Raw genomic sequence first — 72,089 nt, forward strand, 5'->3', positions numbered from 1 at the left:
ATTTTTCAGATTTTTTTTATTTCAGTTTTACTTATTATATTAACTATGATTATTATGTTTAAATGATGTCAGCATGTAAATTAGATGTTATGTGGATGTGTTATGTACAATGTGAATTTTGGATTACGTATTATGCAAGTATTTTGTTTATCAGGAAAATTTCATATGTCCATTTTTAAGAGGAGATGCTGCCGAAATTTCTATAGAATTATAAAATTTTCTATAATTTTTATAGACATTTTAAAATTAAAATAATAATTATTTTAATTTTTATATAATTTTATTATATTTATATATATTTAGTGTAATTATATAATTATAAAGGTATTCTGATAATTTTTAATGTATTCTGGGTGCATTATCAACCTTAAGGGTATTTTGGTCATTTTACCCTAATACAGCAAATTCTTGAAGCTGTATCAAGCAGTAATTACCAGATTCTGACAGCACAGCACTTTTAGAAAGCTCTATCAAGCAAACTTTTCAGTGTTTCAGATTCTGACAGCAGATTCTAACAGTAGATTCTGACAGCAGAAGCTGACAACAGATTCTGGTAACTGAATCAATCAAGCACTAAGGCACACAAAATTTAAAAAAATCTGCGCAAATTTTTTTCCCTCTCTTTCATCTATATTTTTTTCCTTCTCTCAAATACTCGCTCTCTCTCTCTCTCTCTCTTATCTGCGATTTTGTCCATCTCTCATTTTCTATCTCTCTGGTTCGTAAGAAGCTCTACGATTGTGAGAATCTCTCTCTCTATCTCTATTCCTCGATCACATCTCACTCTATATCTGATCAATCTCTCTCTGCAGCTGATCTTTTGAACTCACAATACTGAAAATGATGGAGTGAAGATGAGATCTAGGGTTAAATGGAGCCTTAAAGTGATCTCTCGATAATTTCTTCAAGAACACTGCATACCCTAGAATTGGATCCTAGCCTTTCACACCTCTACAACCTAAATCTTATACTAATTCTGATAATTTCACAACTTCTTCAATTTCGTTCATTTTTTTACTCATTTTAGATATCTGATTTAGTTGATTTGTCTTTCTGATTTTGAATTCGGATCCTAGGATTCATGAATTATTGTTTGGATTAGTTTTTGTGTTAGAGATCTGCAATTGAGAAAATCAGTTGTTTCAAAACGATTCAAAATTTTGATTTTGTCTTGAAGAGATTACTGATTGATGTAATTTTATTTCACTTATTTCGGATTTTTCTTCTAGATATTTCTAGATCTAGAAGTTTAATTACTATTGAAATCTGGATTCTGAAAACTTAGGGTTCATGTATTTGTGTTCTTATTTGAGTAATCATAAGAACTAAAAATAGGCATCCACATGGTAAAATTCAAGAGTGTTTTTATTTTTATGTATTTAGGCCATGGTTGTTTATTTTATTTGCACTTATTTCTCTTCTTTTTTCCTTTAATATCAGTTAGCTTTAAAGAAATTTTGTTATTTCTCAAGATAAAAAAAATAATTGTTTCAGTATCCAGATTCTTGCTTACCCTGGTCAAAGCAAAGAAAGAGCTAAGTTAAATCAGTAGTTTTTTGTTGGAAAGTTGCTGATATGCAAACTTTTTGGAGACACTTGAATTTAATTAAAAGCATGGTTTGAAGTTGAATTGAATGGACAAACAAGATTTGTTCAACATACTTTTTAATGGCTATGCTTTCATTTTTATTTCTTTAAGTTGATTTTATCATTCAATATATAATTCTTGATGGATGTAATTAGACTTCTAACATTTGTGTATTTTTATAAGTTATTTGTAATTTTTTACAGTAATATTTATCATCATCATTAATGTTTTATCCCAATTATCTATAGTCGGTTGGCAATAAAATTTGGTACAACATGCTTTTTAAATTATTTTTCAGAAAAAATACGAAAATTGTTATAGGAAAATAACTAATGTTATCATATGGTAGAAATATCTTGCAATGTTTGATACTAGTGTTGGTGTTGTACAATATTTGACCCACACATGCATAAGTTGTTAAAAAATTGGGATTTTTCTCTTATTCACAAATTTCAGTAGGAGTTTTTGATGTCCTTTAGGGCCCAAATTGCTGCTCTAATTGAAATAACACAATCAGACTGTTGTAAACCGATTGAACTACCACCCAGGAGGGTACTAGGAAGAATTTGGAACTTCGTATCCTACATATAAACATCATATTAGTAGTGAGGAGTTGAGAAAACATATGGAATTTTGTTGGCCAACCTTTCTAGAATATTTTGTATCATTAAATTTTCATTTCCTTTGTTTTCTAAGTGTCCACGGTGCTTAGCTCATGTACCTAATCAAAGCTTTACAGTGATGGTTCTTTCTAAGTGTCCACACAATGTAGTAATGTTATTAATTGTGAAAAAGTATGTCTACTATCTTTTGCTCCATTATTGAACCTTATATGGGATTTTTCTCTCTAACTCAATTGGATGACATTCAATGTTAGAACATTGAATTTATTATACCTATCAAAATGAACTTGTTTGTTCCTCCTGGATCGATACCAATTTGATTTATGGTTGGTTATCAGTGTTTAGTTTTTCATTTTTACTTAGCATGTAGCAGAGATACCTTATGAGAATCAACTTGTGATGGATATTTGAAAGTTGATCATGGAACAGTTATGTACTTGGAGAAAATAGAGCTCCTGCAAGCAACCTGTTGGCAGCTCATTATGTTTGGGTCAATGATACTGTAGACACCCCATTTTTGCATCCGCCTGATTAATCAAGTCGTCAACCCGATCGCAAAGGTTCCCAATGATGGATGTCTATTCCAATACTTTATTTTGTTATCAGATATGTTGCAGAAATCCGGATGAGGTATCTCGAACTGACAAAACTTAGAAACCACGCTACGCTAGGAAAATACTACCCCAGAAACATAGAAATCATCATCCTGCAAGTCAAAAAGAAACTTCACGATAAAAATCACTAAAAATGACAAAATTACCAAAATACCCCTAACATCAAAACAACGTTAGAGCCTACATTATGTTTAGAAAAATCCGTTCAAATACATAAAATGACAAATCGAAACTAAATAAATCATTTCGCCAATTTTCACAAAATTTGACAAAATTACGAAAATACCCCTCATAAAATTTACGACCATTTCACACAAAAAATTTCATAAATGACAAAAACCAACACTCACATTGAATTCCTTATGAAAAACTGATTTCAAAACATCCTGGAACATTGAAAAATGACTTAAAACGTAAAAAATCCTCTCTGAGGGCAAAATGGTAATTTTATAATTTTAATAATTAAAAATTTTGAAATTAATAAATAAATCATTAAATAATGTAAAGTGAAACATTAATAAAATTAATTATAAAATTTAAACCAAAAAATTGATCAATCAGGCTTTCAAGAAAAATTGTTGATGGTTCGCAAGATATTTCTTTAATGACCCCTCCATTTGGGGGTCCAAAGAATCAAAGATATAATAGAGGGGGGTTCTCCAAAAATTTAAAGTCAATCAAGCAAGACTAAAGTCAAGATATTAAAGTCAATCAAATAAGACTAAAGTCAAAATTAAAGTCAATTAAGTAAGATTAGAGTCAAGTATTAAAGTCAATCTCATAAGACTAAAGTCAAAACCCTAAATCAAAACCCTAATCTAAACTAATCAAGTCAATCTCATAAGACTAAAGTCAAAACCCTAATCTAAACTAATTAAGTCAATCTCATAAGACTAAAGTCAAAACCCTAAAATCCTAAAGACTAAGTCAAAACCCTAATCAAACCCTAATGCTTCTAAAAACTTTATAAATAGGAGCCTCTACACCCTATTTTCGTATCAAAGAAAAAACCCTAGAAAAAGTAGGTGAAGAAGCCTCTACAACCTCCCCAAAACCCTAATTTTGGAGCCCCAACTCCTTCCCTAACACCTCTACTCTGATTTTAGCCTAAAAAACACCTAGAAACCTTTCAAAAACACCCCAAAAATTCACAACAAATTCAAAGCATCCAGATCCAAGAAGGAGATACCTTGCCTCGGAGATCAGAAATCAGATCCGGAGACAGAACAAAGTAAGGAGTACGGTACAAGGAGCTGTTTTCACCAGATCTGAGGGAATAGTACTTTTGCAGATCGAAGGTAAGGTTTTTCATTATTTTTTAATCTAGGTTTTGTCATTAGCGATGTAGTTATATTTGGAATAAGTAGAGACCGGCATTGGCCGGGCGGGGTTGGTGCCTAACACCTTCCAACCCCGTAACATGATCCCCGAATTCAGATTTTCTATGGTAGATTAGTGTTTATCCGTTTTAGAGTCAGTTTGGTTCCTAGACCATAATAACTAGGTGGCGACTCCCAAACCTCAAGGGTCAAAAGCGGATCCGCGCACCCCGCGGATCGAGGGCCCTTTCAGATACTAAGGTAATTGTACTACTAAATTCCTTTTTTTTTTTAATTTGATGAAAACATTGCCCATAGTTTTACATGTTTTATATAGATTATAATCGAGTAACTGATAGCTTGTTCGTTGAAAGATTGGTTTTCTTTCAAGGGCAAGGGTAAAAGTTTCTCATTGTCCTGCTACTACATTGTGAATGCTTGGATTTGCACCCATAAAGGAGATGCTTGATCTTGGGCTTTGCTTCTCCTTGGGTACAAATGGGGCACCATCGAATAATAGGATAAGCATTGGTTTGTTCCTAGATTTGGAAATCTGTATCTATTTTGATTTTTGAATGTGTTTGCTTCCAATCCTTGCTTAAATATTTTCCGAAGTTTAATTTGTATGTGCTTAATTTCTTTAAACAGATACGACTAAGATATAGTCATTACAATATTAGAAGTTCTATTGCATTTGACATGATGAAAATATATAAAGGTTTAAAGAACTCCTGATGGGTGATTCAATCCTATTGTAGGATTTCAGCAACATTATCTCAAGTTCTAGATCCTGCATCAATATTGAATTGTTTTTGTTAACAGTTTCATATATATAAGTGGGCTGCCTGAGATGAACATAAATTTTGAAGCCAAGTTCTCACGTGTATGTGCGTGTGTGAGAGCTTGTACATCTATGTAATTGCTTTTGGCAAGGATCAGGTGGAGTTACCAAAAAGAAGGCTAACTACTAGTTTAAACCTTTTCTTGATAATTGTACATGCAATTTGTAATGAGTATGGTAGCCCATTTGGTGAAAGTAGTATTTGCAGCTCTTTTGGACTATCCTATGCATCCTTTTGCATTTTCCTTTTTGCATCATTCTTTCCCTTGAATGCTAGAATGAGTTTAGACCAATTTGCACTTATGAATGCCATCCGATTTCTTCTTCAATTAAACATTTTAAACTTGGTAAATTAATTCTTGACTCTTGATTTTTTTAGTCTATACTTGCAATTTTTTTTTAATTGCAAGAAAGTAAAGAAACTTGAACTTTATGCAACCTAGAATCTTGTGTTCAAATCTCTCCTAACATATTAAATGAAAGTCATTGTTTTGCATGCCATGTACTTCTATTGCACATTGGAATCATTTTTTTAATATCTCCGGTTGTTCAGCGGTTCCAAGAATTGTTGTCTTAGACAAAATATAAGGAGGCTGTAGAGCTTGTTGTAGAATCCCCACGGGGATTCCTTCATACTCCTGATATTGTTGTGAAATTCTAGGTATTTTTGTAAACTTGATGTGATTTTTCATTGATGTTTTCCTTGATATTGCGCTGCCGACTGCTCTCATTTATAGAAGACTGAAATCATTTATTAGACTGAAAATATTTGATCCCCATTGTTTCTGATGGTGTGGTCATAACAAATCAGTACTACATTTTTCAATTAATTTATGAAACACGAAACAACATTGATGTGTGACACATGCTGAGATGTGTCCGGAGGGAATGGAAATAGTGGTGTTAGTGCTGAGTAGTGGGTTTGTGATGTCATTATCTAGTGCTAAGCTAATGCCCGTGGTCCCTCTAATTAAAATACCCAACAGATAGGTACTTTTGTGTACTCCGATAACAAAATACAGCAACTTATACTGGCTTTATAAGAGAGGCCAAGTTTTACGTTTACATAGTACTTTTGTGCACATTTCTCTTTATCTTTTGATCTTTGTGTGCATGATGTGCACATTCTTTTCTGTATGAAATGGACTAATATGGTTACGAGGAATCCGAGCTGGATAACTACGCTGAATTCTTCCTATAAACATGGTGCAGCTCTTAATTGAAATTGTGATTTCAAGTAGTGGAGAAGTTCAAAATCTGCAATGAATTAAAGAATGATCTTTAGTTGTTCAGAAAAAAGATTCGGAGATGATACATCAAATTGCATCTACTGTAACAATTCATAGTGTATTTTCTAATAATAGGTGCATTAGATAGTTGTTTACTAATCAAACTATTTATTTTGTTTTGGCTACCTTTCCCAAAATTTTGGGATTGGATGAATAAATCTTGCTTCTCCATTCAATTTTTTCTAAGCCCCATGTCTTCTGTTATCGCAAATGTGTTCATGTCCGCTCTCACTACCTCAATCTAAAATCTAAGTTGTCTTGGTTTTGTTACTAACTCGTCTTTGATATCAGTAATGAACTCAACCTAGTTGGTAGTGTTCCCAGGCTCTATATTGGAGTTGACTTAATTAGCTTGAGTTAGAAGCAAAACTTTTTATTTACATGCTTGGTTGTTGGTGTACGCTACTTAGTATCAAATTGCTAAGAATTTCAAGTAGATGTACAAAAGGAGAAATGACTAAGAAATAATTTTGATCTCTTGTGTAATCTTCTTTGGGTAGGAGTAGACAATACTGCTAATTCTCGTATGGACAAAGGATTACTTGATTGATTCTTACAGTGCACATTTTGTTATGGTAGGTAAGCTATATTAAGGGGCCATCTCACATAAGAACCATAAAACCTGAGCTTGGGGCACCACTTTATAAGAGGTTGTTCATAGCTTAGAGGAACATTTGGTTGCTGAGTATGTATATCCATCTTTCCATCCTCTTTTATTTATTTTCCATTTGTATCTTGGACACTATCTAAATAAGCAACTAACTAGGGCTGGTAAAATTCTCATCTCTTTTGGAAAGAATCCCCCATCAGAACTAACTTTCAGAAATTTCATTATCTCTTTTTAATTATATATACAAGTTTTTGGAACTCCTAATGTCTTGATTTACATGTACTTTGATCTATTTTGATACTTAAAAAGCATACTTCATCTCTTAGACTAAATTTATCATATCTTGTTCTTATTTAGTTTGACTCCTATATAACTATGTCTTCTTTGAATAGAAAAATAATTCAGAATCCAGATAAATAAATTTCCAACTAATTAATCTAGCTGACCAGATATTGGACCCACTCATGACCTTCAATTAACATAAAAAAGCTATGTATTTGGACCATACAAGCAACCAACACACACATGCATGCATTGCACGTACACGCACACACACACACACACACACACACACTCACAGAACTAATGAGATGTGCACAATATACTGAACATCCATATTTTCTAAAATAAGTCGGTCCTATTGTTCATTGAAAATAGATTTCAACATGCATTTAGATTATGTATTCAACGAAATTAGATAATATTAGAATATTAAAACGTTTTGTTAAATATTTGCATTCCACAATGTTGCAGCATCTCTCTCAAATGTTTGATGTGCATATCTCACATTGGAAAGGAATGAAGTTATCCTACTTACATATTATTAAAATCTCATTAAATTGTAGCTTGAAAAGTGTTCATGGGTTAGTGGCTGTCACAAAAAATATGAGGCTAACATTGCTCTGTTTAACTCTACTAATTTTTATGTATTATCATTATACTTGAAGTGAAATTATTCAAATTTTTATTTTATGATTCTTGCATCATTCCTCTTGATCCACTATTTATGGAGGGAAACTTGTTACCAACTCCTTACAATGTGGTCAAGGACCAAGAGTATTGTGGAGAGATTAGAGTTAGCCTCACATTCACTCCTGAGGTATTTGTCTTGATGCCCTTTAATCTGTTTATATGCATTTTTATAACTAGTATATAGTAAACAACCTTCTCCATTAGTCACAAAACCCATATGAGAGGAGAAATAAGTGAAAAAAATAAAAAACAAAAGCACAACTTAAGTTCAAGCCCCATTTATCCCTATGTGACTCAAGATCTATAGGATGGGCATAATACGTAACTAAAGCACTATGGTTCTTTGCACATTCTACGTTAGTTGAGTGTGTTTGAGTTTAGTATTATTCTTTTTAATTGACTACACAACATGCTTTGTCTGTATTCCATCTTCTGTATGATCATTGATTTCTTCTTCAACTTATTGTTTTGTAGCTCCGACATTAGAATTAAAAAAACGTCACACTTCTGTTGACGAACCTTTGATATTGAAGGTATGGAGTGATATCTTGGTAATCATGTTTTGTGTTCATAAGGCATGGGAGAATGTGGGACTCTCTTTGGCTGTTTGATGGTATTAGTGGTTTATATATGGTGATTGATTCCACGTGGCATGATCTTTGAACTTGAAATTTTGAGCATACATCACACAAGAAACTTTTGACACGGCGGTGAAGTCTTCAACCATCTCAAAAAGGAGTATCTGATCTAGGAAACAGTGGCAATGTAAAAAAAATCCAAACCTTGAGAAAAATAAGAATACATGATAGAGCGAAGAGAGTCAGAAGAGATGAAAGGCATCACAACCATTTTCTTCTGATTGTATTTTATTTCTAAGCAATTATGTGACTCAATTTCATTTGTTAGTGCCCAATTGCTTCTATTAGAGCTTGTTTAGTAATGGAATTTCAATACACAATATGAATTTTGAGTTGTTTAATTTAATTTGGAGCTTGTGTTATGATTTTTCTTTTATTTTTTTATTATTATGTTGTTTATTGTGATTGGTGAATTAGAAGACCATGCTATTGTTTGTTAAACCTCCAAATTCGACGGTCATACTCTATGAATTTTTTTTAAATTTTTTTAAAGCTCATTCTCCAATAATTTGATAGTCCAGGATTGTCAAAAAAAAATTCTACAAGAACATATTTGACGGGCACATTTGACAGGAGTGTCTGTCAAATTTTGAGAAATTTGACGAGCTAAGACCGTCAAATATGGGCTTTTTTCACATAGTGCATGTCGAGCAAATACTGCCTTTAAACCATCAGAGTTGGTTGTTGGGACCACATAACACTTGTTGGAGTTGATCCTATCGAATCAAGTAGTCAGACTCCGTCTCGGGCATGGGCACATCGGTAACAGGCATCCCTAGAAGTCTACTAATGGTGTGAGGGATTACCATAGTACGAAGAGGTGGCCGAAGATGAAATATAGTGACAACTAGAGACGGAGGATTGTACTCGATTTTCGTCACACTTGCATAGATATTGACTACACACATAAGGTAGACGCCACCACAAAAATGAAACATCTCTTCCCAACCCACGCGATGAAGCATACTAAACACGTCATATTTGTGAGCGGTGGATTCTTGAACATTGATTTCACAAATAAAAAAGCGCTTCTTGAATGATGTGCATCAAGATACATAATTAACATGATCTGTGGGTAGTTCATCATTTGATTCAAATTCCAATTCCTCAACTAGCATATGAGAGGGTAGAGGTAAATGAAGAGGTAGTGGAGCAAAGTAGGAGGAGAAACCATATTCATGGACATTTTGGAATGACGAGGAGGCGGATCTTGTGGAGTTTGACCTTGTTTAGCCATCACAACCACCAACAAAGAGATGGTGAAAAGGGAAAAGAAGAAAAAATGAGGAACATATTGATGGAAAGATGAGTGATGGAGTAAAACGATGAAAAAAATGGGGAAAAACACACACCCAAAGGAGAGAGAAAGAGAGAAAAGGGGAGAAGAGTGGAGGCAAAAAGAAAAAAGTGATAAAAAAAAAAAGCAAATTTATGAGTAGGGACGTTGCCACCATTTTAATTAATAGCGATGCAGTCAATTCCAAAAAATGCCCAAGAAAAATTCATAATTTTTTGGTTTTAGTATGATTTTAACATGCAAAAAAAATATTATGGACATGCCAAATACTCTTTCAAGAAGTCTCAAAAAAAAAACAAAACAAAACAAAATTTTGTTAAAAGGCAAAATTTTTGAAAATTTAAAAGAGAGAAAATGAGCTAGCAATGAGCAAATAAATCGATAGAAGCTCGAGAATGAATTTATGAGGGGTCTATAAACCCAAATCTACAAATAGTCTCAAGTTCGAGAGAGATTCAAGCATCAGTGAAATTGCTCAAAAGTGATGTCTAAAAATGACGTAAAATTTTTATTTATGCAAGAAAGATCATAACCTTGGATATGTCTAAAAAGCACAATGATTGAGTCTAAAGACTCAAATTTACCCATGCTAGGTGAAAAATCGAAAATAAAAATTTATAGGAGTGCTAACGAGCACTCAGCCAATTATCTCAGACTGGGAGCTCATATGAAGCACTTTTTGAAGATGTTCAAAACGCATCGAATCCAAAGGTTTTGTGAGAATATCGACAAGCTGACTTTCGATTGGGACATATTCAAGAGAAATAACGTTATCTTCAACAAGTACACGTATGAAATGATGCCGAATGTCGATATATTTTGTTTGAGAGTATTGGACTAGTATTGTTATAGAATACTCATCATATCTTGAGATAACATGTAGTCTGAAAACATCTACTTCATCTACCGAAGTTGTACACAACAACTTCTGGTCGTAATGTACTCGGCCTCAGCGGTGGATAGAGAAATAGAGTTTTGTTTCTTATTTTGCCAAGCAATGAGACAGTTTCCTATATAAAAACAACCACTACTGATGGATTTTCGGTCATCAATGTTTTCAGCCCAATCAACATTAAAGTACCCAGCAATAATAGAAGATGAATTAAAAGGATACCAGATGCCATATTCGAATGTACCAACCACATAATGAATGATCTATTTGATAGTCGTTAAATGCGATTCCTTAGGATTGGCTTGAAAGCAGGCACAGGCTCCAATAAAAAAGGAGATGTCTAGCCGACTAGGTTTCAAATAGAGAATGCTACTAATCATACTCCTATAAAGGTGTTGGTCCACACTTTTACTAGATATATCTTTAGAAAGTTTGAGTATGGTGTAGTGAGTTCTACCAGACTGAAGACCGAAATAATTTACCAATTCATGTGCATATTTAGTCTACAAGACAAACATAATATCCTTAAGCTATTTAACCTACAACCCTAGGAAGAAGTTAAGCTCACCTATCATGCTCATTTCAAATTCAGATTGCATCAAGTGGGCAAACTTATGAGCCATCTCTTCATTGGTGAAGCCGAACACAATGTCGTTCACATAAATCTGGGCAATGAAAGTATGACCCTTGACCTTTTGAACAAATAATATTTGATCAACACTAGTCCTAGTATAGTTATGGTTGATCAAAAATTGACTCAACCGGTCATACCACGCACAGACTTGTTTAAGACAGTAAAATATATTTTAAGTCCGAAGACTTTGTGAGGATGTTTAGGATCAATGAAACCCTTGGGTTGCTCAACATAAACTTCATCATCTAAGATGCAATTCAAAAAAGTACTCTTGACATCCATCTGAATTAATTCAAATTTCATAGATTATGTTATGGACATCAAAATTCGAATCGATTCAAGTCTAACAACAGGGGCAAAGGTTTCATCAAAATCAACACCCATAATCTGAGAATATCTCTGAACTACTGGATGATCTTTGTTTCTAACAACATTGCCAAGTTCATCAAATTTTTTCTTGTATATCTATTTGGTTCTGATGGCATTCTTATCAGATGGTCTTGGTACGAAGCACTACACGTGATTCTGAGTAAACTGAAAAAGTTCCTCTTGCATAGCTTGAAGTCAATATTCATCAATGAGGGCTTCATCAATATTTTTGAACTCCATTTTGGATGTAAAGTAAAGATGATTGTTCAATGTTTCAAGTTCTCGTCTGATTTTAACACCGATGCTAGGGTCTCGAAGGATTTGATTGGCGGGATGATCCTTGACAACAAGTAATGTTTTCGGAACCTGAGACGTTGAGGGAGTTGAAGATGGAACATGAAATACTTCCTCGTCCTCAACCTCTGGGTCAAAAAAACCATTGTCTTTAATGGGTTTATCATTGATCACCACATTTATGGATTCTTGGATGGAGGAGTTCTTTTGATTAAAAACTCGAAAAGCACGACTATTTGAAAAATATCTCAAAAAGATTGCTTCGTTACTCTTCGAATCAAATTTTTTCAAGTGTTTACGATCTTTTAGGATATAACATTTACTTTCAAAGACTTTGAAGTGCTTGACACTAGGAGTTTTTTCCTTCCATAGTTCATAACCTATTTTGTTTAAGCCTACTCAAAGATATACTCGATTGATAATGTGACAAGCTGTATTCACAGTTTCGGCCCACAGACTTTTAAGAAGTTTTTTACTATGAAGCATGACTGTGACCATTTCTTGAAGAATGCGATTCTTCCCCTCAACAACTTCATTCTACTGAGGGGTCCTAGGAGCTGAGAATTCATGTCGGATTCAATTTTCATCCTAGAAATGTGTGAACTGACCATCCTCAAACTCTCTACCATGATAACTTCTAATCCTACCTACAACTAATCATTTTTTTTATCTAGATTCGCTTAATGATCTTTTTGAACTCATCAAAAGTATCAGATTTTTTTCAAAAAAACGACCCAGGTGAATCTAGAGTAATCATCAACGACCACCAAGAAATGTCTCTTACCTCCTAGACTCATAATTTTAGTGGGACCTACAAGGTTCATATGTGAGAAAGCTAGGGGTTTTGAGATAGCAAGAGTGGATGTTATTTTTTGGTATTCCCCACAAACATCTCTTACTTGTTTACCTAACTTGGGTAATCCTCTGACCAAGCCTTTTGAGATTAGACGAAATAAGTTCTTGTAATGGACATGATCGAGTCGTTGATGTTACAACTGGATTTCATCAATTTGAGCCACGTTGCTCACACAAGAGACAATGGTTTTTCCTGTATTTTCGATAACATAACAGTTATCAGAAGTGCGAAGATCTCTTATAATAACTTTACCATTGAAGGTTGAGATCTCGCAAATTTCATGACAGAAATTCACCAAGTGGTCATTATCGCATATTTGGGATATGCTTAGAAAGTTGTATTTCAAACCATCAACACATAGTATATTTTCTATCGTGGGCAATCCCAATCCACTAACCGCTCATTGCCCAATAATCTTGGCGGTGCTGTCATCACCAAAGGTGATAGTTCCTCCATCAAAGTCAACCATGTGACTAAACTGACTTCTGTCACCCGTCATGTGTCGGGAGCAATTGCTATCAAGATGCCTTGAGAGTTGTGTGAATTACAAGGTACTTGTTATCCCCATTTTTGACTTTTCATTATAGAGCTGTCTTAGGGGGTTGAGGATTACGTTTAAGAGGAAAAGGAATTTTCCTATTCGACTCTACTTTCTCCTCGACAGGTGAGTTATTCTTAAGGGACTTACTCTTCTTGGATGATCTTGAAGGTGATTTTTTCTTTGGATTCCTTCTTATATCTTGATTGCCTTTACTTGACTCAACAAGTTCTTTAACTTGTAGGTTCAGATGAGCAATTTGGTTAAAGAGTTCATCAATATTATTGTTCTATTTGGGAGAAGATGAATTATTCACTCCCTTTTACTTGGGAGACACCTCGCTCTTAACGTTTTCAGCTTTGTTTTGCAGAGGCGACTTCTTTTCATCATGCTTTTTCTTTTCAACCAATAAAGATCTACCAATAGGGGCCTGTGAGGTTATGTTGTGGATGGTCTTGTATTCAATACATTCATATATCATGTGACCAGTTCCACCATAGAAATTACATGTGATGACTTTTTTAGGTTCGTCTTAGTGTTGGATAATTCTCCATGAATAAACACAGTAGGAAATGGAGGTGATGTAGAAGTATACCTATCATAACCCAAACCTTCTTTATCCCTATAGGGATTTTGAACTCCCATAATATTTTCTAAATCCAAATTTTCCTAAGTGTAGTTACGCTCAAGTCTAGCATTATGTTTTTACAACTCATTGACGTTAAACTTAAGAACTTTGTTTTCATCACGAAGGTTCAATAATTCTAAGTTTTGATGGGCTATAGTGGAGTTTGCCATATTAAGAAGATTTTTTAATTGTTGAAGATTTGTGAGCATTTCATTCTTTTTATTCATGGCTTTATCAGATAAAGAAGACACACTAGACTGTCTCTCTAGGGCTGTTTGGAGTTGAATTTTATTGTCTTCTAATTGAAGCACTAGGAAACATTTTTCCTTACTAACTTGACATATTCAGCACACCATCGTTCTTTTTGAAGTTTTTTTTTATCATAGTTCTTGGTCAGTTTCACATGACTAATGAACAGTTGATCGAATGCTGACTAAAGTTTGAGTTTGTCATCATCATCCTCTTTCCTCATCAAATGAAAAGACATCTTAAGGGTGATTCTAATTTTCAGATTCCTATTTTTCATCAATTTCATCCTCATCGAGTATGGAGATTGTGGTGGAAGCCATAAGGATTCAAATGGTTTTGTAGTTTTTAGAATCTGATATCTTTGTTCCTCATCTCTTGACTCATTTGAGTTATCATCCCACGCGATTTTTGTAGCCATAGTATTTTCCTTAGACTTGGCCTTTAAAGACTTTTAGATTTTTGTTTTGAGGGACAAATAGTGGAATAATGGCATTTTCCACCACAACTGAAGCATTCAGTATCTTCCTTGGATTTGGACGAGTATTTTCCTATTATTGGTTGTTTATTCACAGGTAGACTCTTTCTGCCGAAGCTATTGGAATCTTTCCTCTTGAAGAATTTATGAAATTTTCAAGCAAGCAAGATCAAGTCCTCATCTTCAAGGTCATCCTCGTCATCTTCTTCATTATTGATTTTATTATTATCTTGGGAGGAAGATTCAACAAGGTAATGAGATGACCATTTAGATGGTGCCTTAAGCAAGGAGGTCTTAAAGACCGTTGTCTTCCCTTCAGAGGGAGAACCTTCAAGATGGAGTTCAAAGGTTGCGAGTGAACCCATAAGTTCTTTAACTGTTTGAAAGCGCCCTTGATCTACTGGTGCAAATCTGCTTTTATTTTTTTAGGAGTCGCCACCTAGTTTTACAGTCTAAAAACTAAAACATGACTCTAAATGGATAAAAAAAAAATATTGAATTGTAAAAAAGATTATGGGTACGAAGATCATGTTACGGGATTGGAAGGTGTTAGGCACCAATCCCGCCCAACGAATATCAATCTCTACTTTTGTCAAAAATTTTACATTACAAAAAAAATATCCTAAAAATAAAATAAAAATATTATCTTCTTTAACTGAGTGATTGCAATGATCGATTCCCTCAGAAATTGATGGAAAGTGTTCATCGTGTAAATATTATCACTTTTGTCTCAGTTGTTAGATCTACTTCCAATCTTCGAGATGAGATTTTCTTCTCCTAGATCTGAATATTTTCTGACTTTTTTGGGGTGTCTTAAGAGTTCTAGGTGTTTTTTAGGTGGAAAACTAAGACTTGGGGGTTAAGTATGGGTTTGAAATTTCAGATATAGGATTTTGGGAAGTCTTGGGAGAGTTTTTGAACTCTCTTTTCTAAGATTTTTTTTTACCTACGAATTTAAGTGGTGGATGCTCCTTTTAAAAAGAGTTTTGAATATTAGACTTTGTATTAGGTCTCTTAGAGATAAGGTTTGTTAAGTTGTTTTAGATTAGGATTCAATTAGGTTTTATTTGAATTTTGAATTTTGACTTATGTAGAATGAGAATTTTTTTAAGTTTTAGGAGAACCCCTCAATAGAGGGTTCTTTATTAAATTATATTTTTAATTCTTCGGGACCCCCAGTGGAGGATTATTTATTAAATATCATGTGGGCCCCACTTAAATAAATGGTCACTACTTAATATTTGACCCATGGGCTTAATTAATTGGTTTTATTTGTCCAAAAAAATTTAATTTAATTTATTAAAATTTTATTTTATGTTAATTAATGTTTTAATTATTAGTTTTTAATTTTTTATTTTTTAAGATTTGAAAATTTATCGTTTTGCCCTCAAAGAGGGCTTTTGCGTTAAAAGGTTAATTTTTGATGTTTTAGAATATTTTGCAATCAGTTTTTTATAAAAAATTCAATGAGAGTATTGGTTTGTGTCACTTATGGGTTTTTTATGTAAAATGATAATAGACCCTATAAGGCACGCTTTCATAATTTTGTCGAATTTTGTGAAAATTGATGAAATAATTTATTTGATTTTAGTTTGTTATTTTATGTCTTCAAAAGGGTTTTCCTAAGTGTAATGTAGGCTCTAGGGATATTTTGATGTCAAGGGTATTTTGGTAATTTCATCATTTTTAGTGATTTTTCTCGTAATACATTTTTTTGTCTGAAAATGATGATTTCTATGTTTTTGGGTCATATTTTCCTAACGTAGCGTGATTTTTAAAGTTTATTTGTTTGAAATATCTTATCTGAACTTTGGAAACACATCTAGTAAAAAATAAAAATATTGGAATATTCATCTATCATTGGGAACCGTCTCAATCGGGTTTACAGGTTGATTAATTAGACAAGTGCGAAAATGGGGGTTTCTACACTAGCAAAGTCTCCACATCTCGATATTCATCAATTGAGGTGACCTTAGAAGTGAACCTCTTGGGTAGAAATCTAAGGATTTTAGCGTAAATTCTTCCCTATGGGCAGACTCTCTCACATAAAACGTGGAATATGTCACTTAATCGTGTCTATAATTCCTGGATAGTTTCACTCTCCTCCATCTTAATGTTTTCAAATTGAGTTCTAAGGAATTGAAATTTAGACTTTTTCACAATACTAGTTCCTTCGTTCGCGGCTTCTAAAATTTTCTAAGCTTGTTTGACCGACATACATATTCATATCCTTTGATATTCAGCATCGAAAATTGTACTAGTTATAGTATTAAGTACTTTGAAGTTATTGCTACTGTCGATCTTATCTTGTTCAAACCAATTCTTTGATGGTTTTGGCATAATGATGGAAACACCATTACTTCTAACTTGTCAATAAGAGGTTCCCAACCTTCCTCTATATCCTTACTTAGGGAGTTGATGTATATCATCATTTTATTTTTTTCAGAAAACATACTTTACACCATCAAATATGGGAAAGTGAATGGGATTTCACTTCTCGAATTTAGACATGATTCAAAATTTATAAGATCAACTCAAGGTTGTTAAACCCTTATAGAGTAACCCGCTTTGACACTAGTTGAAATGTTGAGTTTTGCACCTTGTCTAAACCTAGAGGGGGGTGAATAGGTTAATTAAAAATTATATTTTAAATTCACCACACAAAGCTAATCTAAGTCTCTTGATTATACTAATATCATTGAATACATAGATATGCATAAAGTTAATCTTAATTGATTTATGGCATTGCATACAACAAGAAAATATGAATGAGGCATTTTATCAAACACTTGATAAGCAAGTCATGGCATTCATGTCATTCATTCAAAGTAGAACACCATGCATAATCGCAAAAGGGGACAATCAATTTATAGTGGTTCGGTAAGTTGCCTATATCCACTACCGAGTACCCAACTCTAGGGTCTTAGGTTCCACTATCATATGAGGTTTATGGTTCACCTTAAAACTTTACAACACAGATTTTTCTCTAAGCTAAATCTAAATCTATGGTTTGAAAAGAATACTTCTTCTGTGAATTTTTTCCTTAAGAAATGCACAACCTTGTACTCTTGAATAGAATCCCCAACTCCTCACAAAAGCTTGGTTTTCACTAGGAATTAAGAATCCTTTTTGTTAAAGAAAGAAAAATAACAAAAAAATACTCACAAGGACCTAGCCTAACTTGATTGATTTGCCAATTTTTTTATCAAGTTCTTCATGTCCTTGAGAATGTCACCTTTATTCCAAGTACTCCTTACTTCAAGAGAATGCTTTAAGCTCCATAAGATTCACCAATATGTGTGCAAGTAAGAGTGTTGAATGAAGTGGTTCAATAGTGAAAAAGGCTTGAGTTGAATATGTTGGAGAAATTCTGATTGTGGTTTGTTGAAATAATGAATTATAAGCAATATTATAATGTAAATAATTTGAGAAAATTGGAAGAACTTATCGGTGACTGAGGCACAGAGAAGCCACTGTCTTTAAAACCAATTTCGCCTCCTTAGGATTGAATCCTCAGTGCAGTCGATTTCTGACGTTTGATTTCCAAGATTCAATAGTCACTGTCTACTAACCGTTCACTCGGAAATAGTAGATCTACGGCGAACTCGATTAGATCGAACTTTTCACAAGCAGCAAGATTTGTATTCAGAGAGAACATAAAATTTGAAATCGGAGAAGAAGAGAGATCAGAAAGTATTTCGTTTTCTATACTTGAATAAAAGGAAAAAATTAATTTTATAAACAGCAAGCCATCGGTTCACAACAAACCTAACTGTTCACAATTGTAGTCCAAAACGGTAAAAAACAAATCAACGGTTGAGATAAAAACACAAACCAACGATTAAGATTAAATAAAAGTTTAGCAAAAATGGGCCTATCACGCGCACCCACGTGAGGATTAAATTCTGAAATCTGCACCCCCTTTGCGCGCGCATCGTATGCGCACACACGCACTAAGATTTTCCGACGGGTTGGCCCCAAACTCAATAGGCTGCCGTCCCACAGTGCCTTGGGCCCCCATGTGCGCTCGAGGCCCAGTCTCTATCTCTCTCACACTCAAGCATTAAAGAGAGAGGGATTATAAATAAGTTGAGAACTTTCCTTGTATTTACCCGATGTGGGACTAAAGAAAGAAGAGATGTTTTTACAACTTTCAAAACTAATAAAGTAAAGTAAAACAAAAAAAGAAAAGAGTTCTTTGATGTTTCACCAAAAAAGGAAAGTACTACTTTTTACAATAAAACACTCAAGAGGTCTTGAGTTCAAAACTTATTCTCAACAATAAATGAATGAAATATTATATGAAATAACTATGAATTTTATAAAAATCCCTCACAAATTCATAGTAAGAAGAGAAGGAATTGCTGCTCGTACAAATTGAAATACCAGATACCTAATATCGATGTATTTTGGATTTAATCGATACTTAGTATAGATAGACAAAACTCACAGGGACCTGGTGTAACTAGGTTACTTAACCCTTTCCCTTTTAATGTAAGTTTACCTATCATATCATACGTATCTTTCTTTCTAGGATCGTTCGAGTTCTTATGGTTTAACACTTTCCGACCATGTGTCGAATCTTGGTATTTCATGAATGCTTTAGAATAATTGCCCATATTATTCATAAGAAACGACCCCACTTCTACATTCACATAGGTAAATCCATCAAGTATGTTCTATGACTATTACACACCACCCAATAAGGCTATGGATTATATTAAGAACTTTTGTTCATCCTTAACTCGTCATAGATAAGTACTACTTAACATCATAGGAAAGGGATCAAAAGTTTTTCAACTCTTTTTCACTAGTGCTTCATCAATTAGTTCAGTGACTTGTTGTTACCCATTGAATCTACTTCTTGGGATCTCCAGTCATATAAATTGGATTTCCATCACAGACTAATTATTTATATAGGCATTCCATTCCCCTCGATGATTTACTCACTAACCCTCTAGTTAATAGTTTTGTTAATAGATCTGCTAAATTACTTTTTGACCTTACAAAGTCAATAGCAATCACTCCATTCATTAATAATTGCCTGACCACATTATGTCTAAGATGAATGTGTCTACTTTTACCATTATATATATGGTTTTTAGCCTTGGCTATAGCAGCTTGACTATCACAGTGTATAAATACTGATGGCATTGGTTTTTCCCATAAAGGAATACCTATTAATAGGTTTCTTATCCATTCAGCCTCAGTTCCCGCTAACTCTAACGCAATGAACTCTGATTCCATTGTAGATTTAGTCATACATGTCTACTTAAATGATTTTCAAGAGATAACCCCTCCACCTAACATAAAAATATAACCATTAGTGGACTTGGATTCATTAGATTCTGATATCCAGTTTGCATCACTATACCCTTCTAACACATTTGGATTTCCACTAAAATGTAAACCCATGTCTATGGTTCCTCTCAAATATCCAAGAACCCTAACTAATGCTATCCAATGGTCTCTACTAGGATTACTAGTGAACCTACTTAGTACCCCCACAGCAAAAGCTATATCTGGACGAGTACAGTTCATTAAATACATCAAATTTCCTATGATCCTAGCATATTCTTTTTGTGACACACTATCACCTCTATTCTTTCTTAATTTTATGTTCGGATCTAAAGGAGTCAAGACAGGTACACTCTCAAAATATCCAAACTTTTTTAACACTTTTTCTAATAATGGCTTTGAGACAATACAAATCCTTCATCTTTTTTAGCTATTTTAATCCCTAACATGACATCAACTTCTCCTAAATCCTTCATCTCAAATTTGGATTTTAGGAAAGATTTAATTTTCTCAACTATTTTTAGATTTGTTCCCAAAATCAACATATCATCTACATACAAACAAATGATTACATCAATTTTGCCACTAAATTTGCTATACACACATCTATCACAATCATTAAAAATATATCCACTAGACTTAAGCATAGAATCAAATTTCTCATGCCATTATTTAGGTGCTTGTTTTAGCCCATATAATGATTTTACTAACCTACACACTTTATTCTCTTGGTCAGGAACCATACACCCTTCAGGTTGTTCCATATAAATTTCTTCTTCTAAATTGTTATTTAAAAATGTTGTTTTGACATCCATTTGGTGAACTACTAATTTGTAAATAAAAGCTAAGGCTATTAAAACTCTAAAAGTAGCAATCCTGGTTACTGGAGAATACGTATTAGAGTAATTTATTCCTTCTTTCTGTCTAAATCCTTTGGCGACCAATTTTGCTTTACATTTATCTATTGATCCATCTAATCTTAGTTTCTTTTTAAATACCCATTTGCATCTAATAGGTTTGGTGCCTTTAGGTAACTCCACTAATTCCTAAATATGATTTAACATGATTGACTATAATTCACTATTAATGGTTTCTCTCCAAAAAACAGCATCAGGAGATGTCACGGCTTCTTGATAAGATAACGGATCATCATCTACTAAATAAGTATAGAAATCATCTCCTAGATTGGTTTCTTTTTTAATTCTTTTACTCCTTCTAGGTTCTATTTTTTTAGGAAAGGATTCAAAAATTGACGTTTCTTTTTCTATCACCATTTTTCCTTTGTCATCAGAACTTAAGGAATCTTTAACCCTCATAAGAAAAATTTTCTCAAAAAATTCAGCATCTCTAGCTTCAATGATGACATTGCTATCAATACCATCTTCATTAGATCTTAATGTTAAGAATCTATATGAAATACTATATTCAGAATATCATAAAAATGCACAATCAATTGTTTTAGGTCCTATCTTTCTCGTTTTAATTTTTAGGAGTCCTACTTTACATAAACACCCCCATACTTTAAGATAATTTAAGTTAGGTGTATAACATTTCCAAAGCTCATAAGGAGTTTTTCCTAATTTCCTATGGGGAATTCTATTAGTAATGTGACTTGCAGTCAATATAGCCTCTCCCCACATATTATTAGGCATTCTAGAGTTTATAAGTAACGCATTTAAGATTTCTTTTAAAGATATGTTCTTCCTTTCCGCTATTCCATTTGACTCAAGTGAGTATAGAGGCGTGATTTCATGTATAATGTCATTTTGTTCACAAAATTGACTAAGGAGATTATAATCATATTCTCCTCCTCTATCAGATCTTAATATTTTAATTTTCCTATTTAATTAATTTTCTACTTCATTTTTATATTTTAGAAACATATCTTCTGCTTCATTTTTATTTCTAAAAAGATATACTCTTGTGAATCTAGAAAAATCATCTATAAAAGTAATGTAATATCTTTTACCTCCTCTAAACTCAGGATTTCTAAAATCTCCAAGATCAGTATGAATAAGACTAAGAAGTTCTGAAGATGTTCTTGATATGTTATAGTGTGGCTTATGTGTAAATTTTGATTCTACACAAATCTCGCATTTATCTAATTTCTTAATTTCTATATTAGGTCAAATACCCAAGTTCTTCAATTTCTTTAATTTTCCTAAATTGGTGTGACCTAATCTAGTATGCCATAAAGAAATTGACTCAACAAGATAAGCAGAAGACGATGCAATATCATTCACAATATTAAGTACAAACAAACTCCCTTACAATATCATTTTCCTATAAATACCCCATTTTTAGTCAATACTAGTGTATTAGACTCAAATACAAGTTTAATCCCAACTTTATTCAAAAGAGACCCAGATACAAGATTTCTTCTAATGGCAGGAACATGAAGAACATCTGTGAGTACTAGTGTCTTCCCAGAAGTTAGCTTAAGGGTTACTTTGCATTTTCCAACAACTTGAGATGTTCTTGAGTCTCCTAAATAGACCACTTCGTCTCCCACATAATTGTAGGAAGTAAACATCTTCATGTTCCCACACACATGCCTCGTAGCACCAGTGTCTACTGCCCACTCCTTAGGATTTTTCACAAGACTGACTTCAGAGAGAACTGCAATAATAGTATCATTATTAATTTTAGTTAGATTCACATGATTCCCTTTCAATTTTTCTTTAATTTTCCTGAATCTACACTCAACTGCATGATGACCAGGTTTACCACAGACAAAGCAACTACCTTTTGACTTCTTGAAGCCAACAGTATTCTTAGTCCTTGGCCCCTCTTTTTTAAATACTTTCTTAGGTCTAAACCTAGACAGTTGAGAATCTCCTTCTATGAGATTGGTTTTGGTAACAAATTGTTTAACCTTACCATTTTTCTCTTTTAGTCTACTAGTTTCTTCTATGTTAATGTGGACAATGAGGTCTTCAAGAGATTTATCTTTCTTTTTCTGCCTCAAATTAGTCTTATATTCATTCTAACTTTCGGGAAGTTTCCTAATTAAAGATGACACTACAAACTGTTCTGGCAATTTAATGCCTTCATATGTCAACTCATGAATAATATTTTGAAATTCATTTACTTGATCTATAATCGACTTCCCATTGACAATTAAAAATTTTAAGAATGTTTTAACTACATATTTTTTGACACCTGCATTTTCTGTTACATATTTCTTCTCTAATGCCCTTCATAATTCTATAGAAGTACCATACACACAATAAAGATCATGCAAAGTGTTTACAAGACAAGATAAAATATAATTCCTACAAATTTCATCTACTTTGATCCAATTCTATAGATTAGGGTCTGTATCTATAGGTTTTTCTATTTTGAGTACGAACAATACATTAAGGCCTTCAAGGAAGAAGAGCATCTTTTGACTCCATCTTCGATAAAATCTTCCATTAAAAGGTTCTGGTTTCAACAAGTCAGGTTTCACATGTTCGGGTCTAAAATCCATGTTTTAAAGTTTAGAAACAGAAACAGGATATAGATATAAATTGGTTTTAGGACTGTTGGAGAAATTCTGATTCTGGTTTGTTGAAACAATGAATTATAAGCAATATTATAATGTAAATAATTCGAGGAAATTGGAAGAACTTATCGGTGACTGAGGCATGGAGAAGCTGTTGTCCTTAAAACCAATTTCTCCTCCTTAAGATTGAATCCTCAGTGCAGTCGATTTCTGGTGTTTGATTTCCAAGATTCAACAATCACTGTCTGCTAACCGTGTACTCGAAAATAACAGATCTATGGCGAACTCGATTAGATCTAACTTTTCACAAGCAGCAAGATTTCTATTCGGAGATAACATAAAATTTGAAATCGGAGAAGAAGAGATATTAGAAAGAATTTCATTTTCTGTACTTGAATAAAAGGGAAAAAACTAATTTTATAAACAGCAAGCCATCGGTTCATAACAGACCTAACTATTCACAATTGTAGTCCAAAACGGTAAAAAACAAATCAACGATTGAGATAAAAACACAAACCAACGATTGAGATTAAATAAAAGTTTAGCAAAAACGGGCCTATCACACGCACCCAGGTGAGGCTTAAATTCTGAAATCTGCACCCCCCCTGCGCGTGCATCGTATGCGCACACGCCCACTAAGGTCCGACGGGTTGGCCCCAAACTCAATGGACTGCAGTCCCACAGTGCCTTGGGCCCCCATGTGCGCGCGAGACCCAGTCTCTATCTCTCTCACACTCAAGCATTAAAGAGAGAGGGATCATAAATAAGTTGAGAATTTTCCTTGATTTACCCGATGTGGGACTAAAGAAAGAAGAGATGTTTTTACAACTTTCAAAACCAATAAAGTAAAGTAAAACAAAAAAGGAAAAAAGAAAAGAATTCTTTTATGTTTCACCAAAAAATGAAAGTACTACTTTTTACAATAAAACACTCAAGAGGTCTTGAGTTCGAAACTTATTCTCAACAATAAATGAATGAACTATTATATGAAAATTAAACTATGAATTTTACAAAAGAATGTGTTTTCAACTAAATATGGGGCCTTCCATGGCTAGAGAGATCTTTAGAATGGGTTAGAGATGAGAGTTTCTTCTACAGTGCTTGAACCAACCAACAAAAATGAACTAAAGTTAGTTTGAAAGATAAAAGGGGGACTTTGTGTCTCAATGGTCAAAAATACGATCGTTGGGCACTTGTTGTTGGCTACGCCGTTAGGTACTAATGGTGGAGCCGTAAATTCCAACGATAGTGCCGTCAAAATTATAGAAATATCACTGTAAGGTATTTCGACCATAACTTTGAAACGGTAGCTTTGTTTCATACACCGTTTAGGGATATGATATGTATTACTATGTAAAACTTCCTCAAACTTCTACCAAGGGGTGGGCCATAACCAAAATATCCTTTTTCATTTTTGGCAAAATGAGCTTTCGGGAACTTAGATGATGAAACGGTTCGAAGGAGTAATAGATTTTACCCATATAACGTCTAAAAAAAATCACCAAGGATAGAGGATGGTCTTAAGGTAGTCAAGTCTTTAATGTCCCCTATATGATCATTTTTTGTTCTCAAAAAATTCGATAAGTGAATGGGTCAAAGAAAGAGTTTTCCTAATCACTACGGGTCAACCTATCAATCATCTAAGTGTTGGGAAATGGTCTTATGTGATCTCATTACCTTTTAGGCTTTGTGCACACATATTTGAGCTTTTTGTCGAGGCGCGTGTATTTGAGTAGCTTTATCGGAGTCTTCATATGTATTTAATGGCAAATTAATCCGACACTCAACATATGTCTTGGGATAAACAAAATTTGGAACTAACACATTGTTCTCGCAAAAAGTATACATAGACATGATTTTGAACAAACCAATCCATTTCTAGAATTAAGTCAAATTCCCTAAATTGTAGAAGTTTAATGTTAGCGATCATCTTTTGATGAGCTACTCTAATGATGCAATATTTACATACAGATTTGGCAATATGCTAATCTCCCAAGGGAGTATATAAAACTAGGGTGCGGGATGTGCTTGTGATTTCTAACTTTAACATGTGTGAAAGTTTAATAGTAATATAAAAACTAGAAGAAATTGTGTCTATCAGTACACGAGCTTACACATTAGAAACTATAATGTTACCTTTAAGAAATTCATCTGAGATTGGAACATCTTCTCATGTCAAGTTGTAGACTCTCCCCTAAGGTCTTGGAGGAACTCTTGTACTACCAACTTGCAGCTGCAAAAATTTTGACTTTGTGGCTTGACCACATGGGGTGCTAGATCTCTTAGTATTGGTGGCCTCATTACTAGCCTCTTGTTAGTTTATCCAGGCTGTGCCCCTGTTGGTTGCCATGTCTGAGGAGCCGGGGGTCAATATGGTACATATGTATGGCTTAAAACTACAAGCCACACAAGCATGGGCCTCTTGGTCAAATTTGATCGACTTGGGAATTGTCTTATAAAGCGATTAATCTATCTCTTAGTAGCCTGCAACTCTCCCTCATCTCTCTCTCAATCCTTTGTGTCCTGCTTACCGTCTCCAAATATATCGTATTCTCAAACCCAATCATTCTAATCTTGAAGAATAACCTCGACCCTCTAAAAAATTTACTCTCCTTCCACAACTCTGTGGCCACTATGTTTGGTGCATATCGAGACAATTAGGTAAACTTGATCTCATACCCCATCATAGTTTGTGTCCCTTGAGTTAAAATCACAAACTCTTGATATTTTGTTTCCTTTGTAGTCTCAAACACAAACTTCTCTAGAAATAGCCTTTGAAACCCCATCCAAGTGGCCGAAGTGCCCCCTTATACGTTTTTAACTTACCTCCACCATTGATTAGCATCATCTTCTAGGTTAAATGAAGCCAATGTCACCTTGTGTTCATCAATACAACCCATAGCAACCAAAAGTTCCTTTGTCCTCAACACCCACTCTCCAACCTCTATTGGGTCTACCGACCCTCTGAATGATGGGGCTTGCAATCTCTAAATTTTTTGTAATAATACCCCTAGTTGCAAGTGACCCTGAAGCGCTAGAGCCCTCTCTATTATAGGTGGGCACACAAGAGGTAATAGTCCTATAGGAGGGACCTGGAGTAGAGTAATCTCTGTTCCTTGAGTGTAAGCTTAGCGTTCCCTAATATGGACTATCTCTTTAATTATTTTTCCACGATGTTCTATTATGTGAGCTATCACATCTAGTATTTGATCCATTTGGTCATTGTTACCCTATCATAAAAGTTGACCATCATCTAGTTTTCTCTTTCCTTTTCCTCTCATATCGATAACTGAGATATAAACAATATGTAGTTCAAACTCTTGGAATGAGTAACTATCTGCAAGATAATAGTAGTTCATTCTTCATATCAGAATTTTGACAATATTCCATTTACGTAATAAGTGTATCTTATTTACATTTTTTCATTTTATGAGGTGTCGTAGCTTTTATCTAGCCCTATTTATTATTGGTCATTTTGTATTTAAGTTTAGGGTTATATTTTAAATATTTGTAATCTTGCCCATCTTGTTAATTCCTAAAATAGAAGATTGTTGCATGACTTATCAGTTTTCATGACTCTAGTGAAAAATCCTGAAGATCTTATCTCTAACTTTTGTCAAGACTCTAACAAAACTCTAGACTCAATAAGTTTTTGTCCCATATAGAATTGATATTGACCTTTAATACCACTCTGTAGTGCCCCAAATTATAGCACGAATCCCCATGATCCTATGACAAAGCGAAGGTACTAAATAACACTCTCCATAAATGTTAATAACATAAATAATCAACACAAGGTTAAGATAATAATATAACAGGGGAATAATATTAAAATTAAATTATAGACGTAATAACATACTCACAAAGTATTTTAGTGTAAGAGCGTACTCAAATAATCACCGATGTGGAATCCCACCATTTGTTCCTAATTTTGTAGCTAATTGCTTCATTTACCATACTTGGATGACCATGTATCTGGTTCAAGTTGGTTGTTGACTGTGACTATAAGGTATAGGACCTTTCACAAAGTGTCAATACGTTTGACTACTCTAGACTATTAATAATCATTGACTAGCTATTTTCTTCTAAACCTATTAGGCTAACATATGATTCTTGTAAGATATCTCTGCTCGTTTAAAAACTACCTTTACATTATATATTTTACTGGTAAAAATAGATCAAAATCATTCGGATCTGAATTGTGTTGTTGCTCTCCTATGTATCTCATAGTACATAGGAGTTTACCATTCGAACCATACATCCTAAGATAGTATGTCACTCCGAAAATAACATGACAAACTATCCTTCCAAGCATTCACAGATTCTTTAACAGATCACAAAATAGTTACATATATATTCTTTTTTAAAACAAAATAAAAATTAACATTACAAGCATAGTCACGAAGTCGGAGTACGAGTTTAAATCGGCAAGGGAAAACTTCAAAAAAATGTTAAAAATAGGAAAAAAATACAATGAAAGTAAAAGATATTAAAAGTTATGAAAAAATATATATCCAATGAAAATTCAAAAACTCAAATTATTATCATCAAATCCCATATTTGTACATTTATGAATGACCAAAGTCTATTATGTATCAAATCCTACATTTAGAAAAAAAGAGAAAATGTTTAAATTTTGTTCCTTCGAAAAAAATAGAAAAAGTTGGAAAAAGAAATGGTGACTTTTCTTACACATAAAAAAGTCACATTTTTTTTTACTATTTTAATCGTCAGGGATGCAAGATGTGTTCTAAACGCATTTTTTTTTTCAAAAAATCACTAATTTTTGTTACTATGATTACAGGTGTGTGGGTTGATATCTAGTCTTCCTACTATGCAACCATCCAACATGACAAACATAAATAATGATTACATTCTCATTACTCGTACAGGAAAAAAAAAAAGCATGCAACACTGCCTTGCAAAAACATAAAGTAAATATTAATTATGAATATGCACTCACCAACACACGCACCCAGAGAGAGTCTACACTCTCCGTTGTAAATTCTATAAATATCGTACTTAGAACATAATATTTTTTTGGAACTTTAACACTCAAATCATTTTGTTTTTTCAAATTCAACCAATATTGAACACCATTGGAATTAAGCTTACAATCAATGTCAAATATTAAAATTCATTTTTCTAAAAGTATTTAAGAAAAATGGCTCAAAATAATTAAAAATAGGTTTTTAAGAAAATTTCTATAAGATCGGGAGACTGAATCCGAGAAGTGCAAATTTATGAATTTTTGTACACAGGATTCTAGGTTGGTCGATTGACGTAGAAGTTGTGTCAACCAAGGGTAAAACATGGGTCAAATGAGCTTGTTGGGTTGACTGAGTTAGTTGGATCGACCAAACCTGAGAGTTGCTCACCCTCTACTTCTTTGTGGGACAATTGGTTGGTCGACCGAGGTGGAAGATGGAGTTGACTAAGCTCTTTGGGATGAACGATCCTGAGAGGAATGCACACTTAGCACTTGTTCATGGGGCAATTGGTGGATCGATCAAGCGAAAAGATTTTTTTTATCATATTCCACAATTTTGCCCCAAATTCACTCTCTCAACAAAAAAAATCAATTTCAAACCATGATTCAAAGATAAAACACACCAAACAAATAATTCTAAACATGAATATGTTATATTTTTCCTAATTTATAACAAAAATATAAGGTTTTGAATTGAAAACTAATATGCATTGAAATCTATGACTATCAAGAAGATTTAGAAATTTCCTACCTTAGATACAAAATATAAAGTCCTCGAAGAATGTGAGAGATTGAGTTGAGTATTTCACTCCCGAAAGTAATCAAAGACTCTACTTCTTTGGTTCCCCTTGAAGTTTGCGATGATAAAACCAAGATAGAAAGTTGAAGGAGGCTAAGGTTTACTTTTAGAAGAAAAGAGAGTGAGAGAGATAAAAATCTGGAATTTCTTTTAAGTTTGGTATTTATAGTCCTAGGATGTAAAGGTCATTTTAGAATTTTTTTTCTTTTGTTTAAGTCCATGTCTCGAGCTTCAATTTTAACACAGACCTAATGGTGTCATAGGATTTATTAAAATAAACTAGTAATTTTTTTCTTATTTGATTAATCTTATATGATATGTCCCTTGACATCAGTCTTCTCTTATATACTAATGAAAAATTGTCTTAAAATACCATGATTTTTTATTTCAAATCAGATATTTTCAAACTATGGATGTTGGAATGATGATGAGATGAATTCATTGATGACGAGACAACGGTGATGATGGTTATTGTGATCATCATCACCATGACCATCATTATTATCATCTTGATAAATATCAACAATTCTTTAAAAAAAAAATTAAATTTACCCATTTGTTTGTTAGAATTTTGTATAATTTTTTCATAATACATTTTCACATTTTATCAAATATAGATGATATTTTAAGATAGTTTTTAAATAATTAAAGGTTAAACTTAAGTTTAAAAGAAAAATACTTCCCTTTTTAAATTAGTAAGAAAAGTTTCATACCTGCATTACCTTGTTACATCCAAATAAAAACATGATCTAATGCCATTAGGATGGGAAGGAGAAAATTCTACGAACTTTGGTAATGTAATTTTGGTTAGACCACGATTTTGGTGGCCCATTATGATTTACTTGAGTGGATTATATGAATTAAAGAAAGTCGATAATTGGAAGTAGTGGAAGAGATTCAAGATGAGGTTATTTTGGTCATTTTCTGTTAGCCTCTCATAGAATACCCAAGGTCACCAAGGTATGTCATCAGCTCAAAATCACGGGCAAGTCAAATAGTCACTGAAACCCAGAGGGGCAAGTCTAAATTACCCAAAAATAAATGTTCTAAAGTTTGAACTGAACATAACATATATATTGGAGCAGCACTCTTCACATCAAGGCATATGAGAAGGGATTAAAAAAACAAGTGAGGGGAAAATGAACGAATTCAAAATTTGTCTTTCTAAGAGTCTGCAAAAGCTATAAAACAAAATATAAAATCTTATTTTTTTTCCCAATTCTAATATGCTTTACTTTTTTTTCTTTTTTTCCCTTAGGACTGTGAAGAGGGGTTATATACCCATTCTAAGGCTCTTTCAACTTTTTCTCAAGGGCCTTCTCACAAACAATATCTGGTCCAATAAATCAACAAATGAACTATACAATGGGACCACACATGTCCTCTTAGCCTTCTTAAAAGGACATTTGACTCCTCAACAGGAGACTCAAAATCAAGCCAGGTTCAAAAGTAAACTGTTTTTCGAGCCAAGGCATTTCGTCTAAACATCAGAATTCCCTCTCTTAAGTTCCCTGTACAAAACTCAATTCCACAGCTGGATGGCTTTTTTGGGGAGAGTGACTTAGGGAAAGTGCTGATCTGATTAGAGATGATTGTAGTGAGAAGCCGAAGAATAGAGCCTTTGTTCACCATCGTGACTCAGAGTTCCACTTCATGAAGGTCATCCCCAAAGCTGCCACTACCGTTCATTGGCAGCCGCATGGATGAAGAATCACTGGGCATAAAAGATGATGGGGGCATCCCCAATGCCTCTCCTAGAGGTTTTACTTCGTTTATCTTAGGAGGATTAAAGGCATCATTGATACTTCCGCTCCATGACGCTGTCCGTCGTGAGTGGGAAGAAAGGGAACCATTGCTGTTACCCTGCATACCCATACCCTTGTTCCCAGTTGGGGTAATGCTGTTCATGCTTGGGAACCGTTGCATTGATGATGTCGATGACGGTGCCAGGGGAGACGAGAACGAGTCCATTGACATGGATGTTGAGCGATCTTCATTAGTGGAGGCCAAAGCAGCTTCTTGCATGCTTTCTACTGCTGTGTCTACTGTTTGTTCGCCTGAGGTTGCAGGGGTGGGGATGAAAAACTTTGCATTGGCACCACCAACAGTTTTGGCTGATGGAAGAGAAGGTGACTGGAATAAGTTTGTTGGGGTTCCACTGCCCTTGTTAAAGGTGTCAACGTACCTACAGAAAGTTCAGGCCAAAGGGTTGTTGGGCACATTTGAGCAAAATAAAGGCACAAATGATTTTTGGAAAACTTCCAATGTTTCTCTTACTTACCTTGATCGAACACCCATCCGTCCACGAGCAGAAAATTGATTTGAGCTGGGTGGGATGGGTGGGATCCCTGGGGTGCGCTCCAAGGGAGTCGGGCTTTTGATTTCAGGGCCTCCATTAGAAGGTGAGCTTTCACTTTGAAATGTAGTTTTAGTGTCGTAACCTGACATTCCATTCTGGAATGCTGCAGTTGGTGGTGGCGGCGGTAGAGCCGTTTCTTCAGCAGGAGGTTCAGCACCTTCTTCTACCCATCGCTTGAGATTTTCATCATAATAAAATTTGTTCTTTTCACCGAGTTTAGCCTTTTGTATTAGTGTAGCAGACACAAAAGAGATTAGGGGAAAATCAAGAAATGTAACTGATAGGAGAAATCCAAAAGTAGTCGCCACAGAATCAAGTAGTACAGGAAATTACCTGGCGCTCAGATGGGGATCTTGAGACCCACCCCATGGTCTTTTGGAGGATCTGTGACCCAAACCGACCAAAGCGAGAAGGCCCACCAGAGACCGATGATTTTCCCTGTTTATCGGACGAAGCTCCTTTCGATTGATCAACCTGTCCCTGCATAAAGTCAGCACGACAAATTTGGTAAAAGATCTAAAAGAACATGTTTGTGTGTGTGCATGCATGTGTTTTTTTGTGTGTTTGTGTGTATGCGCACATGCGTTTTTGCAAGAACATAAACCCGAGATCTTTGGTCAATAATATACCTGTACAACATGTTGGTCATTCTAACCATGACACTTTTTTAGGCCCACTAGACCAGGAACGTTAGGCCCACCCCTTATAGGGGTAGACATAATAATCAACCTTGTAGGTCATTCCTAGACATTAAATTTGAGATCTTTTCCATCATGATTTCAAAACAGGAACATGATTGAAAAATGATGGATTTGAAACCTATGATGAAAAAGTTTCAAATCCAACATCAGGGGAGGACCTCTTGAGTAAATGTTCAGTGTAGATTCACCAAGGACATGCCAAAAGTTCATGGAGTTGGTCATCATAATCACCATCGAAGACGTATCCCAAAGATTGGGCATGAAAACTATAGACAGTGTGCTTGAAAAATGTACTACATAGAATACTTTCTCATGACAACATGTGGTTGTATCCCACACCTCAGACTTCCACTCTCGCCACATTCATTTCCACTTGATTCATGGGATGTTAATATATCATTGTGTGGTGTGCCAAGTTTGGCACCTATGTAACATTGACAATGTACTTTTAGGATTGCCATGCTTTACATGCATTGATACAGATACAACTCCGAGACCTTGCCATGTATCTTATTATAATTTAGTGTCACCCAATCTTTTATGACTGTTAAAAAAAGGCTTTTAAAATATTCATATACAAAAAAATAAAAAAATAAAAAAACTTCTAAAAGAAAATGTAATCTATACTCCATACACCAATTTATTTATTTTATGATGGATAAACGATTATTGATTGAGAAGGGTGGCCAATTGACCAGCCTGTTACGAAAGATTACTAAAAAAGAGAAAATAAGGAAAATAAGGCAGATACACAAAAACACAATACGTTCCCTAAGGTTTCACACAACATACACCATCTCAAAGAATTAGACCTCTCAAATTCCTTGAAGGCCCTCCAAAAGAAAAGATACCCAAGCATTCATAATCACTTCTGGTCAGAGGCTTTCGGATGAGTTATCACATGTACAGACTAATCGACATTTTGGGTTTCCCAAAGATGCCTCATATCCATTACAAGCTTGAAACCACAACCTCTGACACAGATGGATACACAGTTTCACACCACTAACCATTTTTGAGATTTGTTGGCTCAGATGGGATTTGGATCATGAACTGTACATCATAATCTTCATTTTCCATTCTAGTCAATAGTAGACCATGGATTTTGAGAGCGTTATGGCAAGGTGACCCATTATTGCCATTCATGTTTAAGATAGTCGCCGGAGATTTTGAAAGATTTATGTCAAAGACAGTATCCAACATGGACTTGTCCAGTTTTGTGATCAGCAGAGGTGGATCTATGGTTTAGCAAATACAATTTGCATATGACACCTTGGTCTTCTTGGATGAATCAATTGATCAGATCAATTTTTTCAGAGGTATCACACTGAGCATTAATATGCATAAAAGCAAAGTCTGGAGTTGGATTGGTCTCTAATCTTCATTCTTTTTTAAGTTAAATTTATTGAGAAGAGGACAAGATGTCCACAAATGAGCATACAACAAACAAGCAAAGCAAACAAACAAAAAGATTACTCTCTAATTACATTCTCCCATCTAAACAGAAAATCTTCGAAAAAGAAACCCTTAAACTCCATAAATTACTTACATCAAAAGAATAACAAACTGAGAATACTACAAAGAGATTGGTCTCCAATCTTCATATCATAATGAGATGTTAGGGGTGTCAAGTAGGTAAATTTACAATTCCTTGTATAGGTCTTCTCACCGAGTTGCATGTAAACTAATTGATTGGGGGAAAAGGTTAGGCTCTTAGAAAGTTTTCTATGACATTCATTAGAAGTACCTAGCCAGTATTTCAATATAATTCCTTTGTTAACTATGCCCAAGAGAGCAGAATTGTTGTTAGACAAATTGATTGAAAATTTTGTGTGTAATGATAAAGATGGTAATCACAAGTTTTATATAGTGAATTGAAAACCCATCTGCTCTCAAAAAATTAAAAATAGATTAAAAAATAATAATTCAAGCATATGACTTTAACACTTCTAGGAAAGTGGTTGTGGAGGTTCAGCCGAGACTTGGAGAGTACGTGGAAGGTTAATATGGATTAAGTAATGTGTAGAAAAGCAAAGAAATTACATCCAAAGGCAATGTCAAAATTCTTTTGGAATTCAATAATAGCATAGCTTTCAAGGTTGGCATAAGGACTAGGATTTGATTCTGGGAGGACCAATAGTGTGGTGCATTGTCCCTTCAGGCACAATTTCCCTTTTTGTATTCCATGTCTTCTAAAAAGAGGCTATCGATCGAAAATTTCATGGTTAGAACCAGGTAGTTCTCACGGGACTTTGGGTTTAAGAGAAATTTCAATTACTAGGATGTCCAAACAATTGTTAATCTCATCAACTTTATCTTTCATATCCTTTTTCTCCTTTGGATGAGGATTGAAGGGTATGGGCATTTAATCAGGATAGAAATCTAGTCATCAAGTCATTTACAAATTCCTAGATCTAGTCTTTTCACTGAATTTACCAACTATTGTTGTTTAGGGACCTATGTTTCCATCTAAGGCAGCATTTTTCATATTATTAGCCGCATTAGATAAGATCCTAACCTCCAATCATATCACTATAAGGGGTATCATGTTAGTAGATTTCTCTTATTTGAAAACTTGTTATCCCTACTTCATGCATCATGGTGCTTCCCTAGTTCCACTTTATCTTTGTTCCGAAGTTGGCAGATTGCAACATTTTCTTCTAGAAAAAGGACTCTTTGGAGTATGGCCCCCTTACCCTTATCATTATCAAAAACAGTTTGTACTGATACTATTTATAACATCAAAGGTTGACTTGAAATAATGGCTTATTTGATCAGCTAGACTTTACACTCTATACGACAATGCAACAATTCAATCACTGCTATGAATTAAAATGGATTCATTTGTTGGTAAGATGTATACCTGTCTTGGGCTTCTACCAAAATCTGGCTCTGAAATGCTTCTGTTAGGCACACTCATTCTACTGCTCTCACCCATCCACTCACTTATGGGTTCCATGGACGCTGAAGGCATTAGTGATGACACGGCCATTGTTGACTGACTATTTGCTACTCTTGGACCCACATGGCTATCATGTTCATTAGTTTGAACTGATGGTGCAGGTGGTGGTAGGGGCCCCATCATGCGGTGAATGGATCTATCAATGAAAGGGAGCAATTTACCGACTAATTTTCCCGCGGCCAAGTTTGTGCTGAATCCACCCTATAAATGGAACAATCAGAGGGAATCAGTACAAATAGACTGATTGATGAATGTGTATGCAAGTCCAAATTATATCCTTGAAGGATACCTGCTGGTTGGTTCTTATGCGCTCTTCAAGGGATAACACCAATTGTTTCCATACGTCCACTTCTGGTGCTCGACCAGTTTTCAGAGACTTCAATACTGCTTGACAATACCTGAGATAACATAACCACACTAAGAAAATTGAAGGCAAGAGCAAAAACATCAACTAAGCAAAACAACCAATCCACTTACTTCAATGAATCGGAAACTTTCCCAACTTCAGCCAGCATGTGAGCATAGATAAGCTTATATGGCTGAAAAGGTAGCAGGATAGACTGGGAATTTCCAAGAACCATTGAATATTCATATAATTCTGTTCTCTGCCCAGATATTAGGTTAAGGCAGTCAGTTTTATTCTTCACAAGACAATACAACAACTACACACATTACATATATCATTATACAAAGATTGAATCTTCAAAATTTTGGCAATGGATGCAAAGTTAAAGAATTTAGGATGTGAATTTGTAAAACGAAAAGAGAAGAAAAAACATCACAAAGAGTGCGAGACACACACATATGTTCAAGGGCCAACGATTTGGCCAACATGTTTTGTCCTTCATGGGTTAGAAGTTCCGGAATGGGCTGATTTTTTTTGTGAGGATGATCTCCTATGGTGAGGAGATCATCCTCACCAAAAATCAGCTCAATCATAGGATGAGGAGATCATCCTCACCAAAAAATCAGCTTGGTCATAGGAGATCATCCTCACCAAAAATCAGCCCGATCCAAAACTTCTAACCCCATCAAAAGTGGTTTACAAAAAATGGAAGGTCTACAATTCTTCAACTTGTAAACATGGGGTTCGAAGTTTTGGAATGGGCTGATTTTTGGGTGAGGATGATCTCCTTACCGTAGAGATCATCCTCACCAAAAATCAGCCCATTCCAAAACTTCTAATCCATATAGGACAAAACTTGTTGGCCCTTGAACATGACCCTGCATATATATTATGCATAGCAGCATCCAGGGGACAATATTAGGGAGACAAAATTTGTCCTATATGGCTTAAAAGTTTTGGATTTAGCTGATTTTTTGTGAGGATGATCTCTATGGTGAGGAGATCAACCACACAAAAAATCTGCGCACACTGAAACTTCTAACCCCATCAAAAGTGGTTTACAAATTATCGGTAAAAATTTGATAGTCCACAATTCTAAACCACTTTTGATGGGGTTAAAAGTTTTAGATTGGGCTGATTTTTTGAGAAGATGATCTCCTAACCATAGAGATCATCCTCACAAAAAATCAGCCCAATCCAAAACTTTTAAGCCATATAGAACAAATTTTGTCTCCCTAATGTTGTCCCCCAAGCAGCACCCTATATATATAAAAGAAGTCACTTAGCTAAGTGATAAGACGTGTGGAGGGTCGTTCTAATGTCCTAGGTTCAAACCCCCTAGAATCCATCCATCCTAGCCAAGCATTTGCCTATCCAAAATATATATACATATATTAGGTAGTGTTTAGCAGACAATCTTAGGGGGACAACATTGGGAGACAAAATTTGTCCTATATGACTTAAAAGTTTCAGCATAGGCTGATTTTTTGTGAGGATGATCTCCTGCCCAATCTGAAACTTCTAACCCCTATCAAAAGTGATTTACAAATTAACAATAAAAATCGATGGTCTGCAAATCTTCACTTCGTAAACCACTTTTGATGGGGTTAGAAGTTTCAAATTGGGGTTGAATTTTTGTGATGATGATCTCCTCACCATAGAGATCCTCCTCACAAAAAATCAGCCCAATCCAAAACTTTGAAGCCATATAGGACATATTTTGTCTCCCAACGTTGTCCCCCTAAGATTGTCTGCCGAACACTCCCATATGCATATATGGGCGAAAACGGAAGTCTTGTGTAATAACACTAGAGTTTGCCTGTGCCTATGGCATGGGTGTCCTCTTTCGGGTTAAGGGGGTAGGAGAGAAAAGGTAATAAGTTTGGAGGGATCTTATTGGAAATGGGGGGTAGAGGAAAGATAATAAAGTTGGAGGAGTATTTTTTGGAAAGGAGGTTAGAAGAGGAAAGGCGACAAAGTTGGAAGAGTACTCTTGGAATAGGAGAGACATTAAAGTTAAAAGGGTCCTTGAGATTCCTAGAGAGATTAAATCTCAACCTCTCTTTAAAGGGGGGATAAAGAGAGTGGGGGTCCACAATTGTATTTTATTATATAAATTGTAACAACTGCCTTGAATAACTGAATGATCATCAAGAACGAAACTAGTAAGGAATAAAAAAAGGAAAAGAAAAGAAAAACAATATGCACCCAGTAGCAGTTTGATATGAATGATTGCAACTTATTCTTGAAGTCATAGAGGTAAACCAGCTCTGACAGAATTCCTTTCTTTTTTTTTTTTTTTTAGTAAATTTTGCAACAAAAGCTACCAAGAGACTCTCCAAAATTCTCCCATATTGAGAAAGATATAAAGGGAAGCACCTTAAGCAATCCTCATCATTGCAAGATTAAAGAAAATGGATGCTACTTTCATTTATCAGGAAAAAGGAAAGAAAGAAAATGGATGCTACCAATGTTGCATGGACTCTTCTAAAAGGGTGGAGAACCTGCCAGAGACATGTGTCAAATTCTAAAAATCCATCAAATCTCCTACAACAGTGCTGAATTGGTTTTCCTTCCTTTATAGCTGGGTATTAATTAACATTTACCAGAGATTATGAATTCCATCATTTCCAGTGAAGATCTTTTTTCTTTGTTGGGCTTAGTATTTCCAATTAAGACCTTAGTTGTAGCAAATATAACATCGAATATGTGTATCCTCTAGTCTGTAATGAAGTAACTCCAAACTATTACCTATAGTATAATGTCGAGTCCAAGAATCCTACTTTTCAGGGTTTGCCGAATCCGGCACTTCATACCCATGTCTAACTCTAGCGACCTTACCTATATCCATGTAACATAAGATGCTGCTAGCAAAAAACGAGGACAAAGCATTCTACAAAGTTCACTGCAAGACAAACATAATTAGAGAACAACCCAAGACAACACTAGTTAGGTGAAGCATCATGCCATACAATGAACTACATATTTGTGTATGTCTATAAATAAAATACAACATCATATTTTAGTAAGGTGTGGCTGGTGTACAGCAAGATTCGACAAAGATTGAATCGGAATCCTTTTTTGCCCCTCCATAAATTAGTGAGCCATAAATGCGGTCAATGTAGCCATTTGAGCACTCTACCATGTCAATAAGTCAACAATGATGAGAATTAAAAGCATCAAGTGTATAAAAACCAATTCCAGCATGAAGAAACAATACCCAACTTCTTCACAAAGTGATACAATGAAAACCAAATCGAAGGGGAAGGACCTGAATGGCCTCAGGGCTAGCATATGTTCGGGGGAATTTCCAGTGGTCTGCACCAATAAGACAGAGTCTTGCACCATCGGAAAATGACTCAAAGTTTGCTTCTGCAACCAAGTAGCAGATGTGCGCAGCAGTAATCTGTACCATTAAATGTTGGAATAAGGAAAATGCCACGTTGAAGACTAACATCTTTCTTAGAAGAAATAGGAAAAATAAAAACCCAAAATTAGAAGAACCACTATGAAAGACAAACCTCTCCTCTCTCCTTCCATAGGCAATCTCCCAGATGAAGAATTACAAGTTCATCACCTTTCGTTCTGTTTGAAGTTATGATGGCCAAATTCTCTTCCCAATCATCTAGCATTCCATTAGGACCAATCTGTATCTCATTCAAAAACACATGTGAGCTCCCTAAAGCAAATATATAGAAAAAAAAAATGTTATGTAATGGACAGACTACAATTGAGTTCTGGAAATCAGGAATGGGAGAGCCAGTCCCCGGAGATCCAAATAGTACAGTTTACAGGAGAACCTCAAAGAAGGGAATAGCGTAAAGCTTACATACATCTCCCAGTATCTACAGTAACCATGACTTGTCATATATGATAGAAGTTACATATTGGCCGCAATAGATACAGCAAAAGGAAGATCGAAAGAATCAAAAAATAGAATAGCCAACAAGTGCAACCAATGAAAAATCTGTTCAAGCAGACGAATCACCTGTGGATACGGTTGAGACATGTTTACAGCACCAGGAAGAGCACTGCTAGTTGTGCTGTCTGCAGAAAACACATCTGCCGGTTGGCCTGCTATTAGCAAGCACAATGTCCGTAAAGGTGATCCTGCTACCAACTGGCGATGCGCCATTTGTTTCACGGTATCAACATAATACTGCATTGGTTCAGAAGGAAAGAAGAGAATCGAGTAAATTTTGGATAAATTACAGATTAAATTATTTCAACCACATAGAAGTGACTGGAAAGAAAGGTGAATTAACGCAGTCTGACCTGATCGCCAAGCTGTGCTGCAAGAATAAGCGCAGGTCCCCACAACTGACCTTCTTGTGCATACTGGAGAGCCTCTTTTGTTCTACCAGAAACAAGAAGGTTCTGTACCTCAGCAGCAGTTGCCTACAAAAAGATGGTAGCGTGCTGTCACTAAATGAAAGCTTTTCCTACGATGACAATAATAGAGAGCTGCTATTGGCCCCCCAACTTTTATTTGTTACACCGCAATTTCTTAAATTATTTATCACATCCCAATTAAAGATTAGAACACACCATTCAAACAATGCAAAGGTTTGGCTCAAATTATTATCTCAATATTATAAAACATTAAAACACTCGTTCAAACAATTTCAGTAATTGTTTACAATTATGATTAGGCTCATATAAAATCTTAAACCCAAAAAATCAAAACCTAACATTAAAAAAAAAAAAAAAACATGAAAGAGAGCTTCTATTGAGACCCAACTTTTACTTACTCCCAACCATTTACTTTTTTTTTTAATTGGGGCGTAATAAGTAAATGTTGGGATGCCAATAGCAACTCTTTAATAATAGCAGCTTGCAAAAGAATCATTATGTACCAGAAGTTGCCCTTCAGAAGGCACATTTTGCAAGCAATGAATAAGGGCACCATATCCACTCGGTTGAACACCATTCCTTTTAGCGGAACCAAAAAGCTTCGCCACTGCTGATTCTGGACGATCACTTTCCTATCATGAAAAAAATAAACCCAAATGAAGGCCAATTGAACTTGTAAGATGGATTTTGGTGAATTTGAAAATCTCTACAAAATGAGATCTGAAATGTATATATGTTTTTCCATGAAAGATACAAAAAACATAGAAACAACTAATTGGTGTTTATATTAAGGTTTCACCAAACTTTTTGAAGGCATAATCATATTTTACCTTCAATGATGGGTCAGTACCAAAAGGAGATCGAAGTTTTCCATAATGCTGACAAGCTATTTTCAGCAAAGAGAGAAGCAACCTCAAGAGTGTTCCTTTTCTATAGTCCATATTGGGTGATTCACAGTTTGTGATCCTCTCATCAATCCATTTATTTAGTTCTTTACTTCCAACATTTCCACCAACTAGCGGGCCGGGAAAGGATTGTTGGCACAAAGTACGGAAGTAATCACTAACACCAACACCAACAATTGGTGAATTTTTGTCAATCACAACATCCATCAAGTCAAGAACCGAAATTGAGCCTCCAACAGAGTCCTGCACATATAAACACAAAAATTATAAAATCCAAACTCACATTAAAACAAATTCAATGAGAATAGAATTAAAAAGAGCTGAATGCCTAACCTGGCTTCCGTACGCTGATTTTGTGACAAAAGAACTGTTATCTTTCATGACTACAAGTTTTCCACCAAACCCAAAAGTAACCAAAGCATGTGGAGGACGACCTGCAGATGACCTTCCCTCATTCGGATTAAAAGATAATTGTGTGCCAGTTTGAAATGGTTGGTGAGAATAATTTGTAGATTTCTGACTTCCGTAGTAATCATGTGAGAAAGGCATCGACTGGCTCTGCTCCACCTTTGGCAGACTGATTTGCGGAGAGAAGTTGTTAGCAGGAACAAAGCTTTGAAAGCCAGTTCCAATGTCATTGCCACCATAATTATGACTTGTCTGTTCATACAAAGAAGATGTTCCCATGGATTTGAAACCCATTTGTTGATCTGGGAAATTGTTTATAAGATCCCTTGATCCATAAAGGTTCTCCGATTGCCGATTTTCAGTAAAACCAGCTAAAGAATCGGTCTTAGCGGCCGTCTGAAGTTGCCACATATTCAAATTCTGCTGAACGTTGTTGCTTCCAGAACCAGCCCAATCCCCTCCGCCTCCTTGGTTTTGACCACCCAAGCGTTGTGATCCATCACCATATATGTTATTTTCTTCTGTGATCGGGAAGAAACCGGTGTTCGAATCATTCCTATCTTGAATTTTCTGATCATGAGCTGTACTAGTAGATTGAACAGCCGGAGTATATGATTCCAAAGCACACCACTCTTGGGCAATTGTATCGTAGTACCAACCAGGATATTGAGGATCGAAAACCATATGTGATGGGTACTCGGTGCTCTCTTGTGAGGCCTGATTCCAAGTAGAGACATTACCAGTTGTACAACCCTCAGCTACAGTTCCCACAACGGACTGAGCTGCTTGTTGCAAATATGAAACTTCAGTCGTCTGGCCCGATACAAGATCACCACCACTTGTTACTTGAGGGGCATTTGCTGCTGCATTGTGATCTTCCACTTGATGCCACTCCCCAGTATTCGGGTCATACCTCCATCCCGGATACAGATTTTCCCAATATTGGCTGTTATCCAAATTCTGATCAACGGGTATCTGTTCAATCGATGCTACATAAGCTTGTTCATCTTGATTAGAGTCAACCTTCAGATTAGAGTCAACCACATTCGCAAATGGATCTCCCTCCTCTCTAAAGAAATCTGAATACGACCCAAACCCATTCCCACCATTTTGAGCAGAATCTGCATAAAAGGAACTCCATTGAACCTCCTTAATGCTTGTACTCTTAGATCCACTGCTTTTGCTGGTCGAGGATTCTGAAGAAACATCCACACCCGTCGCACCATCACTGAACTCAACCCTGTTATCCAAAACAACTGAATTGGATGATACGAGAGAAATACTCTCCTCAGAAACCAAAATATCCTTTTCAGGAGCATCGGACGAAGGCACAATTACATCGGTGGAATGTTTTTCCTCTTCGGGTGCAAACCCACCTTCGCCACCCGAATCTTCGGAGATATTACCAACCTCAACAATGTTCAGATTCGAAAATGCTTTCACCTCATCAGAGTCAACACCATCTACAAAACTAGGATTAGATTCTGAAACCCTAAATTCATCATCAACAAGCTTGTCGAAGAAGTCCGCATCTGTCTGATCCTCCAACTGAAATGGAGGAGAAGCCATCGAATGTAACCCTAATACCTAAGATCCTTCTCACAAACTTCTGGACTCGATCCGCCCAAACTCAACAAAATTCAACCGAATTCACCACACCAACGATCGATTTCAATCCCTAACAAATCTTCTGCGAATCCAAAACCGTACAGGATCGAAGAAAATTTTCTTTCAGCCGCTACGAGAAAATATGAGCCCCAAATTTTGCAGAAACAAAAACCCTAGGGATCCAAAGCAGAGGGATCGCCTTCAAAACGACAAACCACGGCTCTAACTCTAGATCATTGAGCAGGAAACCCTAAACGAGAGAGAGATCTAATGTTATTCAAGCTCTAACATTTTAAAATCATAAATCAAAAAATAAAAAACCTGACAAATAGAGAACTTCCCACATAAATTCGACATCTTCCATTGAAGTCCAAAAAAAAATATACGTAATCAAAATCGACAACTTACCGATCAACCTGAAAGGATTTGCAGAGCGATTGGAGAGAGAGAGAGTCAATTTCGCAAGAGCCGACACATCACCCCCGACACCCAGCAAAGCCTCAATTTTGACCTTTTTTTCTCTTCTGTTTCGTTTTTTCTTTCTTTCTTTCTTTTTTTATTATTTTTTAACTTTTAATAATTCAATTTTTCTGTTTTCTTGTGAGGATTTAATTTTAGCCATTTGTCACATGTTGGTTTCGGTCATTTGTACACAAATCTTCTCTGATTATGATTTTACTAGTAGGCGTGCCAATGTCCAAGTTAGGATTTATTAATTCAATTTTCTTTTTTAATTTTAAATAGACAATTTCATTTTATACATCATTTGTTGATAGTGCTTTTATAATTAAAATAATTAAAAAGACAATTTTATAGCAAATAATTCCATACGTTTGCAGTTTTCAGAAATTAAGGAGGTTTTTTTAAAAATAATATAGCAAATCGGGCAATTTACTGCAATTACCACTTTGTTTGAGAAAAATACTCATGCTCTTAGACAAATCTCTCTCTCTCTCTCTCAAAAGAAATTCTAATAGTAAAAAATTGTCTTTGTTACTTGCAATGAAACCTTAACCTAACGAATTATTATTGTACGAAGGACCTTGCTAATATCATTTGATAAAGTTTTGAACAACCACGATGATTTATTATTATGATAAACAAGTTGGATCGAGACCGTCATGACCATCATCTTTAATTTCATGGGAAAAGATCCTTGATTCATTGAAAAAAAATTAAATTTATTTGTAGATATATTGTTAGTTAGCATATTTTCAATGCAAAGCACATGTAACCTCTCTTTCTTCAATTTTCTATCACTTTTGAATGTTTGATTTTAAGTAGATAAAATATAAAATAGGATTTTGTATGTTATTCTGTGATGATTTCCCCAATGAGAACAATTTATTGCTCTATGACTTTTAAATACTTGATAAATGACTAAAATATTGGATGTTAAATCATAAAACATGTGATTGTAGAGAATGTTTCAACTTCATAGCAATTTTCTAATTAGTTTTCAAAACTCTTTTTGGGATTCAGCTCGTTTTGATTGTTGATCTTTTATGATCAAATTCCATTCTCCAATATTTCTTTGCATACTAACATGGTATGCAAAGTCAGGTATTTTGTGAATGTAGAATCAAGTGAGTAAACCAATTATTTAGCAGTCCACGTAAGCGTGTATTAATTGTATTATCTTCTCATACTTTTGAATGTTTGGCAATTTCCCTAATGAATCGAGATTTCTGGAATGTTCACATAAATCAAGGAGATTTCATAATTCATTGTGTTAGAAGAACTTCTGATAACAAATCATTTAGGCCTCTATGCATGTGTGAAAGTTTTGTGGTTGCTTCTCATCTTAATGTGCACTATTTTGTATATATTATGAGAATTTGTGTGTTTTGTGTTAAGGCAAGTTTTGAATTTATTTAAAAATTTTGTATATGTATTATGAAAATTTATTTGTTCTTAATGGATTCTTATATAATCGTGATGAATTTTTACCATTAATCAATATTTTCTGCACTGATTTTCAGTTTCACATAAAATCTGAGTGAGCATTAAGTAATCCTCAGATGTACCCACTCCTAAATTGAACCAAATTAGGCAATTTTTGTTTGAATCAACCAATAAACTAAGTTTAGAAAATGAGTTTGATACTGCCATTGGTGTTTGTTCTCCTCCTGTTAATGAGAAAGTCATCTCATTTTCATAAATCCCACAATTTGAAATACTTATGACAACATTGAACCTTAATTTTCTTGAATTTCCTAATGAAGTGATGAGTATGAATTTCGATTAGACATGAATTTTGAATACTAGATATCCATTTGTTTAAGTACGATGTGGTGTGTTAATTAACTATCTTGATTTGAGGGATAAAATTAGTTTGGTTTAGAAATTATAGTGTTCACTGGTACGAAAGTTTATGTTATTTTGAGCTATGACATTAGAACTTATGTAGATATCAACCACTTTATTTGTTTGAAAAAGTTCCCCACACTAGTTTTGTCACTCTATTTTTATTGAGCTATGACAATGATTTTTATCTTATATGAGTTAGAAGTTTCGAAATGGGATCATTCTCACCAAAAAGCGTCTCATTCCAAAACTTCTAACCCCATCAAAAATGATTTACAAAAAAATAAATGGTTCGCGATTCTTCAACTTGTAAATTGGTGTCACGCCCCAAAATCCAAACACGAATCCCTATGATTCATTAATCAGGATCTCGAGGTGTGATGTGAACATACACACAACCTGATAAGCAAACAAGAATAATAATGCTAAGATATAAGAATATACGCAACGGAAAACTATTGTAACACCCCAATTTAAACAGGCCCTTACTCAAAAAGGCCCAAAAATGTTAGATTTTCAACAAAATTTGCCAATGGGCCTCAAAGACCTAAATCAGTGAAAAATGACATTTTGATCGAACCAAGGTTCCTAAGACCCCCTAAGAGTCTAGTGGGCTAACAAAAAAGAATTTGACCTACCCTACACTTTCCCAACCTTCATCACTACGCTTCCAAGACCAAAACACCAAATTTGCAATAAAATTCACCGAAGGGCCTCTATGGCCCAATTTGGCAAAACATGACATTTTGATTGATCCAATGATTTCCAAAATCCTTAAAAAGATAAATAAATGTAAATTGAGACTTGGGATACCCACCACCTTCCCTAACCTAAACCTAATTTCATATTTACCCAAATCCTAAAAAAATCACCAACACATCCAACCCCATCATAAAACAAACCCTACCCAATCTCAAATAATCTACAACCTTCCATAACCCAAGCCCAATACACTAAAGCCCATAAAATCATTATCCATATCCAATCCACCAATATACCCATAACCCTAACCCACAGACCATTATCCATATCAACCAATCCCCATTTTGATAATAAAAAATGACACATGTCATCACCCCATCTCACCTCCCTCATCCAACTACCTACTCCCATTACCTTTCTCTAACAATCTATCTACCCACATCACCTCTCTCCAAAAATCACCTCAACTCATTCTCTTCCCTAACCTACCACATCATCCATTCTCTAAACAAATCATCTAACCCCCTTCATTTCAATCAATACCCTTCTCTAACCTATCCTCATCATCACTTATAAATCCATTTCTACAAATCAAACCTACACCCCTGATCTCCAATCTAACACTTTTTCTCTCCAATCAATCTATCTAAATCACATCATCTCCCCATCCTTTTAACACATGTCATCATCTCATTAACCCTCCCAAAAATTTAAACACCTAATTCCTTACACAATCCATTCTTCTAATATAAACACCTCATATTTTCAACCAACCTAACACTCAATCAAACACCTAACCCCTTATACCCCGATTATCTCCATCACATATCACTCATCTTACCTCATCAAACATTCTACCCAAATGGATTGGGTAAGATCCAAATCATTTGAATCAAAACATTATCCATTTTTACTCATTATACAACTACCATCTTCCCAACTCTAAATTTCATACCCATCACCTTCAAAACCTATGTCATTCTCTACTCTCCCAACACTTCACCTCATTTTATCCCTAAATTATCTTCCAAACACCTATAAATACCCCCTCTCCCCTTCCAAAATGGGTACCAAGTCTCATACAAAAAAATCCTCTCTCAATTAACTTCTATTTTCATTCTCTTATTCTCACAATTAATCCTCAAAAACAAATATATACTCTCATATCATACTAAAGACTCAAGAAGACATAAAAGAATAGGAAGAAGAAGGAAGGTGTAACACCCCAGATTTTCAACTCGTATCTCGAAAAAGTCAAATGGTGATATTTTGAGAAAAATACCGAAGAAAGAAATTAGAGTAAAATACTCAGATATTATTCCAATCATTTTTAACAAAAACTGACTCTGTCATTGGATTCAAAGAGGTCTAAATATATACTTTAACCTGTAAGCAAGTTCGAATTCGAGTTCGGATGAAAAAGTTATAAAATCCTCGAATTTTGCGTTAAGTAGGATAAAAAATAGTGAATTTTTCATAAAGGAAGAATCAGCAAAATTTAACTATATCATGAGGTCCGCAACAAAAAATTATTCGAAATGGAGTACTCATATGTCAATTTCCGAGTTCGAATGGTCAAGATTTTGTCGAAAATGTAAACGAAGGAAAAATACAAAAATGCCCCTCAACTTTTATTATAAAAATAATCAACTCATTTCTTTTATTCACTTTCTACTCTCCAACTCACAAAAGATCAGCCCATTCTCCAAACCTAAGGTTTCAACCCTTTCCATCAATATCTATCGCAAGCGAGTCCGAGTTGAACCTCGACGAAGAAGGCAAAGTCGTCGGTGTTGTCGAGCTCCACGTGCTCACCCCATTAAACCTCCATTTCCTTTTCGTTCTCTTGGTCTCCCACAAAAATAAACAAGTGGGTTTGTTTATAACCACTTGGAGTCTCATCCAAATCATAGGAATGTCATTGTTTGTCATTAGAAATGGGAAGAACACTTCCATCGAGGGTTTTGCAACCAAACCGTTTCATTTGCCATTCAAGTTCCACCAAATTCGATGTTCCGGACCGCCACTCCTTCATTTCCAAGCTAGCTTATCGTGTCCAACAATCACAAGAGTAAGGGACTCTCGATTCTTATTAATAACCATATATTTCGAAAAATTACATTTAGGGATGTTTCGAAACTTATGTTGTGTTTTAAAAATCGTAGAATGTTGTTATAATTGCTTCAAATTCATGCTAGACCTAAGGTATTTGATGTATTTTATCGTGATTTAATTATTGGATCCGTGGGTAGGTTATTAGAATCGAAAACGAGTGAAAAACTCAAAGAAATGAAGAAAAAATGGAAAATTTTCGTAAAAATCTCACGTTCTGATGGTACCACCATGCTCCAGTCACGGTGCTACCGTGAGTCGTCGAAGTCCAGGCACGGTGCTACCGTGAAAATCAAAAAGCACCCGATTTTTTTTGATATTTTTTTTGGATTCCTCATGCTTTTTACATGTCAAAACGACTATTTATGGCCCCCGTAACTCCTTCAAACGAAGTGGAAAAAAAAATAAATTTTCATCACGACGAGAATGTTTTAAGTATTCGCGTGATATCTTTTGCATTTCTTTGAATTAGGTTACAAAACTACATGGCTCTTCTTATGTTGTCGAGGGCCTTCATTTATGAAAATCTATTTTTAATTTCGACAACTTTGAAAAATTAAGTTTTCGACACTTAGCCAAATTTTCATCAGTTTTTATAATTTTGGCAGTTTGCCTTCGCATACCTGTTGAGACCTCATTTGAATAAACCTTAATGGTTTTCGATGGAAATACCAAAAAATGACTTTGAAAGATTGAAAAAGATGGATTTGATTTGAAAAGACGAAAAATGAGAATATCGAGAGAATGAAAAAAAGGATGAATCGGTAAAATGTTAGAGTCACACCCGAGGGGTGATGTCTACATTTTACATTGTATGTTGTATGTAGGTTGGTGAAAGGATATCCAGGTTATTAATGAAAATGTTGCATGTTTATTTGAATTTATGTTGGCATAGAGGCTCCGAGTATTGTTGTTTATTTTAGGCCGGGTGGCCATGGTTGCATGGTAGGAACTGGATATCCATTCTCAACCCTGTTCTGTTAATTTCTCTTTTATTTTAAATGAAAAATAATATATATATATATATATATATATATATATATATATATATGTAGTTATTTTGTGAGCTGTTAAAGGGTCTGTAAATGCTTGAAAGGATATTGCGTCACATCATCTGGAGGGATGTACGGTAGGGACCACCAAGCTCATACGTGGTATGAGACGCGTATGAGAGTGGAGTCACAACTGGAATCCGGGTCCATTCCTCTCTTATCTTTACTAGTGAACATGTATTGTGAAGGTGGTCGTATACGAGTGGAGTATTATTTTGAGAATTACATGCACGCCTGATAAGCATAGACGAAGATAATTAGTCAGTGATCACTAACAATTTAGTAGTAGTCGAACGTTTTGACACATCAAAAAGAGACCTATTACTTACAGTCACGTCAAATGGCCAGCCTGAGCCGGATAAACGGTCCCGCAAGCGTGGTAAACAGCGACCAACCACAAAATCAGGAACTACGATGTTATTGAGGAATATCATGTCCCGACTGGGAGTGATCCAATCGTGAATCCCAACTCTTTAATTCCAATACTCCACAAATTGTACTATGTATCTGTTGTTATATTTCGAAGTATAAACTGAAAAGCATGTCTACTATTTCGATGTTGTCAACTATATTTGCATAAAATGAAAAATGTATAGTGAGTACCGATGATTGATGTGATGTAAACTTTTAAACTATTTAGCTGCTCATCCCTGGTTATATGTACCAGTTAATCGTATTTTCTCTTGTAAAACTTTGCATATGTTAAACTGTTCAGCATGCTTACTCGACCATATTTAGGGGAGGTTATTAGTAGGAATTGGTTGTGGACTTACTGGGTAACCAACATTACTCATCCTTTCCTTCCTATTTTGTTAGTTTCAACACTTGTAGTTATCGAGATAGGCGCAAAGTCGTTAAGTGAGGAGTATCTGGTCGGTTAAATCGACGATCAGAGTCTATTGCTTGATGAGCACTAGGGCTATACCCCTTAGTGATGTCAGTTTCGTCTAAGATGTATGTAGATTTTGGAGTGAGTGTTAGGTTTGTATTAGAGTAAGAGTACTTTGGAAATCTTGTATATTGTTAAACTTCCGCACTCTGATATACTCATGTATTAGATATTTTCAGTCTTCCGCTATTATTTTCGTGTTGCCTTTATATATGGTCAGAATTTGTGGTATATTAGATTACGATGTTTTCGAGTTCCGTGGAACACTAACATAAACAAAGAGAGCCACGCCTAAATTTCAAGGTGCCACCTAGTACCTTGGGATTTGGCCTTGGGATTTGTGTTAGTGTTCTGCGGGGCGCCACAGATGGCATCAAAACATAGTATTAGATCCATATGGGATACAGATCTGTTATGTTTTGAGGAATAGACTGATACCACGGGCATTAGAGATAATCATAGAGCATCACTATGAATTCTATATCCGAGCTCATCAGTAGTTCCGTATTGGGATTGCGAGCTCTTCCGTGTCTAGAAGTCTGTAGAACCTAGTAAGCCTAAGATAAGATTCTAGGTTCATTTTATAATGATGAAAATTGTGTTCATTATTAGATTCCTTATTATAATAGTAGTTAATACTTCCGTAAAAATAATGTTGGCGTAGTTCGGAGAAGTATCTTGCTTTTGATAAATAGAAATTTCTGAACTTGCAGGCTAGGAAAAGAGGCAAGAAAATAAAGTTACGACGAGACCCATGATAAGGAGTCAAACTGGTGGGGAATGCCTACCTGGGTCAAGTCAACTCACCAAGATAGAACAATTGATAGAAGCAGTCTCGAGGTTATCCTAGAGTCAGACACGCATGAAAATGAGACAATTGGAGATGTTTGAGGCTCAAATGATCATAGTGGGTCAATTAACGAAAAGATTAGAAAGAATAGAAGAAGAAAAAAAACTCGACCACCATCTTAAGGATGAATCCCATAAGGATCCTAAAGTAGATATCCCAGCACAGGGAGGACTACGAGAAGAAATATGGATAGTACAATCATTGCCTCCAAGCCTATTTGAAGAAGGGCAGTTAGGATCCAACAAGAGGCAAACAATTACGAAACTAGCAGGGTCACGGGGAAAACGACTATATATAAGAAGCGAGACTATAAAATTATCCATTCAAGAAATGGAGAAGTTTTGTAGGTAACAACAACATATAATATTAAATCGATTGAAAGAAAAAGTGGTAGCGTGTCATGAATGTGATAAGTTGGGACACACAGGGTACAATGCTCAGGTCCACGTCGACCGATTAAATATGCTTGGCTCAGAAAGATGTTAGATGGGCCAATTCAAGGAACAATAAGGTCACCAGATTTTAACAAGGTCGATGACATGCTTATACCATCACAAGCGGACCGAACTAGTGGTCGAAAATGGGAGGGGATGGAATTACAGATGTGCCAAGGACAGACCAGTCAACCCTTAACCTCTCTTCCTTTCAGATCAGACCCGACCAAGAGGCCGATGTATTTGAGGCCAATCGTCCCGGGTTCAGTTTACCTACAGTATAGAGCTATTCCACTACTAAGTTGTGGGGTTCCCTCATCATTGAGTCATAGAACGGCTGGAATTCTAGCAAGACTAGCAGGGCCAAGAGAACTAACGAGGTAGGTTCAGAGACCACAGGCTCCAACTTTCCAACTAGCCACTCCACATAAACCTATGAAGATAAAAGCGTTGACATATTACGCATGTGGTCAGGTGGGACATATAAGGAGAGAATGTCATCTATCACAGTCGCAAGCAAGGGTTGTGATCCAAGAGAAAGTACATGTCTCTGATGAAATTTTGAAAGGTACAATTACTAATTATAATGTTAGAAACCAGATTTCTATTCAATACTGATTCTTTTGAATTATATACTTCTGTTAAGATTTTACATCCTTACTATAGTTATAAATTATAGAGACAGACCGTGTAATAAAATTATCTACGCCACTAGAAGATTATGATTGTTAAAAAGTTGTTGAGTACTTTGGGATGAGATATGCATAGTAGAGTAGAGTAGAAAAGAACATTACACGTGAAAATGTATGTTATGGGGACAAATATAATTATAACATGAAAATAATATGGTTGAGATTGTGTGAGTAAAGGCTAAAAGTATGTGTGGGTAAGTGATGTTTAGAATGATACCTTGTAAAGAAAGAATGATGTTTTTGATAAATTAAATAGGAACCTACAGAATAGAGGTGTTCAATCAAAAACTAAAGTTTTGTATGTGATGCAAATGAACGAGTATTTGGAGGTAAACTTAATGTGTGAAAGATGAGTTTCATTAAGAGATGTAAGAAATAAATTTATGAATGGGGAAGCGTGTTGGATTGGAAGACAGTACAAGTTCAAAAAAATATTGCCAAAGAGATTGAATTCCAATAGGTAACAGTTAGATAGAGAAGGTAGTTTTCAGAACAAACCAGATATAATAAGGGGTGGATCGTAACGTGTGTTTTGTTAATTAATGAGTATATTTTAGGTGTTAGGAGGGTTGAAGAGTGCGAGGAGATGAAGACTATTTGCAAAACTAGTAATGTGACTGTGTACGTGCAACAATTGATATTACAATGATATTTAAATAGTAACTGGTCGATATTGTGAATTTGGGAGTAGAGAAAGAAAGCGTATGACTTGTAGCTTATGGGACTGTTTGAAGTAGGTGAGCAGATCTTGAGCAGGTCATCGCGTGTTCCACGTGTCCATGTTGAAGAAGTATTTGTCAAACCTTTCACACGTGGTCAGTTTGCGTAATAATTTATTTGATGTAGGATTTACCCTCTTGATTAAGGTCATAAATCATAAAGATCCTGATAAAGGCCTTGAGGTGATATCACGGTAAGCAGAACATGGAATCTTGAGTCGAATGTAGATATATTGGTGTATTAGGAATAAAGGATTTGAATACGAATTACGAAGTTAGTGTTGGTAAATACTTGCATTATAGTAGTGGTGTGTTTGTAGTAAGACTGCATATTGAGGAATAAATTTCTATTGTAAGTACAAGTACACATAATAGACGATATAGTTGGTGAGAAAAACAAAGATAAAAGATAGAGAAGGTATGAAAGAATTATTGATAAAGATTGTTGAGGAATTGGTATAATGTGAGCTAATTGTTGTCATAGAGTTATACAAATGATTAATTAGTTGGAGTATGAGAATGATTTGTAGTGATTAATCAATGCATGTATTGGGTTGATGAAAAATATGTAACATGAGGTTTAGGAGTTATGAATGAAATGGGCTTGAGACCAAGAATAGATGATAAATCACTTACAAGTGTTGTTGGTTATACAAGTCAAGTAGGGGAATGACAACCACGTTTGATAAGGTACAATTTTAATTTCGATGATGAAATTTTTATTAAGGGGAGGGGGGGGGGAGAATGTAACACCCTGAATTTTCAACTCGTATCTCGAAGAAGTCAAATGGTGATATTTTGATAAAAATATCGAAGAAAGAAATTAGAGTAAAACATTCGAATATTATTCCGATCATGTTTAATGAAAACCGACTCTGCCATTAGATTCAAAGAGGTCAAAATATATACTTTAGCCTATAAGCAAGTTCGAATTCGAGTTCGGATGAAAAAATTATAAAATCCTCGAATTTCGCGTTAACTTGAACCCAAAACAGTGAATTTTTTATAGATGAAGAATCAGAAAAATTTAACTATATCATGAGGTCCGCAACAAAAAATTATTCGAAATGGAGTACTCATATGTCAATTTCCGAGTTCGAATGGTCAAGATTTTGTCGAAAATGTAAACGAAGGAAAAATACAAAAATGCCCTCAACTTTTATTATAAAAATAATCAACTCATTTCTTTTATTCACTTTCTACTCTCCAACTCACAAAAGATCAGCCCATTCTCCAAACCTAAGGTTTCAACCCTTTCCATCAATATCTATCGCAAGCGAGTCCGAGTTGAACCTCGACGAAGAAGGCAAAGTCGTCGGTGTTGTCGAGCTCCACGTGCTCACCCCATTTAACCTCCATTTCCTTTTCGTTCTCTTGGTCTCCCACAAAAATAAACAAGTGGGTTTGTTTATAACCACTTGGAGTCTCATCCAAATCATAGGAATGTCATTGTTTGTCATTAGAAATGGGAAGAACACTTCCATCGAGGGTTTTGCAACCAAACCGTTTCATTTGCCATTCAAGTTCCACCAAATTCGATGTTCCGGACCGCCACTCCTTCATTTCCAAGCTAGCTTATCGTGTCCAACAATCACAAGAGTGAGGGACTCTCGATTCTTATTAATAACCATATATTTCGAAAAATTACATTTAGGGATGTTTCGAAACTTATGTTGTGTTTTAAAAATCGTAGAATGTTGTTATAATTGCTTCAAATTCATGCTAGACCTAAGGTATTTGATGTATTTTATCGTGATTTAATTATTGGATCCATGGGTAGGTTATTAGAATCGAAAACGAGTGAAAAACTCAAAGAAATGAAGAAAAAATGAAAAAAATACGCAAAAATCCAGTGTTCTGACGGTGCCACCGTGCTCCAGTCACGGTGCTACCGTGAGCCGTCAAGGTCTAGGCACGGTGCTACCGTGAAAATCAAAAAGCACCCGATTTTTTTTTTGATATTTGTTTTGGATTCCTCATGCTTTTAACATGTCAAAATGGCTATTTATGGCTCCCGTAACTCTTTCAAACGAAGCGGAAAAAAATAAATAAATTTTCATCACGACGGGAATGTTTTAAGTATTCGCGTGATATCTTTTGCATTTCTTTGAATTAGGTTACAAAACTACATGGCTCTTCTTATGTTGTCGAGGGCCTTCATTTATGAAAATCTATTTTCAATTTCAACAACTTTGAAAAATCAAGTTTTTTTTGACACTTAGCCAAATTTTTATCAGTTTTTATAATTTTGGCAGTTTGCCTTCGCATACCTGTTGAGACCTCATTTGAATAAACCTTAATGGTTTTCGATGGAAATACCAAAAAATGACTTTGAAAGATTGAAAAAGATGGATTTGATTTGAAAAGATGAAAAGTGAGAATATCGAGAGAATGAAAAAAAGGATGAATCGGTAAAATGTTAGAGTCACACCCGAGGGGTGATGTCTACATTTTACATTGTATGTTGTATGTAGGTTGGTGAAAGGATATCCAGGTTATTAATGAAAATGTTGCATGTTTATTTGAATTTATGTTGGCACAGAGGCTCCGAGTATTGTTGTTTATTTTAGGCCAGGTGGCCACGGTTGCATGGTAGGAACTGGATATCTATTCTCAATCCTGTTCTGTTAATTTCTCTTTTGTTTTAAATGGAAAATAATATATATATATATATATATATATATATATATATATATATATATATATATATATGTAGCTATTTTGTGAGTTGTTAAAGGGTCTGTAAATACCTGAAGGGATAGTGCGTCATATCATCCGGAGGGATGTACTATCCTAGGATGAATAGTAGGGACCACCATGCTCATATGTGGTATGGGACGCGTATGAGAGTGAAGTCACAACTGGAATCCGGGTCCATTCCTCTCTTATCTTTACTAGTGAACGTGTATTGTAAAAGTCGTATACGAGTGGAGTGTTATTTTGGGAATCACATGCACGCCTGATAGGCATAGACGAAGATGATTAGTCAGTAATCACTAACAATCTAGTAGTAATCGAACGTTTTGACACATCGAAAAGAGACCCATTGCTTACGGTCACGTCAAACGGCCAGCCTGAGCTAGATAAACTGTCCCACAAGCATGGTAAACAGCGACCAGCCACAAAATCGGGAACTACGATGTTATTGAGGAATATCATGTCCCGACTGGGAATGATCCAGTCGTGAATCCCAACTCTTTAATTCTAATACTCCACCAATTGTACTATGTATCTGTTGTTATATTTCGAAGTATAAACTAAAACGCATGTCTACTATTTCGATGTTATCAACTATATTTGTATAAGATGACAAATGTATAGTGAGTACCGATGATTGATGTGATGTAAACTTTTAAACTGTTTAACTACTCATCCTTGACCATAGGTACTACTTAATCGTATTTTCTCTTGTAAAACTTTGCATATGTTAAACTGTTCAGCATGTTTACTCGACCATGTTTAGGGGAGGTTATTAGGAGGAATTGGTTGTAGACTTACTGGGTAACCAACGTTACTCACCCTTTCCTTCCTATTTTTTTAGTTTCAGCACTTGTTGTTACCAAGACAGACGCAAAGTCATTAAGTGAGAAGTATCTGGTCGGTCAGATCGATGATTAGAGTCTATTGCTTGGTGAGCACTAGGGCTACACCCCTTAGTGATGTCAGTTTCGTCTAAGATGTATGTAAATTTTGGAGTCAGTGTTAGGTTTGAATTAGAGTTAGAGTATTTTGGAAATCTTGTATATTGTTAAACTTCCGTACTTTGATATACTCATGTATTAGATATTTTCAGTCTTCCGTTGTTATTTTCGTGTTGCCTTTATATATGATCAGAATTTGTGGTATATTAAATTATGATGTTTTCGAGGTCCGTGGAACACTAACATAAACAAAGAGAGCCATGCCCAAATTTTGAGGTACCACCTAGTACCTTGGGATTTGGCCTTGGGATTTGTGTTAGTGTTTTGCGGGACGCCACTGAAAGAAAGAAAAGAAATCTTTGGAGCTTCAAAGTGAGTCATAGAATCAATACCCCCCTCTCTCTTTACCCTTTATATATCCTCCTACTTCCCCTCTCAGTTCTTTTTAATTTTTCTTTTAGAAAACTTCTAAGATGTCATGTTCCCCCTCTCCTATCTCTGATAGGTCGGACTTTGGTTCGGTTGAAAGTATAGGGATTGTACCCATCTTCAAAAATAAGATCAATTTAAACCTTTAAATTATTTTAAGACACTCGGCATTCAGGTTCTTCTCGACTCATGAGAATGGACTCGTAACCGAAGCCAACACTTATCAAAATGTGTTATTTCCAAGGCTAAATGTCTATTCGGATCATCTCCTTTAATGAGATGATCCTTATAAGCTAAAGTCGACAGTAAATCCCTACTTAGGGTACAAGCCATCAACACGTGGCATTTTATCTTATTTTGTATTTCCATAAAAAAATGACTGAGTTGAGTTGAGGTTACCATCACTTGGTGGGGAGAAAAGGGTACCTAACACCTTCTCTTTTCTCTAATCTAACCGCTTATCTCGTTCTCAAGTTGAGTAGTATCTTATCCCAACGAGAGTCACTAAACGTCAAAAATTACACTATTTCGAAAAATGTACATTCCGGGTGATCATTCACACCCACTTACAATATGAATGGTAGTGACTCCAAACCTTAGTAGATGTGATACTCATAATTGAAAATCATGCATTTACAACTATACTGAACAACCTCAAATCAGAGTAACGGAAGCTAGATAATCATAATCATAGTCCATGAGAATCCTCAATATCATAATCATATCCCAAAGTACAACTTCAAAAAGAATACATCATCTCCCAAAATTTAAAATGTAAATACAACACCTAAATCCTTAAAGTGATCTTCAAATTGACAGGAGTTGCAGATCATTGACATTACCTTCTATGAGGACCTCCTCGAATGGTTCTTCGTAAGCAGGCTCTTCAAAAATTGGGTAATCTGAAAGAGGTGACGAATAGGGTGAGTAACATGGGATGTTACTTTCCAGGATAAACGTCGTTTTAACAATGAATCATACATGCACGAGTAAACATCTAAACAGATAAATAATGCAGATTTTTCATAGCATAATATACGAGAATTGTCTAAGCATGATTTGAAAACAATTGTAATAAAACTGCAATCTTTTATTTAAAATAACATATACAACTTCCAAATGAAAACCATCTATCAACATCATAAATAAAGAAAAGATACATAATACGAACACGGCGGTGTAGTCGCTAAGAGAGCGGAGGATCACGTCGATATAACCACCTCGACCAACTTCATCGTAACACCCATCATCACCCTCAACCCTCTCAACGTCTTAGTCTTCTCTATGCTTTCACTACACCTCAACAGAGCCTTTTACTTTCAATTTCATAGCCTTATGACTCACCCAACAATACCCTTAACTCTCGATCGATTACTCAATCAATCACTTTCTCACTTATAGTAGCCCCAACATGTGGCTACAATGTTTTCAACTTCAGTCTTTCTTTGATTTTGAAAGTATCAAAGTAGCCACCAAACATTATACAAGAGTTTAGTTTGACAAGTTAAAGGTTACTGGATTCCTCATATTTGTCATTTATTGTGAATATTTTGATGAATAGCTAACCAATAATTCGATTGATTTAACGTAAAGAGCATTGTAGAATATTAATATTTTGATAGGTTGGTGGAAATATGTATTTAAAAAATACAATGTCTTTTAGAAGGAATGACCAACGACCCAATCAAAATATTAAGACCGAATTAACAAAAGAATTGGTTGGCCGAGTCGACTCATCGATTTTAAGTGTTTTAAAGTAGATTTAATATAAACATTTTCAATAAAAAAATCCCCCGAGTTAACTCATTGAATTTTGGGCATTTAAAATGAATTTATAAAAAAAAAAAAAAAAAATACCTGAGTTGGTTCAATGATTTTTGGTGTATATAAGAATTTAAAATATTTTTGACTCTCCAACTTTTTCTACATGGGAATTAACTGGAAGTCAATTCATCCATTTTTGCCACATGGAGTTCATGATGTTGATCTAAATTTTCATGTGAAAAATTTAAAGAATTTTCGAAATTGAATTTTTGGGAAAATCTAAGTCATAGGCTTGATTGGTCAATTTGGCATAAAATGATAATGATGATTGACCATTGGACTTTGACTTTAGTTTTTACCCATTGACCATATATAATCTTCAATTGTAGTAGAGATCGATCACCTCAATCGGGTGGATTCGATGCCTAATACCTTCTAAAACCCGTAACTCATTCCCTTTCCCATATATCTTACCCATGGGCTGTTCCAGATCTATTTTGAAGTATTTTTGATTTCTAGACTTAAACTAGTTGGCGACTCCAAATTCCTAGAAAATTCTCCCAAATACCAATTCATATTTTTATATTTTATCGGGGAAAAAGTGTCGAGGTGCTTTCAGTGGCAAATCCGTTGGGGATTTTAGGGTCAAGCTTGACTCGATCCAAAACTTTCTTTTAGTTGACTTTTCTTTGGGTCAACCCAGTTGACCCAAGAAGAACTTAGTCTAGCATTTTCTTTATTCATTCATTTTTTTTTTTTGTAGTTGTTTTTTGTGATGACCATGCTCATATGCTCATGATTCAGGAAAACATCCTGGGCGCACCCTGTTCCTTTGCACACACACTCATGAACATGTTGATACATGTTTGCATCATATTTTGACCCCTATAGCCTCGTAGCCAAACATAGCCAACAAGGTCCCTTAGTACATGAGTGACACATCCGAACACTACAACTTCAATCCAATACCTTTGGGTGTATCTAACTGGGGCACCATGTATTATCTAACTAAGGCGGTGTTTGTTTGTGCTATTTTTCAAAGTTTATTGCTAGAAAAAAAAATTCAACATTTTTTTGTCAAAATAACGTGTTTGTTTACTCCATACTTTTAGCACTTATTGTTGAAAATAAGTGAAAAAAATTAAGCACTATTTCGATGCTGAAAAAAAGTGTTGAAGCGGTAAGCACTTCACTTTTTTCGGCACAGACAAGTATACCCTTCGTTTTTAGGCATGGACAAGTATGCCCTTATACTTATAAGGATATTATCTCTTATATCCCATGGATAAGTATATAAGCACCCCACAAATTAATAAACCCACACCATGGCCAAATTGTTTTGTCTTATATGGGTTAAAAGTTTTGGAATGATTTGGATTTTGGGGAGGATGATCTCTACAATGAGGAAATCGTCCTCACACAAAATTAGCCCATCCCAAAACTTCTAGCCCCATTAAAACAAGTTCAAAATCATAAATCGTCTATTTTTTTTTTTGGAAACTAGTTTTGACGTGGTTAGAAGTTTCAAAATGGGCTGATTTTTGGTGAGTATGATCTCTAGATCATATAGATCATCCTCATCAAAAATTGGTTCATTTAAAAAACTTTAACCCATATAAGACAAAAAAAATTGGTTATTGTGTGGGTTGCCCTTATTAATTCGTGAGGTGCTTTTATAATTACACATCCTTCATTTTCATTGAAAATTATTTATCACAAATTAAGTTATTTCAATGTTGATTTCAAATTTTGGTAACTTGTATGACATTATTGTTTTTAATTTGAAATTTGTGGGCTTTTAGAAATAAAAATTATTATTTATAAATTGAAAATTTGAGTATTACTTATTATTTAAAAATGAATTGTATTTTAAATTTATAAGAAATAATATATTTTATTATATTTAATAAGAAATAGGCATTTGAAACATGCAAACAATGTATAATATGATTGTAAGGGTAAAAAAAATAATTTACCAATTTCAACAATGTGTAACAAACATGATTTTGCATATAAAGAAACAACTTTTTCAACACTTAAATTTAGCACTTAATGATATTCAACACTTATTTTTTTCAGTTTAACAAACAACACCTAAGTAAGACTAGGAGGTATATCGATATTTCAAGATAAAGTGATCGAAGCTTTGTCCTAACTTAGCATCAATCATGTAGTGAGCTTAGAAATACAAGCTTAGGTGAGGTCGTATTACGCCATGACCCTAACCTACTATGGGTGTTCTTGGGTTGTATTCTTTTAATCCAACCAACATGTAAGTGGATGGACCTGTCCAGTTGAATAGACTTAATTGACTATACATACCGGATAATACCACTTAAATCAGTTAGCCCAATTGGTAAATAGGCCTCATGATCAACACATAAATCGATTAGACTAATTGTCTTAAAGAATATTAGATGAAATAATCCAAATAAATTCTTTAGATCCATTGGGTCGAATCAACGCAAATTCAACCTAATTAGGTACATAGTCCTAAGAATTTCATATAGGCCAGTTTGATCCAATGGACCCAATATTTCATAATTAATGGATTAGAATCAATTAAAATGACTTCGACTTTCTTACTTATGAAATTACGTGTCAAAGTATAATAAAAGTAGTGTTTTTTTCCCAAATGGCTAATGGTTATGTGGGATTCCATATCAGTCAGGCCTTTGACTTATTAACTATTGTGAATTAGTACAATTTGACACATATGGACTTCAAAACGCATTTTCTCTCAAGATAATGGATGTTTACAAGAACCTTTTACGAGCCACAACGATTTTGTGGGACTTTACTCATCACGTGTTCCATTTTGGGTCAATCATGTTGTACCCAACACATGAGTATTTTTTTAGTCTCATGAAGATAGGTACGTCAGGATTGATGATCAGACCATCACTACGAAATGGGTTTACAAACGAACTTGCATAAGGATTAGGGATTTACATGAATAAAATGAGGAGACTTATCAAGAACAGACACATGAAAATAGATTGGCTCCTTAAAGATAAAAAAAAAACACCCATTGATTAGAACTCTTGGGATCTAGCCTGAGAATCTCAGAAGAAAACTCAAGACTTCATTTTATGTTTAGTAGTATTGCTGGAGTTTTGCATAATATCATTCAAATTGGGACAAGTCTTATCATGTTTCTTTCTTGATGCGAGCAAGAAACTTTGGAACAATGCAAATCCGGTCCCTACGATCTGTTAAAAGTTTCTACGGATTATGAAATGTGCATATGTATGAGGGATTTGGATTCAAAGGAAGTCCATATTTACTCTACATATGGTTGTGCATCCAACTTTGCATCGTAGAGTTTCTTTGGATTAAGAAGAGTAAATAGGAAAGATTCTCGAACATGGATGTGTTGGTGGACTTGGAAAGTATAGAAGGATGGAGAGATTGGCTTCTCACTCAGATCGAACGGGACATCAACTACGAAGAACCTGTAGCTGGAACAAATGAAGACACTATCCTTGTATTAGGAGGATACGATCACGTATCATTTACAGGTTTGCTGGACACATCATTTTATGACCTAGGTATGATACTGAGAAGGATGAGACTTCCCTCATGGTGCTCGTCTACCCTTTACATAGGCACCCTATCAGGGGATTGACTACTCAGTTTGTAAATAACAAAACAACTACATGGGACTATTGGGTAACAACGGGATCAAAAATCAAGCTAGTACCCAAGAAGAGAAAGAAGAGTTCAAGGTGCACATAGGCTAGGAGTCAGTAACAAATTTAGATCGAGTCATTATTTTTTTTAAAGAAGAGAGTCTCTTTATTTTCTTTTTCTAGTTAGAATAGTTTTTTATTTCAATTGTTTTAGGCCAAATCATTAAAAAAAACTTAATAAAATTTAATAATTGATACAACTCTCAATTATGGTTCAAAATTTTCAAATGATTCTTGATCAACACATAAATCATCTTCATCTAATATCTCTTGACCGGTATGGCATGTCAGTTAGTGACTTTGGATCTAAGGGACTTAATCAATCAAATTCTATCAATAGAGAGTCTTTGACATGAAAAATAATAAAATTTACCTTCGATGGGATTTCAAGTTACCATTGCTCCAAAACTTAAGTATCCAGCGCATAGTTAGGATCGTAAGTCCAATTGACAAGCATGAATACCAACACCAAGCACACAGTCAGGAATGACGTAAAAATTTGAACTCACGAGGATTTGTAAGATCTTGGCAACATTTTCCATTGACATAAACGACATGAAAAATAAGATTGTTGTACTAGAGAGTCCTCAAGAGTCATTGAAAATCGAAAATTAGTACGATCAAGCATTCATAAGAAATCTTTGAGATTAATAATGAAGAAGAACCATAAAAAATCTTTTGTTAGCCAACAGAATGACTCAGGTAGAGAAAGCTCTAAAAAGTATAAAAGGAATCAACGAAATTACAGTAGGTATTGAGGTACTAAATCTTATTTCTAAGGTTCACTTGCCTAACAAGTTCATAATGCTAGAGATGTAGATATTCAGCAGAGTCAGTTATGTGAGAACACACTTGAAGGATTGCGTAAGCAACATGGAACTTTTGGGGCCTAGGGATGAACATATGACACTACTCTATCAATGTATTTTGTTTGGATCAACAATACGTTGGCCAATATCCTAAGACTCGTCTGCAATCTTTAGAATCAGTATAAGTACAACATTGAAATTGAGACTTCTAAGAGAGATTTAAAGGCAACAAAATAGAAAAATGAGGAAACTTTCACCAATTTCATTAGTTTATGAAGAACTAAGGGTGCACAAATGTGGAATCAACCCTCGAAAAAGGAACAAGTCATCATTGTTATTAAAAACCTCACTCAGGTTATGCCCAACATTTTGTGTTTTACTACCTTCCCACATTTGAGTCTCTAATACAAGCTGAAAGCCAACTTGAGGATGCATTTGCTTATGGGATTTTTGTCAACTCTTCAAATAATAGAGGCAAAAGGTCATTTTTCAATCCCAAACCTAATGCTAATCACCTCCACCTAGCTAACACATCTTATTCCATCGTCTTTCCTACCTAACCTATAGCTCAGCCTCCACCTCTAAGTCAACCCGTCCTTAATCAACCCAAATCCAATCAACCATAGTCTTGAGATTGCCCTTAACATAACATTTCAAAAATTATTGAAAAAGGGACTCATTACCTCTCTCCAACCTTGACCTTTACCAAACCCCCTGGCCAACCCGCTCCTAGACATAAACAACATGAAGAGTAAGATCATTGTACTAAAACATACTCAAGAGTCATTGAAAACTGTCCTACCGAGTCGAAGGGTATGAAAACAAAAATCAGTGCGATCAAGCAGCCGTAAGAAATCTTTGAGCTCGATGACAAAGAAGAACCCGTTGTCAAAAACCTTTTGCTAGCCAATAGAATGACTCAACTAAAATTATACCTAAAATATATAAAAGAGATTGATAAAATTGTGTAGGTTTATGCACTAAATGGCATTCTTAAGGCCCATTTTCCTGACAAGTACATAATACCAGAGATGGAGAAATTCAATAGAGTTAGTTGCGCGAGAACATACTTGAAGGTTTATGTGACGTCCCGCCAAACGCTAACACAAAGTCCCATATCAGATCTCGAGGCACAAGGTGGTACCTTGAAATTTCGTCATGGTCTCTTCTGTTTATGTTAGCATTCCAAGGCATTTAACTTGTACCTAATAGACAACATACATAATCCAGCATATGTACATACAAAATATAATACTAGCGGAAGTAAATATACATCTAATAACGTACGATAGATCAGAGAGCGAAAAAATAAATAAAATAAATGATTATATAAAATTCTTCACTCTAACAAAAGTCCTAACGCTCAGTACAAAATCCATAATATTACCTAGACACACTAACACCACTAGAAGGTTATAGCCCCAATACTCACCAGGTAATGAACTGTGGTCGTCTATCTGACCTACTAGATAGTCCTCACTCATATTTTACACCTACCTCGCCAAGTTCGGAATTTAAAACTAAAAAATAGAGAAGGAATGGGTGAGTAACAATGGTTACTCAATAGGGAAGCAAATAATTTCTGCCAATAACCTCTCCTAACATGAATTATTAAACATACTGAATCATTTTAAAATATGTAAAATTTTACAAAAGAAACTACGATTAATTGGTATATATAGTCAGGGATTAGCAACTAAATATTTTAAAACTCACATTACATCGATCAGTAGTACTCACTATAACATTTTCTTTTTTATACAAATCTAATTGATCAAATGAAAATATTAAACATGCATTTCATTTTATATATCAAAATAAGGCAACAAATACAGAATACACAATGGTGGAGTAGTGAAATTAGAGAGTTGGGATTCACAACTAGATCGCTCCCCGTCGGAACATGATGTTTCATAATAAAGTATTAGATCCTAATTTTGTAGTTGATCGTTGTTTACCACACTTGCGGGACCATTTATCTGGCTCAGGTTGGCCGTTTGACGTGACCGTAAGCAGTGGGTCTTTTTTCGATGTGTCATAATGTTCGACTATTATAGATTGTTAGTGATCACTGACTAATCATCTTCGTCTATGCCTATGAGGCATTCATGTGATTCTCAAATATACAAATCATTTGTATACGACCACCTTCACATTACAAGTTCACTAATAAAGATAGAGATGAATAAATCCGGATTCTAGTTGTGACTCCACTTTCATACGCATTCCATACCACGTATAAGCTTGGTGGTCCCTACCATACATCCCAGGATAATACACCACTCTGGATGATATGACACTATCCCTTCAGACATTCATAGACTCTTTAACAGCTCACAAAATAACTACATATATATATATATATATATATATATATATATATATATATATATATATATATAGGGTCGGGTTCCGTATACCCCTATTACGATTCACATTATGACACACCGTTTTGTCTTATATGGGCAAAAATATTTGGAATGGGCTAATTTTTTGTGAGGATGATCTCTATGGTGAGGAGATCATCCTTGCTAAAACTCAGCTCATTATAAAACTTCTAGCCTTATGTTTACAAGTTGAAAAATTTTAGACCGTCTAATTTTTGTAAATCAATTTTGATGGGGTTAGAAGTTTTGGAATGGGATGATTTTTTGCCAGGATGATCCCTTCATCACAGAGATCATCCTCACAAAAAATCAGCCCATTCCTAATATTTTTGCCCATATAAGACAAATGGTGTGTCGCAATATGAGTCGTAATAGGGGTCGTAATAATGCCATCCATATATATATATATATAGGGGGCGGTTCAAGGGCCATATGAGAAAACATATGAAAAAACTTTCGTTTTTCAAAATAAGAGTTAGAGGTTTTGGATTGAGCTGATTTTTTGCAAGGATGGTCACTATGATGAAAAGATCATCCTCACAAAAAATTAGCTCAATCAGAAACTTCTAAATCCATCAAAAGTGATTTACAAATTTGTGATAAAAATTGGTAAAAAATCGACGGTCCACATTCTAAATCACTTTTAATGGGGTTAGAAGTTTCAGATTGGGCTGATTTTTTTTGGATGATCTTCCCATCATAGAGATCATCCTCACAAAAAATCATCTCAATCCAAAATTTCTAACCCATATTTTAAAATTTTATAAAAAATGAAAGTTTTTACATATGTTTTCTCATATGGCCCTTGAACCTGACCCATATATATATATATATATAATTTTTATTTGAAAACAAAAGAGAAATTAACAATATAAGATTGAGAATAGATATCCAATTTCCTACCATGTAACTGTGGCCACCCGACCTAAAATAAATAACAGAACAAAAAAGTAAACAGCGCCTCGCGCTAACAGAAAGTAAATAAATATGCAATCAATAACATTATCCTTGGATATTCGTTCACCAACCTACACACAACACAACAATGTAAAATGCAGACATCACCCCTCGGGTGTGACTCTGACATTTTACTATTTTATACCCTTTTCCCCTTTTCTCAATTTTTACAATTTTCAATCTCTTAAACAAAATATCTACTTTTTGATATTTATCAACTCAATATGAATTCATTGAATATTAAATTATTTTTTCAACTATAAAATTCATTTTTATCAATAATATTGAAAAAGTACAAAACTTAGATCAAAACGGGGTCCGAGAGGTGCATAAGATCCAACTGACGGAACTAACCCGATGAAATATCCTACCCACGTATAATTTGTTATAAAATACAACTAAATATATCAAATATGCAAGTTCTGACATGAATTTGAAATAACCAATTGAATTCTATATTTTTGAAAATACATAATAAATTTTTAATAAAATCCAAAATACAATTTTCATAAATCTACGGTTACTGATAGAGATTAAGAGTCCTTACAATCTCTAGGCGATGGAATTTAAGCATGTGCACAGAAATTGAGGTGATCAATATGAAAATTGAGGTGGTTTAAATTTTGAGATGTTTGATTTTCGAATCTAACTTGGTGGTTTCGAAGATCTCGACACCATCGTCATTTCTCCCTTTTGCGACAGAGGACGATTTGATCCCGAAACGAATGAAATCCGAGGTCAAAGTTGCGAAATCTCCGTATATATATGACTGTTTTTTTGACGATACAAGACGAAAAAAGAAAACATAAGGAAATTGGGTGGGTTTTGTAGATGTTGAGGCTACAGACCTTTTTCCCTTTTGTGTCGGTCGTCAACGACAGACTGTTCGTAACGAATTTGAGTTGGAAAGTTGAGGGAAATTTTTTTTTTTTAAAGAAAAATGTTGGCTGGTTTTGGATGTGTGTGAATGATGATGAATATAAAAAAAATTCAAAATTTTATTTATATAAAGTCTTGGGACAAAATCGGTATTCTGCCTATTGTTTCGATTAATGATAACTTGACCGTTTGAGCTTCAAAATGACGAATGAACTCTATTTCGTCTAATTTTTCATTATGGATCTAATGGTGTAGTCATTTTTACAAATTCTATCTCTAACAAAAATTTACATTTTTGGCATGATGTGACATTAAAATCGACGTCATTTTCGTTTTTAATGATAATTCGACTTTTTGATCTTCAAAAATGACAAATAAATAGTTCATGTTCAATAATTCTTTGTTACGAACCCAATGATATGATCAAATTTAAAAAATTCTTGTTCTAGTAAACAATTATTATTTTAGCTTGATTCGACTAGGTAATCGAGGATTTTGTAATTTTTCTGTTCGGACTCGCATTTGAGTGTACCTACAAGCTAAAGTATATTTTTTGACTATTTTGAATCCAATGGTCAGGTCATATTTCATTAAAAATGGCTATAACAAAATCTTACAGTTTTACCCTAAGTCCCACTTTCAAGATTTTTTCAAAATTCCATTATTTTTTCTTCCTCGAGATATGAATAAAAAATTTGGGGTTTTACAGTTTACGTAAGCAACAAGCAACGTTTGGGGCATAGTGACAAATATATGACATCACTCTTGTAGAATTTTTTTGGAGCTTTTTATAGAATTTTTTTTCACCATACGATGGATAAAATAAAATTGAATGGTTAATATCACCATATCATATTGATATTGGTATTGTATCTCTCTTCTGAAAGACCAATTAAACATTGGGTTCCTGATCCTCTGCATGCCCAAGTCTGAGTACTCGACCAAGTTCTGCCCATTATATACTCTTTTTTTTTTCTTTTTTCAGTTATACTAGAATATACTACAAACACATGTCCACTATATAATACTTCCATATAATTTTGTGTTTTGTTCTAAAATCTAAATTATGCATGCAGTGGTGTGCCTATATTTTTTCAACTGTTCCATGAATGGTAGTTTGCACTATTTTCCATGGTTGAACATAATTGACATCGATATGGATTATTTTTATAGTTATTTTTTTTATTTTTCTACTCCATCTAGATATTGATTCTAATGAAAGCAACCGAGTATGTTGGCTTGATGAGAGTGTTAGAAATTTTTTTTATTGATCTATGTATTGATGAAGTTAATTGTGAAGGAAGATCGGGAGGAACTTTAAAATCCCAATCATGGACTAGAATTATAGTTGAAATGAAGAAGAAATTTTTGACTACTTTTAAGTAAAGACAACTAAAAAAATCAATGGGATTATCAAAAGAAGTAATATGGAATTTGGATGCAGCTTAAAACTTTCACGGGTCATGGATACAATGTAGAAATAAATACCATTCATTGGATTAATAAATGAGGGGATGACTATTTAAAGACATGTTTAAACCTATACTTTTACTATATATTTTTAAATCTTGAGAATATTATAAGTGGACTTACTTTTAATATGATTCTAATATGTCTCAGAAATACCTGGAAGCAAACAAATTTCGTCATAAGCCATTGATGTTTGCACGTGAGTTATGTATATTATTTGAATATATAATGGTCACAAGGGATATTAGATGGGGTCTACATAAAGAAGGGTTGCCCGTGGATGTATCATCTCAAGTTGAAAAGGATCCACAAAATTTTGAAGAGTTTAAAATACAAAATTTGGATGATGAATATTTAGGACAGAGTGTTCCAAATATATCAACTCCTGTGGATACTTCATCATCAAAAAAATATTGTAAAAAGAGCGATCAAGATGATTTTCAAAATAATATTCAAATACTTATCGATGTTCTTGTGAAAGATACAGACAATGGACCCTCGATACAAAACTATATGAAATCTTTGAATGAAATGACGATGATGGAGAAATGAGGACACTTGTACAATATTGTGCTTAATGCATTTGCTAAGGAAAATGAGTATAAGCCAATTTCGAAGGAATTGACAGATTCAACACTATTGTTGTTTTGGCTTAATGTTATTTACTTATCATAGGCTTTGATATGTGATATCTTAATGGTAGTTCTGTGATTTTTTTATATCTTTGATGGAATGTTGTTGTTTGTTTTGTTGTTTATGACATGTTGAAACATTTATTTTAAATGGGTTTCTATAGACTTGAATGTTGGAACACTCTTATTTTAAATGGATATTTGAGTATGGAATGTTTGATTATCGTATTATTTTTTATATGTATAAAAGTTATTTATGCAATAGTGAATATGACACCACAACAACAGAGGCTACTAATAATATTAATATTGAAGTTCATATTGGAACGTATTAGACGATAATCTATCACTCGAGATGCAATCAATGTATCAACACTTATGGGTGCACAATTTGTGAATTAACTCTTAAAGGGTCCTTCATCAAACTGTTATGAGTTGTTAACAATGGAAAATGAGTCATTCGTTAATCTTTGTCATTTATTTCAATAACGAACATAGCTTGTGGATAGTAGACATGTGAAAATACTGAAGATGATTGCAATATTTTTTATGACAGTGAGTCATAATTGTCAGTATTGACTAATAAAAAATCAATTCCAACATTCATTGCAAACAATCCACAAGTATTTTCATAAGATTTTACTAACTATGTTGTATTTTTCCAAAGAAATAATCCTATCGCTATCTTTTCATTAACCAATGGAAGAAATTCGAACTCATCGACAATTTAAACAAATATTTAAGGTACCTAACTTTCTACCCATGATAATTTATATTTATGTTTATATTTTTTACCAATAGTAATGTATTCATTTAATTAATTAACAAGGGAATTTTTGATGGAATACTCATCAATGCTTGCAGTCCATCGAATAGACAGATTCCTTACACTAGAAAGGGAAGGTCTAAATACTGTCAAAATGTAAGGGCTATTTGTAACTTTGATATGATATTTATATAAGTGAAAACTGAATGGGAAGGAGTGACATATGATTTAAGGGTCTTAATGGAGATTATTCGTGATCTTGCAAATAGATTTTCAATACATTCATATGTTATTATTAGTATTTCATATAGTTTTATTAGTAATAAATATAATATATATATATATATATATATTTCTAATTTAACAATGTATTCTTTTTTATATAGATAAATATTATTTGGTTGATGTTGCCTACACGCACACACGAGATTTTATGGCACCATATCGCAATATACGTTATTAATTATCTGATTTTCGTTGTGGATGTCCTAGATGTAAGGGGGAAATATTCAACCATGCACATGCCAAACTAAGAAATGTAATTGAGAAGGCTTTCGGAGTTTTGAAAGTGCGGTTCCCAATTTAAAAAAGGATCGTACCATACTCTTTTTCTATTCAAAGAAATATAGTAATTGCGTGCATGAAAATTTATAATTTTCTTCATAAAATTTTGATAACTGATGAATTTTTTCATCAATACGATGATGACAATAACAAAGGAAATCAGTGGGTCACATGCCGTCTTTGACGAAATTTTGTCTGAGATATTATGTGGTAGGTATGTCCCTGGAAGGGGGCATGACCCATGACCATTTGCATGGTTAGAGCTATCATTCACACATTGATTTTTGTCTACTAAAGCACTACGACTTCTCATAGATCGCTTATCTTCCCCCATCTTATTTCTCGTATTCTTCAACAACATCTAGGCCCAACTATAGTGAGTCAAGGCAGAGTATCAGTGGTTCTAAAGACTTTCTAGCTCGATAAGTCTTTTCGAGAACGTGTTCAGAGGGATGTTGTGCCCAAAGTAGAAGTGCTTTGTTGAATACGACAACTCCATGAATTTGCACATCCTAGGGTAGAGTTTGATGAGTGAAAACGCCCTTGATCCGTGGGGTGCGCGGATCCGCTTTTGACCCTGGAGGTTTGGGAGTCGCCACTTAGTTATTACGGTCTAGGAACCAAACTAACTCTAAAATGGATAAAAAACTAATCTACTACAGAAAAACTGAATCCGAGGATCACATTACGAGGTTGGAAGGTGTTAGGCACCAATCCCGCCCGGCCAATGCCGGTCTCTACTTATCCCAAATAAGACTACATTGCTAATGACAAAACCTAGATAAAAATATAACAGAAATGTTACCTTCGATACGCAAAGGTTCTATTCCCTCAGATCTGGTGAAACTGCTCCTTGTACCGTACTCCTTGCTTCGTTCTGTCTCTGGATCTGATTTCTGATCTCCGAGGTAAGGTATCTCCTTCTTGGATCTGGATTCTTCGAATTTGTTATGGATTCTGGGGTGTTTTTGAAAGGCTTTTAGGTATTTTTTTTAGGCTAAAATCAAAGCATTGGTGTTAAGTAAAGAGTTAGGACTTCAAAATTAGGGTTTTGGGAAGGTTGTGGAGGCTTCTTCACCTACTTTTTCTAGGATTTTTTCTTTGATACGAAAATAGGGTGTGGAGGTTCCTATTTATAAAGTTTTTTAGAAGAATTAGGGTTTGATTATGGTTTCTTTTAGAGTTTTAATTAGGATTTTGACTTTGGTCTTATGAGATTGACTTAGTCTTTAGGGTTTTAATTTAGGGTTTTGACTTTAGTCTTATGAGATTGACTTGATTAGTTTAGATTAGGATTTTGATTTAGGGTTTTGACTTTAGTCTTATGAGATTGACTTTAATACTTTGACTTTAGTATTTCTTGGTTGACTTTTAATATCTTGACTTTAGTCTTACTTGAT

General features: G+C 34.7%; 1 protein-coding gene and 1 long non-coding RNA gene across 3 annotated transcripts; both read right to left on the bottom strand.

Annotated features, from left to right (window-relative positions):
* Positions 1-5,999: 5,999 nt before the first annotated feature.
* On the bottom strand, positions 6,000-29,496 carry LOC147391226 (uncharacterized). Its single transcript, XR_015183258.1, has 2 exons — positions 29,253-29,496; positions 6,000-6,242 (listed from the first exon to the last, which is right to left on the bottom strand). It is a non-coding gene; the product is annotated as an uncharacterized LOC147391226 (long non-coding RNA).
* Positions 29,497-30,429: 933 nt separating this feature from the next.
* On the bottom strand, positions 30,430-43,507 carry LOC147391227 (protein transport protein SEC16B homolog). 2 transcript variants are annotated; one of them, XM_086417140.1, is made up of 15 exons: positions 43,351-43,507; positions 41,260-43,192; positions 40,852-41,169; positions 40,525-40,653; positions 39,944-40,066; positions 39,657-39,827; positions 39,502-39,513; positions 39,190-39,315; positions 38,940-39,074; positions 35,800-35,927; positions 35,612-35,720; positions 35,224-35,523; positions 31,993-32,139; positions 31,582-31,880; positions 30,430-31,485 (listed from the first exon to the last, which is right to left on the bottom strand). In XM_086417140.1, exons 2-15 carry the CDS (start codon positions 42,901-42,903, stop codon positions 30,939-30,941), a joined length of 4,188 nt encoding a protein of 1,395 aa, XP_086273266.1. In that variant the 5' UTR covers positions 42,904-43,192; positions 43,351-43,507; the 3' UTR covers positions 30,430-30,938. The 2 variants fall into 2 exon arrangements, with proteins under 2 accessions (XP_086273266.1, XP_086273267.1); XM_086417141.1 differs by lacking the exon at positions 39,502-39,513.
* Positions 43,508-72,089: the final 28,582 nt, after the last annotated feature.

This window comes from Akebia trifoliata, chromosome 11 (assembly GCF_017979445.1).
Source record: "Akebia trifoliata isolate Shusen 1 chromosome 11, ASM1797944v1, whole genome shotgun sequence".
NCBI classification, from domain to species: Eukaryota; Viridiplantae; Streptophyta; class Magnoliopsida; order Ranunculales; family Lardizabalaceae; genus Akebia; species Akebia trifoliata.

Bases quoted from the DNA above. Each gene is read 5' to 3' on its own strand.
- LOC147391227 (XM_086417140.1), bottom strand. From the start codon at position 42,903: ATGGCTTCTCCTCCATTTCAGTTGGAGGATCAGACAGATGCGGACTTC. The intron at 39,828-39,943 runs GTCAGACTGCGT...GAACCAATGCAG, and splicing joins CAGCACAGCTTGGCGATCAG to TATTATGTTGATACCGTGAA. The intron at 35,524-35,611 runs GTATCCTTCAAG...TTCCATTTATAG, and splicing joins GCATAAGAACCAACCAGCAG to GGTGGATTCAGCACAAACTT.